Raw genomic sequence first — 72089 nt, 5'->3', positions numbered from 1 at the left:
TTGTGGGTGATCATCTCCCATGTTTTGATGCTTAGTCTCAGACTGTGGTGTTTGGCATAAATCAGTGATTTTTCAGAACATTGGAAGGTGCCCACAATTGGCACTAGTGTACTACTTTTAACTTCAAAACATCTATGAACAGTCCTTTGCTTTTCCACACAAGAGTAAGCTTAAGAAAGCTTTGCTACATCGTGGGTCAGGATGCCTGCAGATATAGACCCTTTCCTCTGCTGCGTTATTGCCAGTTACATTAAATATAGTATGGCAAGAATATATTAATACTGTATTGTAGACAAGATCTGTGTGAGCTTATACAATGGTCCCCATGCAGAAAAAGTTTGAAAAGAAAAGTGGTAAGAAGAAGGAGATGCTTACTATGGAAGTTTAGAAGGAAATCATCCAGAAGGATGAACAAGGTATGTGAGTTGCTGAAATTGCAAGATTTTTATAAGACATCTACAACTGCATGTCATCTGAAGAGGAGAAGGAGAAAAAAACAGAGGAATCTCTCACTTCAAATGAGATTAGGGAGATGTGTAACATGTGGGAAACAGTTTAAAGTTTTGTAGAAAAGCACCACTCAAATAAGGCTGTAGCAGCACAATGAGTCTGTTTAATGATACTGCAATTTCACATTTCTATGAAATCCTCAAAAGGAGGCAAAAGCAAGTGTCGTTACACAGGTTGCTTGTTAAAATTGCGTGAAAAGAAAAAAGATTCCATTGAGCCAATAGACAGCAGTGATTCTGTTAGTGATAATGAAAGTCATCCTACATAATAACCCTCCTCTCTTATCTCACTCACACCAGCCACGAAGGTTTTCAAAGGTAAGTGCAGGCTAATTTATTTTTCTTTCTATTTTATATTTTCTGTATTATTTTGTATTATAATACAGACTTGTAATCATTTTTATATGAATATTTTCAGGTTGTAGAATGAATCATCTGAGTTTCCATTATTTCTTATGGGGAAATTCGCTTTGATATACAAGTGCTTTGGATTACAAACATGTTTCTGGAATGAATTATGCTTGCAAACCAAAATTTTACTGTATTATATTTCTATGTACATGTAAGTTTTTTCCTTTCCTAATTTTTTTACTCCTGACTATGGGCTTTTCTTTCCACTGCCGATTATGGATTCCCTTTATCATTTCTTGTAGGGCTGGTTTAACAGTGATGTACTTCTTTAATTTTTGTTTGTTTGGGAAATTCTTTATTTCTCTTTCTATTCTGATTGATAGACTTGCTATCAATTGTAGTTGTAGTTTTTTTTTTTTTTTTCCTTTCAGCACTTTGAATTTATCATGACACTCTCTCTGGACTGCAATGTTTCTACTGAAAAATCAACTGGTAGTTTTAAGGGGTTTCTTCTCTGTAACTGTTTTCCTTCCTCTTGCTTCTTTTAAAATTTTCTCTTTATCATTAATTATTGCAAACCTAATTGAAATGTAAACATTACTACATACATAATTTTATCATTATATACCATGGTATGACCCTCCCTGGGTTGATTTTTGGGGGACTCTCTGTGCCCCCTGGATCTGGATTTTGGTTTCCTTCTCAGATTAGGGAAGTTTTCAGCTATCACTTATTCAAATATTTTTACTATCTTCCTTTTGCTCTCTTCTTCTATGATCCCCATATTGTGAACGTTATTGTGCTTGATGTTGTCACTGAGTTCCCTTGCTTATGCTCATTTTTATTATTATTTTTCTTTTTTCTGGTCAGCGTGGCTGCTTTCCAAATACTATTTTCCTGCTCACTGTCCTGTTCTTCTGCTTCCTCTAGTTCCCCTTTATTCTCTCTAGTGTCTTTTTTTAAATGTTAATTTATTTATTTTGAGAGAGAGGGAGCAGGGGAGGGCAGAGAGAGAGGGAGAGAGAAAATCCCAAGCAGGCTCTGTGCTGTCAGCTCAGAGCCTACTCTGAGGTTTGATCTCATCAACCATGATATCATGACCTGAGCTGAAATCAAGAGTCAGACACTTAACAGACGGGGCCACCCAGGAACCTCCCCACCCCCCACCCCCCCACACACATGTCTAGTGTCTTTTTAATTTCAGTTATTGTCTTCTTCATCTCTGTTTGGTTCTTTTTTTTAATATTTTCTATCTTTGTTGAAGGTCTCATTGAGATTCTCCACTCTTTTCTCAAGTTTAGTGAGTGTCTCTATGATTATTACTTTGAATTCTTTATCAGGTATATGGCTTATTTCCATTTCATTTAGGTCTTTTGCTGTAATTTTGTCTTACTCGTTTATTTGGAACATATTCTTCTCTCTCTTCATTTTGTTTAACTCTATGTTTGCTTTTATGTTTTAGGAATGCCAATAATGTCTCCTGATCTTGAAAGTAGGGAGTTGCCTTATGAAGAACAATTCCTGTGGTGCCCCATAGTGTGATGTTCCCTGTTCACGTGTGTATTGTGTGCACCCTACCATTGTGGCTGAATCTCATTTGCCTTCAGTCCAGTCAGTCACAATTGCCCACTTTGTCTCTTGTGGGCTGGGTTTGATACCTATGCCATTTAGAAGTCAATTTAAGGTTATTGTGGGCTTGTAGTTTGGCAGCTTCAGCAGTCAGACCAGATTTTGTCCCCCACCTATCTGTTGGCGCTGCAGTGGCTTCACCTGCAGCGTGTTCTCCCTGCCTTTCTCCCTGAGAAGCTTTTCTTGGTGGGTGGGGCCAGCAGTCCAGGCCAGATGCCTGCCCAAGTCTGCAGGGACACTGATCAGCAGAGCACTCTCTGCACAGACAGTTATAAGAGTCAGCTGCTGGGACTGCAAGCATAGTGGTGTATGATTATCTTCCCTTCTCCCCAGGATAGGAATCACTTTGGAGTAGCATTAGTCCCTACCAGGGCCATCTGCAGGATGAAACATGGCAGGAGCTGCTTTGGAGAGGCTCCTGCTGAGTGTGCCCAGTCAGATGGAGCAGATCTGAAGGAGAACATGGGGGCAGGACATGCAGTGTTAGCAAGGTAGATAGAGTGTTTTTCCTGCAGGTGTCCAACAATCTAGGCTAGGGTGGGTGGCGGGAGGGAGAGACGGTGTCTGCCAGCTGTTTTGTTCTTGGGGAAGTCTCCCAAAGATCCTCGCTCTTCCATCACACATTCTGGGATTAGTAAATAAATCTCTTTTACATTTATTTAGCTCAGGCAGTTTTCAAACCGCTGCTTCTATGCTGTATCTCATTGGGATTGTTTGTTATGCTGCCCCTTTAGGGGCAGAGACTGAGTTTCCTATTGTCCCTTGGCTCTCCCAGAGTAGTTCCCATTGATGTTAAAGCAGCTGAGGGCACCTGGGTGGCTCAGTCGGTTGAGTGTCTGACTTCAGCTCAGGTCATGATCTCACGTTTTGTGGGTTTGGGTCCCACATCAAGCTCTGAGCTGACAGCTCAGAGCCTGGAGTCTGCTTCAGATTCTGTGTTTTTTTTTCTCTCTCTGCCCCTCCCCTGCTCGCACTCAGTCTTTCCGTCTCCCAAAAATAAATAAACGTTAAAAAATTAAAAAAATAAATAAAGTATCTGAATTTAAGCCTCACTAGTTTTCAAAGCCAAAAATTATAGGGATTCATCTTCCCAGTGTAGGTCCCCCATGTCTGGGTTGCCTGGTGTGGGCTCTGCTCTTCTCTCTTCTTGATGCTTGTGGTGTTCCTCTCATTTGTCCTTAGTCTCTCCAGGAGTTTGCTTCCTGGCTGTATCTCCACCCTTCCTACCCTTTCTGATATGTCCTTTTCTCTAGTATTAACTGTGGAATGTCCATTTGGCTAGTCTTTGGTTATTTTCATTTTCCAGGTTGGATTCACTGATGTGGCTGTTATCTAGGTATGTCCATGGGATGAGATGAGGTTAGGATCTTTCTTCTCTGCCATCTTCCCAGAAGTCCTCTAATTAATTTTTGTTTATTTTGATATATATTTTTGTACATTTCTTGAGTTGATAATAGCAATCGTTATTTTACCAGAAACATTTATTTCACATTGATATTCAAATTAACTGGCATAAACTATGTGGGCTATTTTCTTTGGTTCTCATCATACCGGCAGGGTGTCTATTTTCTCTCCTTCCCCCCTCCTAAACTTATTAAAGAATAATTGACAAATAAAAATAAATATATTTAAAGTGCACAATGTTATGGTTTGATATACAAATGCATTGTGGAATTATTACCAAGATCAATTAGCACATCCAACACCTTACATATTTAACTCATACTTTTTTTTTATAGTGAGAATGTTTAAGCTTTACTCTCCAAAACTTTGAAATATACAATAGTGTGTCATTAACTATAAAAACTATACTATGCAGGAGCTCCTCAAAAGTTATTCTCTTTATAACTGAAAGTGTGTGCCCTTCTATTCTATTTCTATAAAATTGTGTATGTGTGTATTAAATTCTACATTTGAGTGAGATCATAAAGTAATTGACTTTCTCTGTCTGACTTATTTCACTTAGCATAATGCCCTCCTGGTTCATCCATGTTGCCATAAACAGCAAGATTTCATTTTTTTGTGACTAAATAATATTTCATTCTTTGTGTGTGTGCGTGTATTACATCTTCTTTATCCATTCATCAATCAAAGCATATGTAGGTTATTTCTGTATCTTGGCTATTGCGAATAATGCTGAAATGAACATGAGAATGATAATCACCCTGCATATAAGATTTGAAGTCAGTTATTACTTCAAAGATTTTAATTTTCCAGTACAATCTCTTCTACTAAGCATAGTGTAATAAACTGTCAAAACAAGACTTCTTCTTAATTGGCATGTAAGTGAGTTTGTCATTTGAAGTATATGTTATTTGCAAAAATTTCAAATTTCTCATTTCTGTAAAATGACAAATGTCCTTACCTTAAAACACCTTAATCTGCAAGAAGCAGTTTTTAATCTGACATGCAGAAACTTGGAGGTTAAAGTGGACTTTTCACTGAGCAGGGCATCCCTCATTTGAAAGCACAATGCTTTATGAATTAGATTTGGCTCTTGGAATGCTGTCTCCTGATGAAAGTCAAGGTCACAAAATTACTCTTATTTTGTGTACTGCCTTAAATCTTACTAATTATTTAAAAAAAAGGTTTTAGATGTTCCTGACTCCAGCATGTTTATAATCCAGTCCTTTTAGCAAACAAAATGTGATATTTATGTAAAATGCAGAAGAAAAATGATAGGAGAATACACATCCTTCAAAGAAAAAGATATTAAATCCAAATATTATTATGCAAGCTTGCCAAACAAGATCAAAGTGTAAGAGTCATGGAAGATGGAAAGGGACAATAATTCAAATCTTGAGGAATTGTTAAGCTGTAGAAAAGTTTAGATAGTGGACTAAAGTAGAACATGCATAGAATTCTACCACTTATCAGTAGCCTGACTTTGAGTGAATTATTAATCTTGGTTTTTATATTTATAAAATCGGGATAATAACATCTAGTCTTTAGGGTTATTGAGAGGTTTATTTAAATTATGTGTGTACATCTATATTTTGTTCAATCTAAAGGAAAAAAAAAGGAAACTTATTCAGAGAACTGAGCGTAAGGTAGATAAGACTGATTAAAAGGTGGAAAATTTACCAGAAATAGGAGAGACTTACCTTTACTAACCAGATGGGAACAGGGCCCAATGTTAAATTAACCAAATATCTCAAAGAAAAGTACTGAAACCAGCCTAAAAATCCTTTGACTCCTGGGTAAGAAATCTGATATCCCTTCCAGTTATGTAATGATAATAAAGAATAATGAGCTAAAGGTCTAACTCAGATGAGGTACCTCATGATTGGAAAATAATGGATATTAAGGTAGAGCAGTAAAACATAGGATGGGATATGAAAGCAGGAATGAGGAGACTATCTCTATTCTATGGACAACAAGCCCCCTCAGAGAAATGGAATACTCCCTGCCTGAATCTGGTTGACTGGCTCTTCTGAGAGCAAAGAGTCAATGAAGTTAAACTGAAGGTCGTTGATATCCATAAGTTATTATGTGACTAGAACTCCTTAATACTAATGGTGTACAACCTCTGGAAATATATGCCGGGGCCCTGACTTACTGGAGGATAACCGAGAGGCAATCTTCCTTATTGTCAATCTTGATTTGCTGTTAATGATTTGAGATCTTGAGGTTTCCAGTATTACCTGGCTAGCTATTGATGCTGAGGGTTTGGGTTATTAGTAGGTGCCCAAATGTTTTTTTTCCTTACTCTTTTGCCAATTACAGATGACCTAAAATGTGCAGCTTGACAAATTAATCCAGTAGAAATAACGAAGATAAATTCTAAGAAACATCCCTTAGGTAACTGGCCACAAATATTAAAGAGTAGATTAACTTAAAAAAGGACTAATGATTACCTACAAATTATATGAAAATATTAATATGAGAGTATTCATATATACAAAAATATATGCATATATAGAAGTGCACACACACACACACACACAAACACGTAGCATCCCAATCATTTTTTATTAGCTAAGAATGCAAAAAGGCAAACAACATTGATCAAAGTCATTAAATTGCTCTTCTATAAAAAAAGGAAATGGCTTATTACTATGGAATACCTATAGCAGAAGTTGAGATATATATGAATCATTAAAGAGAGCTTGTTTTCATAAATGGGAATCAAAACTGTGATTAATAGGACTCAACTTACAAAGGAGGTAACATTGTTAAACAGACACATTGAAAAATTTTGCTTAAGTATTGAGTGTGGAATGTGGAGTTTAACAGAAGTAAGTGGTTTCTGCTTTGTCACACTAATTGGTCCAACCTCGGCAGTCCCCAAATTCCAAATTAAGCAAATACTTTCTGCATGTTCATTGTAGCAGTAAATTACGTAATGCAGTATAAATTATAGTTAAAAAGACAGTTTTTCTTTTGAAAGTGTGTTACAAGGCCAGCAAGGTTAAGAGAGGCAATCAGCATCCTACTGTTTCCTCTTTGCAGAAGGGATGTGTTTAGAACAGTTAGCAAACCATAAGTGAGGCAGAGTGGCTGTGCTAATATCAGACCAAACAAATAAATAAATAAAAGAGAGAGAGAGAGAGAGAGACTGTAAAACAAATAAATGTTACTAGAAATAAAAAGGGACATTTAATAATGATAAATAGGCTAATATATTAAGAATATATAATAAATGTAAACATGATTTATAATATTTTCAATTACAAATTGTAAAGTCAGTTATAAATAATAAACAAACGTAAGTAAGCACCCATCAACAGAGACTGAAGATGCATGAAGAAAATATTGACAAAATCTAGGTAAGAAGTATTTAATTTAATAATAACTCAAGGTTTTAATACCCTTGCTTTCAATAGGGGATAGAACAGCTGCTTGGAAAGGAAATAGAATACTAGAACAGCATTATAAACCCACTTGAGCCAAGAGATCTTTATTTAACACTCAACATAGCAACAGCATAATATACTTTTTTCTCAAGTGCACATGGCAAATTTTCCAGGATAAACTGTATGCTAAATTAAAACATAAAATTAAAAAAAAACATAATAATTAAAAGAATTCAAATCATATAAAATATGTTCTCTGATCATCATGGAGTGAAACTGGAGATCAGTAACAGAAAGACCTCAGGGAAATTTGCAAATATGTGGAAAGTAAGCAACATATTCCCAAATAACAAAGGGTGCAAGAAAAAAAATCACAAAACACATTAGAAAATACTTTAATACGAGTGAAAATGAAGGTAAACCTAATAAATGTATTGTATGCAGCTAACACGGTGGGTAGAGGGGGAATTTGTGAGTACAAATGCCCATATTAAAAAGCAGAAAGATTCGAAGTCAGTCATCTAATCTTCCATCTTAATACATTGCAAGAAGAAATAATAGAAAGCGGTAGAAGAGATGGAATAACAAACACTGAAATGGAAATTAATTGCAATGGAAAACAATAAAGAATAATCAATGAGCTCGAAAATTAAATCTTTGATAAGATCAACAAATCAACAAACTTTCGGCTAGACTGACCTTGAGAAAAGAGAAAAGGTTTAACTTACTAACCCTGGAATAAAAAAAAAGGACATCACTCCCAACCTTGCAGAAGAATCACAAAAGAATACTATGAACAACTGTGTGCCAAAACATTAGATGGTGTAGATGAAACAAACTCATTTCTAGAAAGACACAAAGTACCGAAATGGACTCAAAAGAACAGTGAAAATCTGAATGGACCCATAACAAGGAAAGGAATTGAATTAGTAATGATAAAACTTTCTGCAGGAAAAGCTCTGGACCAAATGGCTTCACTGATAAAATCGACAAAATATGTTAAAAGAATTTATAAATTTTTCTTACAAACTTTTCTAGAAAATAAGGCCAATATTATTCTTAGATCATAACCAAATAAATACATCACAAGGAGAAAAAAACAAAACACAACTATGTACCAGTATCTCTTACGAATATAGACATAAACATTCTGAGCAAAATACTGAACCCAGCAACAGATGAACAGAATTATACAGGAGCAATTGGATCTCTCTCAAGTATGCAAGGTTGTTTTAACACATAAAACTAATGAGTGTAATAAACCACATCGATAGATCAGTGTACAAAACCACATGATCACTTCAATGGACACAGAATAGCATTTGAAAAAAAAATCTAACACACTTTTATGACAAAAATATTGAACAAATTAGGAATAGTCAGCGTGTTTATATATGTAATAAAGGACATTGACATGATCAAGGGCATTTATGAAAAGAAGACTGCTAACATTATGCTTAATGGTAAAAGACCAAATGTGTTTTCTGTCTGCAATCGGGAATAAGGCAACAATGCCTGTTTTTACCACCTCTGTTCATCACTTCTATTCATTGTTATACTGGAGGATCTAGCCAGAGCAATTAGGCAAGAAAAACAAGTAAAAGGCATACACAAATAGATAGAAAGACATAAAATAATTTTGAGATATAATAATTAAAAATTGTTTAATTGTTATGGTATCATAATGTCAACAGATAAAACCTTGAAGCATTATACATAACTATAGTTAGCTAGTTAAATGCATATTTCAAATGGTCTATTTTATAACTTTCATTCTTATTTGGAGTACACATTTGAGCTCATCAAGGCTAAAAATATTATGACACTCAGAAACCACATATTCTGCTTATAAACCTTAATCCTTCCATTTCTTTTTTGGGAATCTGCTGTTTGGGGCCAAGCCAGCCTGTGATGTTCTAACGGCCAAAGCCATATTCTGGCACCAATTATCTGGAGAAATGATACATTTTTAATTTAAAGAATGGTTGGTCTTTAAAACTAAACAACATTTTATTTTGCTTCCTGAGCTCAACTCTACCTTTTACTAATTGTGTGTCTTTCCAAACAGTATCCAATATCCTTTTTTTTTTCTTTCTGTAAGCTTCAGTTTCCTTACCTATATAATGGGGGGATAATAAGGTATGCTCTCCTATAAAGAATTAGTTATAACTTTATAAAATAATGCCCCCTAAATGCTTAGCTCAGCCCATAGCACTTATTATGACTCCAGGAGTTGTAGCCATGAATATTTTTGCTAATTATTTCTAGAATAAAAGAGAAAATTAAATTCCATTTTTAAACTCACCTTTTACATCTAATTCACCTCTCTTAAATGTAATTTTTTTCAAAGAGTGCATCGTCCTCACAATACAAATATTTCCTCCATCCTTGCCCCAGTCTTCCAATGAAAGGTCATAATTTCTTTATGTGAAAACCTTCTAATATATTGGAACATTTTACATGTTCTACCTATAATTATTCACATTCATGCCTAATCCCAGCACCATTCTTCTACCAAATTCCCGCCATATTGAAACTTCTTTCCAAGCTGATGCTGTTTTTAGATCTTTCAAGAGTCCTGTAGCACAGCACGACTGCCTTGCCCACAATAGTTTTGCAAAAACACCTTAAGAATCAGCTGAAAAAAAATTCAGTTACAGTTTTTTACACTATGATCTAGAAGCTCATCACTTATACCTGCAACTTCATGTTTTAATTTTAAAAAATGTTGTATTTCTCTATAAACTGTAGCAACATTCAGAGTTTCTGTAAACCCAAAAGTCCTTCAAAGATTTTTAGATAGGAATGTTACTAGAATTATCTTTCTGACATCTTTTGTTAGGTAAAATAAAGTTGGTACAAACTACACAGAGAAATATAAACCCTTCCTTAAGAAGTTACAGTGTATAAAGCTTTCTTGTTCTGGTATATGATTGTTGAGCTTTGCAAAACACACACACCACACTTAGTTCTGTTGAATGAAATCATTAACAGTAATACCTTGAAACTCTTAGTACGTTTTTTTAAAAATACCCACATAACTTTATCATTTATGTTAGATAGCTATGTTATATAGCTACGTTATCAAGATTTCCTGAATGTGTTTAAAACACGGTTGTACCTATCTAGTAAACAAGAGCAAGTTATCCATGATCTAATTGCTGTAGACAGTGAAAACAAATAAATCAGTGTTCCCAAAATAAAAAAAAAAAATAGCAGCAATCACATGGTTGGGACTACATTAAAGGTTTTTATGTTTTTTAAATTGTTCATAGATTTACGTACTATAAAATGATACAATGTTTATTTACCATTTTTATTTTGCAAACATTATAAACTAATATTCTAATCTTCAAACTGCAATACAATGATTGCTAAAGACTAGTAAATAATCCAGACCTTAGAAGATGAATCAGTTTTGGGCTATGTCATAATTATTTTGGCAGGGCCACGGAGCAAGCATGCGTGATGCAAGGGTGGAGATTTGCCTCCATGGAATGTATGATACTGATGCCAAGTAGCTTGGGAAAAAAATGTGAGGGGCAGAAAATAAGACCTAAGGCAAGCTTTAAAATTGTGCTTGAACTAAATATTTCTTCTATCTGGGGCCTGAGATCAATTTATCTAGGTTTCTAAGGTTTGGAGTAGTTTTTCTGGTCTGAGATGCAAGGAGCAACATAGGGAAATAAGACCTTCTAATGTGGTGCAGGCTTATTATGTAGCAGCTTTAGGTTATTCTCTTTGATGTTTGTGTGTGTGTGTGTTGATGTTCCTGTTTATCCTCAAATTCTTGGTAAAGTCTTGCTAATTTTATACCTGAAGTTGTTTTGTGGGAAGTTAGGAGGCATACGAGCAATGGAGAGAGAAGTGTGCCATCTGATCACACACAGTGTCCGCGCCCCCTTCCCTCACCACGGCGCATGTGATAGGTGTAAGGGACACAGCAGTCACTAATGAAGCACAGTTCTGAGCAGCAAAGTGGCAATATCTCAATTCTGTGTTGCATGGTCAATATTGTGATGGTGGGAAGTCAAAGCTCAGAGGTCTTCCTCTGGGTAATTCAGACATAGCTGGAGCACCCATTAATGGGGGCGAAACTCCAGAAGTTTTATTGCTGGAAGATTTTTTTTAAATGAAATTTATTGTCAAATTGGTTTCCATACAACACCCAGTGCTCATCCCAACAGGTGCCCTCCTCAGTGCCCATCACCCACTTTCCCCTCCCTCTCACCACCCATCAACCCTCAGTTTATTCTCAGTTTTTGAGAGTCTCTTATGGTTTGCCTCCTTCCCTCTCTGTAACTTTTTTTCCCTTCCCCTCCCCCATGGAAGATTTTAACATAATGCTTCAGGTTTAAATTTTTTAAAAAAGGAAGAAGCTTTATTTTCAATAAATAGCATGGGATGAACTAGAACTGTGAATTTTGCTAATGAAATAGCTACATGTATTGCCATGAATTTACGTACTATAAGTAGATATTTCTATTCACATTTAGTGAGCCATTTCACAGTTGAAAGACTGTAATATATAAGTTACTTTTATTTACTAGATCCCCTCACATATAGAAGGAAACTGACGCCTAATCTATACATGAGGTTTTTAGCTCTTTCTTAGCTTTGTCAGTTTTATGTAGTTTCTATTTTTACTTATTTACTCTTTGCATGGGGAAACAATTCATGAGAGAGAAGTCAGTCATTTCAAAACATATATATACAAGATTTGAATGAATTTCTTTAATAGAACAAAACTCTAAAAATAGGCATATGAAGCATAGCTTTTAAAAGGAATTCAAATGAACTCGTGTCCTGTAGAAAAACACATTCATCTGCAAAGAGAGAGCAGGTGTTTGGGGAGAGGTTTTATGTTTCAATCACTTGAAATCTAATTAAAGCACTTTCTCTGGTTACACACTGGTTTCCAGCTTCCGCTCTGCAGCTAACTCCATCACATCACGTAAGTGAGATATGAAATGGAAGCAGAGGTTAACTTCCTTTTCCAATGCCAGAGAGACAGGTAGTGGTAGGAAGGCAGGTTCCCAGTATCTCCTGAATCATTTTAATTCCCCATGCTTCCATATGTTTATTAGGTTCAGTAAGATGGTGGAGAAATACTGCAGTTTACAACTTTCTCAACTATACTTTTAACAGGTATGTCAAGTCGGTGTGCAATAAAAGATTATCTCCAAACTGCAATGTTCAAAGAAAGGGTTTTCATTTTCTTTTTCTCTCTAGCCCATCTACAAGCACGAGGTAATATATATGCTGGCCATGACTTATTACGGTTTTAGAGATCACTGATTCTCCATTAAATCATACAAGAAGAATTTTTTCTTCCCCTGAACATTACCTCAGGCAGGAAAAGGCAGGGAAACTTTTATTACTCTGGTTGAGTATACTAGACTTCTGTCCTATATTCGGTGCAGTTGATTAGCATAAACACAGTACTAGAGATTGTCATGGTAGGAACATAGATAAGCACTGTGGAATATGCCAAGATAAATTATTTACACAAAGACTGAGGACCGTCTCATCCTCTGGTGCAAATGCAGATTGGCTTGGTTCTTCCCGCTGATAACTCAAATGTCAATTTCCTTAAGGTCTTCTTTGTGTTATCACATATGCATGAAGAAATAACACTGCATCCAGTACAAAGATAAATGTACCTGTGGTTGACACATCTATGTATAATATTATAGAATTTATATAGTTGTGCTACTTATGTGTCAATATCTATTATTTTAACTTTCCATTGCAGATATCCCAAATTTTTCTTGGGTATATTGACAGGTAAGTAATATAATGGATATTACATTGGACACGCACACTCACACACACACACACACACATACCTTGTGCAAATGACATATACAGCATATTTCTTTGATTAAAAATTAATTTTCATTTGACTTGAAATTATTCAGTATAAATTCAAATATTCATTTAAAACAGATATTTAGGAAAATATTTTATATACAATGTAATATTAGTGGTGCTTTCAAATGAGCTAACATAAGGAATAAAATTTTGATCTCTTAAAATAGCACAATTATTCTTTTTATAGACCTTTTATAGCTCATGCTTACACAAAAATAAAGAAAAAATGAAAGTGGTCAAGGAAGGAGATTTTTTATATTTTTGAAAGGCATACAGCTAACAATGAGTCTGTCTATGTTTGACATATTTGATGGGTTAAAAATTGTGAAGTTTAGATGTGCAAATCAGTGATGAAATAATAACATGGAGAACTCAAAAGTATATTTAAAGATGATCCTCTAGGAACGGTTTACACAAATATGGAAGGAATGTTGGGATATATGTTAGTTAAATACATTATTTTGAAAGGTCAAATAAGTAATGCAGTAATCTCCTTCTTAAAATTGTGATAAAATTCAATTCTCACATCATGTAATAATTAGAGAAAACAGAGGTGAACATTTTAGAGTGCTAAAAGACTTTTACTTGTAGCTACCATTCAATCTTAAAATTAAGATTCCTTCTACATCACCATTTACACTAATATCTTTTTAAATTTATGTATTCAAATTCAAGTTAGTTAATATACCATGTTCTCTGTATTTAAGAGTCTCTGATGGTTTGCCTCTCTGTTTTTATCTTATTTTTCCTTCCCTTCCCCTATCTTCATCAGTTTTGTTTCTTAAATTCCACATATGAATGAAATCATATGATATTTTCTTTCTCTGATTTACTTTCTTAACATAAAACACTCTAGTTCCATCTATATTTTTGCAAATGGCAAGATTTTGTTCTTTTTGACTGTCAAGTAGTATTCCATTTTATAAATACATACCACTTCTTTTTCCATTCATCAGTCAATGGACATATGGACTCTTTCCATAATTTGGCTATCGTTGATAGTGCTGCTATAAACATCGGGGTGCATATGCCCCTTCAAATCAGCATTTTGTATCCTTTGGTTAAATACTTAGTAGTGCAATTGCTGGGTCATAAGTTAATTTCATTTTTAATTTTTTGAGGAAACTCCATGCTGTTTTCCAGAGCAGCTGTACCAGTCTGAATTCCCAACAACAGTGTAAAAAGGGTTCCCCTTTCTCTGCATCCTAACCAACATCTGTTGTTCCTGAATTGTTCATTTTAGCCATTCTGACAGGTGTGAGTTGGAATCTCATTGTGGTTTTGATTTATATTTCTCTGTTGATGAGTGATGTTGAGCATCTTTTCATGTGTCTGTTAGTCTTCTGGCTGCCTTTGAAAAAGTGATTATTCATGTCTTCTGCCCGTTTTTTAACTGGGTTATTTGGTTTTTGGGTGTTGAGTTTGATAAGTTCTTTGTAGATTTTGGATACTAACCCTTTACTGGATATGTCATTTGCAAATATCTTCTCCTACTCTGTCGGTTGCCTTTTAGATTTGTTGATTGTTGCCCACATTGTGCAGATTTTATCTTGACGATGTCCCAATAGTTCATTTTTGTTTTTATTTCCTTGACCTCTGGAGAACTAGCTAGTAAGAAGTTGCTGTGGCCAAATTCAAAGAGGTTGCTGGCCTGTGTTCTTCTCTAGGATTTTGATGGTTTGCTGTCCCACATTTGGGTCTTTCATCCATTTTGGATTTATTTTTGTGAATGGTGTAAGAAAGTGGTAGAGTTTCATTCTTCTGCATGTTTCCGTCCAGTTTTCCCAGCACCATTTGCTGAAGAGAGTGCCTTTTTTCCATTGGATACTCTTCTGTGCTTTGTCAAAGATTAGTTGGCTATACATTTGTGGGTCCATTTCTAAATTCTCTATTCTGTTCTATTGATTTATGTGTCTGTTTTTGTACCATACTGTCTTGATGATTAGAGCTTTGTAATACAGTTTGAAGTCTGGAATTGTGATGCCTCCAGATTTAGTTTTCTTTTTCAACATTACTTTGACTACCTGTGGTCTTTTCCAGTTCCAAAAAAAAAATTAGGATTATTTGTTCTAGTTCTATGAAGAAGGCTGATGGTATTTTGATAGGGATTGCATTGAATGTGTAGATTGCGTTGGATAGTATTGAAATTTTAATGATATTTATTTTTCTAATCCATGAGCATGGAATGTTTTTCTATTTCTTAAAATTTTTTTTTTCAACGTTTATTTATTTTTGGGACAGAGAGAGACAGAGCATGAACGGGGGAGGGGCAGAGAGAGAGGGAGACACAGAATCGGAAACAGGCTCCAGGCTCCGAGCCATCAGCCCAGAGCCCGACGCGGGGCTCGAACTCACGGACCGCGAGATCGTGACCTGGCTGAAGTCGGACGCTTAACCGACTGCGCCACCCAGGCGCCCCTGTTTTTCTATTTCTTTATGTCTTCTTCAATTTGTTTCATAAGATTTCTGTAGTTTTCAGCGTACAGATCTTTTAATCTCTTTGCGTAGGTTTATTTGTAGGTATCTTATAGATGTTGGTGCAACTTGTAAATGGGATTGATTCCTTGATTTCTCTTTCTGATGCTTTATTATTGGTGTTTAGAAATGCAAATGATTTCTTTATATTGATTTTATACCCTGCGGCTTTGCTGAATTCACATATCAGTTCTAGCAGTTTTTTGGTAGAGTCTTTTGGGTTTTCCATACAGAGTATCATGTCATCTGTGAAGAGTGCAAGTCTGAGTTCTTCTTTGCCAGTTTGCCTTTTATTTCTTTGTGTTGTCTGATTGTTGAGGCTAGGACTTCCAGTACTACATTGAACAACAGTGGTGAGAGTGGCCATCCCTGTCAGGTTCCTGACCTTAGGGGGAGAGTTCTAAGTTTTTCCCCACTGAGGATGGTGAAGCAAATGAAAATGAAAATACAACAATTCAAAGAGGAAAGTACATTGCAGTTCAGGATTATCTCAAGAAGCAAGAAAGTTCCCAAATATACAACCTAGCCTTACACCAAAAGGAGGTAGAAAAGGAGAAGCAAATAAGGCCTAAATGCATCAAAAGAAGGGAAATAGTAAACATTAGAGCAGAAACAAACCATATAGAAAAAAAAAAAAAACAGATCGGTGAAACTAAAAGATGTGGTTTTTTTTTGAAAAATAAATAAAACTAATTAAACCCTAGCCAGAATTATCAAAAAGAAAAGATAGAGGGCCCAAATAGATACAATTACAAATGAAAGAGGAGAGATCACAACCAATGCCACAGAAATACAAACAATTATAAGATAATATTGTGAAAATTTTATGCCAACAAACTGGGAAATCTGGAAGAAGTGGGCAAATCCCTACACACTCGCACACTACCAAAAGTTAAATAGAAAGAAATAGAAATTTTGAACTGACCAATAACCAGCAAAGATATTGAATCAGTTATCAAAAATCTCCCAACAGGGGCGCCTGGGTGGCTAAGTTAGTTAAGCATCCGACTTCAGCTCAGGTCATGATCTCACAGTTTATGAGTTAGATCCCCACATAGGGCTGCGTGCTGACAGCTCAGAGCCTGGAGGCTGCTTCGTATTCTGTGTCTCCCTCTTTCTCTGTCCCTTCCTTGCTGTCACTCTGTCTCTCTGTCTCTCAAAAATAAACATTGAAAAAAGTTTTAAATTCTTGCAACAAATAGGAGTCCTGAACCAGATGGCTTCCCAGGGGAATTCTACCAGCCATTTAAAGAAAAGTTAATATCTATTCTCCTCAAACTGTTCCAAAACATAGAAATGGAAGTAAAGCTTCCAAACTCATTCTATGAAGCCACCATTACCTTAATTCAAAACCAAAGACCCCCAACTTACTAAAAGGAGAATTACAGGCCAATATCCCTGATGAATCTGGATGCAAAAATTCTCAACAAGATACTAGCAGGTAAAGTTCAACAGTACATTAAAAGAATTATTCACATGACCAAGTGGGCTTTATTCCTGGGCTGCAGGGTTGGTTCAATATTCACAAGTCAATCAATGTGATACACCACAATAATAAAAGAAAGGATAAGAACCATATGATCCTCTCAACAAATGCAGAAGAAACATTTGACAAAATACAGCATCCTTTCTTAGTAAAAACCCTCAAGAAAGTAGGGATAGAAGGAACATTCCTCAGCATTAGAAAGGTTAATACATTAACATTTATACCTAACATTAGCATAACATTAACGTAAATGTTAATACATTAACATTTTATGCATGTGTTCATTCATCTTTCCTTATTTCATTGATCTACAAATATGCATTGATACACTACTGTGTATTAGAGTCTGTTTTAAGTTCTAAAAGTTCTTCCTGTTGTGTTTTGCATTCTACTGGGGAGAGAAATGTTATAGTAAGTGCTGTGAAGAATATGAAAGCCAGTGAGTGATAGGTTAGAGAGTGAGTGGGAAGATTCATTGGCCAAAGGGGTCTATGATTTCTGTCTCAGAAATTGAAAGTTAAGCAAACACCTGGATAATGACCAAATGTTGAAGAGTGGAGCATCTTATAAGTGAAGATGCTTACAGATGAGATTATGTCAACACCAGTGCAGGTAGCATTTTCTGATAATAAACAAATACAAGGTGAGCAAATGCCCACTGGTAATTTCATATCGGGATAAGATCTCCATCCAATGGAACCCTAAAACAATAAAGTTATCAATATTAGAAACAAACTAAGAAATAAGAAAACGTAGCAGAATTCCAATGCACAACATCAACTACAATTGTAACAAATGGAGGAACGAGCTCATTCTTTTAAAATATCCTCGGCTTTCCTTCTCAGAGGAAGAATGACTAGACACACGGTGGCTGGAGTCAGCTTCTATACTCTCACGAGAGGACACAGACTGTACTGTTCTCCCAGATAATTGGTAAAGTATATAAATTCCCTGTGATAAACAACATAAAACAGACCAAAGATCGTGATTTCAAAATGTTTGATGTTAACTTTTGTTAAAGGTCAGGCTGAAAGAATTGATGTATTTATAAGGAAGGCAGCCTGCAATTTACAATTGAACTACCTCATATCTTCTTATTTTCTCAAATCAAGCCAAAAGACCAGAAGGCTAGGAACTTTGGCCACTTTGTTTTCCTCCCCATACCAAATGGTGACAGTAAACCTATATTATAAGTACTTTAGCACCACCGCATTGACTAATATTGAAGATAACTGTAAAAAGGAAATATAAAAAAAACAACACTACATACAACCTCTTATTCTGTTTAGTGAATGAAAATCACTGCCAGCACTTTTCACATCATCAATTTTCCTCCATTATGAGATGCACATCTGAAATTTCTTCCTTAACAAAAGCCCAGAAAATGACTCTGCGAAATCATTATGTGTGGGTGTGATGGATGAGGTGAATCATAGCTGAAACTTTATCTATTCTATTTAATCCAGATTTGCAGTTCAACTTTAATCCTGTAGAACTTTGACTTAATATGTACAAACCTTATATTGCTACTCACCTTTGACCATGTCTTCTTTTCGTATTTTTTCCTGACTCTGATTTTTATCAAATTGGTTTTTTTCCTGCAAAATTGCTTTATTCCTTTCAAGATCGCTCATGTCTTGAGTGAAGTCAAGTGGACTATAATTGAATAAATAAGATAGAAAACTACTTTTTCTTGCAGAAATAAGAATCTGTGAATAAAACCTCTCGTGGGAAAATGCACATAAATATTATGGACAATATTTCTACTACTAAAGCTACTTTTGAGGAACCTGAATATTGTGTAGAACCCAAGTGTTACTCTGTGGAGAAGGACCTTGGAATATAGCATATTGGTGCAGTCTCCAGTTAGCTCAGAAATCGACATTCTTACCAGTGTTTGTATAGAAAGAGGAGACAATATTTCCTCCCCTTGCAAATATTCAGTGTTCTCCTACTACCGCTTTGCTGGGAAAATATGTAACATTCTTGTAACAGGAGCAGTAAGCATTGGACTGTGACCCTTGCATTTTGCTCATTAATATTTTGCAAGGCTCTCAGTCTGCTTCAACATTCAGTACAACATCTCGGTGCCTACTTGCCCCCCATGCCCAGGGTCCTGACTAGTGAAATCATGAGATGACTCCTAAAATTCCATAATTCCTGCATATTTAACTAACCTCAGACACTGAATGGTAACATTGAATAAATTAGAAATGCTGAATTCTATGCATTAGCAGTGATATTTAAAAATCTTAGAGCACAATGATGAAGAAATATTGACCAAGGTGGTTTTGACTGCTAATCCCTGGAGTTTCAGTGATAGGTCCATATTAGCTTCCTTAATTTGGGTTGAAACCACTCTTAGACAAATTTTACATCCTATCCATTAATGGATTTAATTCTATTAGGAACCCCAATAAAGTTTGTTTTGAATCTCAATCAAATTATTCTAAAGCTTATCAGGAAAAATAAGCAGACAAGACTAGCAAAAAGAATTTTACTCTAGAAGGTCAATGAGAGGGCACTAGCCATCCCAGACCTAATTTAACCGAATAAAAAAATTGACATAAAATTAGAGGAACAGAGCAGTGAAACAGAATTGACAGCTAGGAACTAAGACCAATTACATATCTGCCTATTTTAAGATAAAAGAAAAAGCACAAATCAAGTCAGAAAGGAATTTATATTAAATAGTGTTGAGATAATTGGTTAACTACTTGGAAAAATAATACAAGTAGAGCCCTATCTTACAACACATAGCAAAGTATTATAAATGAATAAAAATGGAATTGCTTTAGGTAGATTAATTTTTATTCAAACAATGGAAAATATTATTAAGCAGAAGGTGGACACATTTTCACTTTATAAAAATTTAAAATTGGCATATCTAAAATAGTAACCAAACTATGTCCATCAAAAATAGGGAATACATTTATTGATATATTTATATTTTATTAAACAAGGGTCACTTACACAGCAATAAGATGCAAACACTGTGACTCTGATTACAAAGTAAAGGCAATGAGCTGGTAATTCCTTAGGTATAGGTGTAACAAGTGGATATAAAAATTAGGAAAAAATTACCTAGGTTGGTAACTGTTCATATGACCTAATTTTGAGGGTGGTACATAGATTTATCGTTTTAAGTGTTATTCATCAAATTTGAAAGAGAGAGCAAGCAGGGGAGAGCAGAGAGAGAGAGAGAGAGAGAGAGAGAGGACTCCAAGCGGACTCCACACTGTCAGCACAGAACCTGATGTGGGGCTTGAACTCACGAAACGGTGAGATCATGACCTGAGCTGAAATCAGGAGTTGGGTGCTTAACCAACTAAGCCACCCAGATGCCCCCACATATTTATCTTTTTATAAAGCAGTTTGTCAACATAAATCCATGTATCAAGGCATTTTAAAATGTTTCTGTGCCTATCCAAGAAATTATACAGCTGTTTACTCTAGAAATTATTAATTGGGAGCATTGATACACACAAAAATCTTAAATGTAGTGTTTTTATAAAGCAGGATTTAGGGATAGCTTACATTTCCAAACATAGGGGGAAAGTATGAATATGGTGATGAATCTACTTAATAAAACTGTATGCAGCCATTGAAAATGCTTATTGTGATTAGGTGACATTATGGAGTGCACCAGGAAAATGCTTATTAGTTGAAGGCATTAGGAATAAAAAGCAGATATAAAATCATATGTAATAGTTCAATTGTTTAACTATCACTATGAAAAAAAAAACTTGACTACATACATCAGGAAGAGTAGACATGACTGAATATTTATATTTCAGATAGAATAGTTTTTAACATATATGTTTGCCTTTTAACGAATATTATAATGAAAAAGTTACTTTAAAAAGAATACATTGTATATAATCTATAGCATTCCTACATTACCTCTGAATATTTCTCTAAAGCAATAATGCATTTTTCAGAATTTCACCTCCATTTTCTGCTACAATGTTTGCTATTCAGTTACAGATATCTGTGGTTTTATTCCATACAAGACATGTTTTTAATGCTTTGAAAAGTACCAAGCTATTCTGCACATACTATTATAAAGATGATATGCCACAGCAATCAGGAGCACCAATTAGCATCAATTATAACCTATCTTACCTGTCACCCTGCATCCTTGTGAAAATAGCTACAGAACTTTGCTTCTTTATATGCCCTGGGATTGAGGGATTTCATTGTTATTTGAGCTTGAACCCAGTCATTCAGTGAACATAAAGGTTAAATGAGGGCTGTGCAAATTAAGACTTTTAACAGATCATGATGTTTTCTAAAATTCCTTTTACCACTAACTTTTCAACTTATGACATTGAAAAATATATATGTGATATTACATTTGTGAGCACCTGTAAAGGTTTAGAAATGTGCCAGCTCTAATGGAAAGTGTAATTTAATGTTTTTTTTTTGACGATGTTCTTTTAAGAGAATTTCTATAAAGTGCATTCTGACTGTATTTATACAGTTTTCTATAATGTATTCTCAATTGAACTGGTGCTGCTTTGGGGAGAAAATGGACAAAGTCACTTTTCAATGCAAAGATACCATCTTTCATAAGATTTTTAGCTTCTTTTTTTTAAAAAGGAAAATGATAGTAGTCATTTACTTTGAATTACGATATGATATCTATCTATTCCTTTGCTTTGCTGAGACATTATTTTTTTAATCTTTTTACTTTTGAAATTGGGGATAAATGAGTGAATACTGTAGGTACAGACACATTCAAAGGAGGAGAAACTAATTTCTTCAGGTCTAAAACAAAAAATAAAGTTAGACATATCAAATAAATCTAATTAAATAGCAATGACACCACCATCTGTGTATCCAGTATTATAGTCTCTCACACTTTGTAAAAACCATTTGCTGTGTGTGTGTGTGTGTGTGTGTGTGTGTGTGACCAAACCTCTTGGACATGATTTCTTTCTATTTCCATCACATTTGGCAATGTCGATATTTCCTATTTTCCAAAACTTCTCTTTCCCCAATTATTGGACAGTATCTTCTATGGATGTTGTTCTGCCTGCCTGACATGCATCATTTGAGATTCAGGGCACTTGGGCTGAAACACAGAGTAAGGCAGGAGTCAGTTTCCTGAAAGCCATAAGCAAATCTGTGAGAATCTAGAAACAACACAGTATGGAGTCAGGCTCACAGAGCTGACAGGTGCCAAAATTACCCAGCTCTTACCTTCCTGTCTCATCTAAGATGTGGAGAAGAGGGTAAAAAGGAGAGAGAGAGAGAGAGAGAGAGAGAGAGAGAGAGAGAAGTACTTGTGAAAGAGGAAAGAAAAGAAAAGTGACTTCTGAAGGTCACAGCCTTTGGAAAGCGGCCTACTAAAAGGCTGAGGTTTAATCATAACACTATAGAACACTTTCTTATACTCTGTGAAGTGCTCAGAGGGAAATTTATAGCTATAAATGCCTACATTAAAAAAGAAGAAAGATGTCAAATCAATAATTTAGCTTTGTACCTCAAATAACTAGAAAAAGAAGAGCAAACTAAACTAAAGCTAGCAGGAGGAAAGATATAATAAAAACTGTAGTGGATATAAATTAAATAGAGAATAAAAAGTGATAGAATCAATGAAATCAACAGATGGTTCTTTGGAAAAAGCAACAAAAATGACAAAATATTTAGGTAGGCTGACTATAAAAAAAGAAAGAAGACAGAAATAACTGAAATCTAAATGAAAGTAGAGCTATGATTAATGATCCCACAAATTGAAAAGAAATATAAGAAAATACCATCAACAATGTATGCTAACAAGTTAGAAAAACTAGATAGAATGGACAAATTTCTAGAGACATACAAATTACTGAAATGAACTCAAGAATTAACAGAAAATCCAACCACTTATGGATTTATTAATAAAAATAAATGACGGATTCATTAATTTAAAAAAACAACAACAAAGAAAAGACCAGGTCAAGGTTACTTCTCTGATTCTTTCTCTTTCTTTCTTTCTTTCTTATTTATTTATTTATTCATTTTGAGAGATAGAGTATAGGATGGGCAGAGAGAGAGAGAGAGAGAGAGAGAGAGAGAAGGAGAGAGAAAGAGAGAATCCCAAGAAGATTCCACACTGTCAGTTTAGAACCTGACACAGGGACACAGGGTCAAACAGTGAGATCATGACCTGAGACAAAGTCAAGAGTTGGATGCTTAACAGTCCCAGACACCTCAACTTCACTGGTGAATTCTACCAGCGATTGAAAACAAAACAAAAGAAAGCATCAACGCTTCTTGAATTCTTGCAAAAATTGAAAATTATTCTATAAGATTAACATCATCCCAAAGTAGACAAAGATACCACAAGAAAAGTAAACAGTAGACCACACATGAAGATAGCTGTGAAAACCCTCACCAAAGTAGTAACTTACTAAATTTATAGAATAATAAAAATACTCACCACGAATAAATGGATTTTTTCATGATTGCAAGAGTGGTTTAACATATGAAAATCAAGATCATATACCACATTGACATAATAAAGGGAAGACTGAAATAATTGTATCAATTGACATGGAAAACACATTTGACAAAATCTGGTATCTGCTCATTATAAAAACAGAGAATAGTAGATATATACAGAAATTTCATGAACATGATAAAGAGTGTTTATAAGTAACCCACAACTGGGGATGTCTGGGTGGCTCAGTCAGTTAAGCATCCGGCTTAGGCTCAGGTCATCCTCTTATGGTTCATGAGTATAAGCCCTGCATCAGGCTCTGTGCTGACAGCTTAGAGCCTGGAGTCTGCTTCAGATTCTGTTTCCCTCTCTCTCTGCCCCTCCCCTGCTCACGCTCTGTATCTCTCTCTCTTAAAAATAAATAAACATTAAAAAAATAAAATAAATAATAATAAATAACCGATACCTAACAAAACACTAAATATTGGAAGACTGAAAGTTTTACCCCTAAGATCAGGAACAAGACAAGCATCCCACTTTAACCACTGTTATTTAAAGTTATACTAGAAATTCAAGAGAAATAAGGCAGGAAAAAGAAATAAACAGCATTCAAATTGGAAAGAAAGAAGTAAAAAAAAAAATCCTATATACAGAAGGATTCAGGAAAGGTACTGAGTACAAGACCAAGATGAAAAATTTAGTTGTATTTCTATACACTCTCGGTGGAAGTAAAAACAATTCCATTTGTAACAGCATCAGACACTATAAAATACTTAGGATACAGTTATCTGTGGAAGTACAAACATAACACACCAAAAACTACAAAATACTATTGAAGGAAATGAAAGTAAATAAATGGAAATAAAGGGGAGTCTGTATTGATAGACTGAAAGACATAATATTTTTTTAATGTTTATTTAAAAATTTTTTCCATGTTTATTTATTTTTGAGAGACATAGATAGACAGAGTATGAGCAGGGAAGGGGCAGAGAGAGAGGGAGACACAGAATCTGAAGCAGGCTCCAGGCTCGGAGCTGCCAGCACAGAGCCCGAACATGGGCCTCGAACCCACAAACTGAGAGATCATGACCTGAGCTAAAGTCAGACACTTTAACAGACTGAGCCACCCACGTGCCCCTATTTATTTATTGTGAGAGAGAGAGCGTGCATGTGCATGCAAGCAGGGGCAGAGCAGAGGACGAGGGGGACAGAGAATCCCAAGTAGGCTCTGTGTCGTAAGCACCGAGTGGTAGGGGAGATGGATCTTACAAACCTGAGCTCAAATCAAGAGTCAGATGCTGACTGACTGAGCCACCCAGGAGCCCCAGTAAACAGAAATAAATAAAAAGGAATCTCTATTAATAAACTAGAAGACGTAATATTGTTAAAATGCCAATACCACTCAAAGCTTTCTATACTTCCAATGAACTTGCCATCAAAATCTCAACAACCTTTTTTTCTTTTTTTCCAGGAATGGAAAAGACTACTCTAAAATCTGTGTAGAATTTTAAGTGTTTCTAACAGCCAAAACAATTTGCAAAATTTCCTATAAAGCTACAATAATCATAGCAGTTTGATGTTTGCATCACCCATATACATCAGTGAAAAAGAACTGAGTGTCTAGAAATAAACTCATACAGTTACAATCAAGTAAATCTGGAAAGGGTGTCAAGACTAGTCAGTGGGGAAAAAATTGTCTTATCAACAAATGGTGCTGAGATAAATGTGCATCCGCCTTCAAGAGAATGGTGCTGGATTCTTCAAACCATGTATAAAAGTTAAAATGGATCAAAGGCTTGAATATAACAGCTATAATAATAAACCACATAGAAGAAAACATCGGGGTAAATATTTGTAACTTTGGATTTGGCAATGATTAATTACACATGACAGCAAAAGCACAAGCAAAAAAAAATAAAAAGAAACATAATAGACTTCATTAAAATAAATATTTTTTGTGCGCTAAAGGACATTACTAACAAAATAAAAAGACAATCCAAAGTGGAAGAATGTATTTGCAAATCACTTATGTGATAAAGAATTAGCATCCAGAATACAAAAAGACTTACTACAATGCAACAACAAAAAGAAAAGCAACCTAATTAAAAAATGGACAAAACACCTGAATAAATATTTCTCCAGAGAAGATTTACAAATTAAAAAGAAGCACATGAAAACATTTTCAATACCATTAGCTATTAAGGAAATACAAATCAAACCACACTGAGATACCAATTCATACCCATTAAGATTTGTTATATCATAAGAAAAATAAAAAAGTGCTGACCAAAATTATGGAAAGATTGAGCCCTTGCATACTACTGATGGGAATGCAAAATGGTATAACCACTTTGGAAAATAGGCAGTTCCTCAAAACTTAAACATAGAATTAGAGCCCCTGGGTGGCTCAGTCGGTTGAGCGTCCGACTTCAGCTCAGGTCATGATCTCACAGCTTGTGAGTTCGAGCCCCACGTCCAGCTCTGTGCTGACAGCTCGGAGCCTAGAGCCTGTTTCGGATTCTATGTCTCCCTCTCCCTCTGCCCCCAACCCACTTGCATTGTCTCTGTCTCTCTCAAAAATAAATAAACATTAAAAAAATAAACACAGAATTACTGGATAGCCATAAATTATAAACAGGTACTCAAACAAAACCTATATACAAGTGTTCATAGCAGCACTATTCCTAATAGTCAAAAGTCGGAAACAACTCAAATATCCATCAATTGATGAAATGATAAATATAATGCACTATTATTTGGCGATACAAATCAAAGAAACGCACGTACATACTACTACATGAATAAAGTTTATAAACATGCTAAGTGAAAGAAGCCAGACACAAAAGTCACACATTACGTGATTTCATTTATATGAAATGTCTGAATAGAATGAGCCATAGAAACAAACAGCAAAGTAGTGGCATCTGGGAGCAAGTAGGAGGGAGGAAGGGAAAGTGGCTACATAATGAATATGAGGCTCCCCTTGAGGTGATGAAACTGTTCTTGAACCTAGTGGGGTCCTTGTCATATGACATTGTGACTAAATATAGCTAATGATAAATGTTCTTTTGTGTATTTTACTAAACACAAAACAGAACAAACCCCAAAGCAAAAGAAACAAAATCAGCCAGTGAGCCAGAAGAATCTGTTTTCAAAGAAGAAATATATATGCAAACATGGAGGACATCTTACAACTTCAAAAACTTACAGGAAGTGATCTAAGCATTTTTATCTACAACTCATTGCTACTAATACCCTTAATGGGCCTACTCATCTTATTAAAATATATTCTAATATTTTAGAAGCTCTAAAAATAAATTTAAATTATATGTTTTCATGTTTGAAGATGTTTTCATCCCTTGTCCCCCTTCTCTCCATTCTTACCTGCTCTTGCATTGCCCTAAAATATATGAGAAACCTGAGTCAGTTAGTGATATCCTAGAAAGTAGTGTTGCTTCGTGTTCTACTAAAGAAGCAACACTTACCAATAGGTTCCTAGCTTTGGGCCCATTATATTTACTGGGCCATTTTAATTAGGATAGTTGCTTTCTCTGGCCATGGAATTTTCCATAACAGAATTTACTTGGATGTCTCCTAGTGTCCTGAACTAGTCAATGCACTGTACGTAAACAAATAGGTAATTTTGCTTCAACCATGTGCTCTTAGTTTTGCTCTAACAGGAGGTTTCCTTCAAATCTATTAAAATGTGTTCATGCTCACCATCTGAAGATAACAATTTTGTTGTCTTCTCATGTCATGAGTCTGTCCTTTATATATACAACAAGGTTCAGGGTTGGATTAGTTGGCAGAGCAATTCTGGGAGGTTTTGAGAATTACAACTATGTCTGAATTATGATCACTCGGGATATAGGTTCACTAACATTTTAGGCAGATCTCAAGCTCTGGACAAAACTTGATGATAGAGAATCAAAAACAGTAAAATCATAGAAGATGATTCCTTAAACTGGATCAAAGTGGTCCATTTCACAATCAAAAAGCTGAGACATCTCAAAAGTACAGTGGAATTTGCACTTCATTTGTGAACGCAAATTTTCAATATTTTTCAAACTGGAATTATTAAAACTTGGTCAAAATCACAGCTGCTTGTTCTGTAAACACACTATGCAGCTCTGCTTCCTCCAATTCTAAATTTTGGGCTGTGTTAAATCCTTTGAGAAAAATGGAGAAAATGCATCTCCTTCAAGCTAGTCTTTATTGCCTTGCCTATGAAATAGCTCCATGAGAGAAAGGCAATTAGCTTGGAAAAAAAAAAAAGACAAGGTTATCATCATGCTTCCTGCAACCTTAGACTTTCCTGGCTTAACTCCACTATCTTTCATTTATTTCAGGTCTTCTTTCTACCTTGAGGTCTATGTGAGGACATTCAAGAAGTCACTTAGAGTATCCAGACTTGAGGCTGATAATATTGCACCAGACATTTTTAAAACCTGGATAAAGTCACAAGAGAACCTGGCTAATTGTCCAAGAGATTGCTAAGGTTTGGCTTCATCACATAAGCTTCTGGTGCCTTGATGGAGATTGTGAAAAACAAATACAATATTAAAAAAATAAGTTATTGGCAGTGGTGGATGATATCTAGAACAGATTTACCTAAGCAGGTTCTGTTGTGCTTCATTCTGAAGACAGTGTTCTTTGGGGAAAATTCCAACACATAAAAATGATATTCTTATTAAAGTCTCCAAGATGTAGTTTTGTTTTCTATACCTCCAGATATTGTTCCGTTATTGTTTTAAGCATCTGAATTTTTTATGAGTATTTACAGTTATTCTAATTTCCCTGTTCTAGAGCTCATATTAATAATATTTGTAGAATATAAAGGAACTTTATATCATCTACAAAGAATCTCAGAAAGCAAAGAATGCTATATTAATATGTTTATATGTTTTTTTCCTTGAGGTAAGTAGTTTTTAAATACCTTCTATATTTTATTGTAGCATAAGCACAAATACATAATTTTGAACTTACTAGTCTGAGGCAATACCTGCCATCACGTAACCTCAGTAAAGACTTAATGTTTGTGCATAAGCATGGGTTTTAAGTGTGCATGTGACACATTGCATTATTGCTCATGTGGTATGTTACTATGTGTGATTGACTAAACCTCTCTACAATCTAAATCTTTATAGGGGGTTATCTCCTGAGAACTCTAGCAGCAGTAAAAGAAAGAAAGAACCTGATTTTAGAGCCATGTAGTTGAGATCAAGTTACATCTTCAGGATGTCATTGTATTTTTATTTATAATGTAGTCAAGGACAGAAGTTGATAACAATTTTCTGCTGCCTTCAAATTAAGATTCTCTCTTTTGAATTGTGGTAACAGAATGTTTCCAGATCTCTGTGTGGCCACTTCGATGGTGTATTCCAGTGGATTCTGAACTCTAGTGTGTGCAGAACCACCGGGAGTCTCACTAAGACAGAGATTGAAGGGCCCACATCTGAAGAGTCTGAGTTGCTAATTCCGAGGTGAAGCCTGAGAACTAACAAGTTCCCAGATGACATTTAATCATTTTATCTATTTGAGATAGTTTCACACAGATCGTGAGATGAGTCTCTCACTTGTGTTCTGCTCCCAGGAAGAACAGCCTTGCACCCGCACTCTCACTGCCTAGTTCTCCTACCTTCCCATGAAATATTCCCTGAGTACCGTCATGTCTTCCTTCTAGGCCCCCAAGACCCTCTCTATTTACTACTCTATGCAGCACTTGCACAGGCTTAAATGAAACCCATATTTAAAAAAATTATTGGGGAACCTGAGTGGCTTAGTTGGTTAAATGTCTGACTTTAGCTCAGCTCATGATCTCATGGTTTTGGGTTTGAGCCCCACGTGGGGCTCTGCACTGACAGCACAGAACCTGCTTGGGATTCTGTCTTTCTCTTTCTCTGTCCCTCCCCCACTTGCTCGTACACGTGCATGCGTGATCTCTTTAAATTTTAAAAAACATTAAACTTTAAAAAATTATTTTTTCCACATACTTTCAATACACCTTTCTCTAGTTACTATCTTTTCTATTTCTTCCCCCTTTTAAAACTCTTACAAACTTTTCAGTTACCTGTTTATTCATCGTCTACACATTTCTCACCTCAACATATTCTCAACATGCCTCTCTGGCTTCATATCTAAAGATTCCTAAGAATAATTTTTAAACAACTTTTACTGCAATTCAGACACCATTTGATTTCTAAAAAATCCTCTTGAGTTTTCTTTTTCTCCATAATCTCATGTTTTCCTCTACTTCTTTGACAACTTCTTTTCCATCCGTTTTGCTTATTCTTCTTTCTTTGCATAATAATCAAGTGCTTGAGGTTCCGAATCCTCGAATTTCAATAAGTTCCTTTTCTCACTCTATATCACCCTTAAACAAATTCATTCACTCCGGTGATTTCCATTTTCAGCTATAGGCGAACAAGTTCGAAGTTTTTAATTCCAGCTTTGATTAATTTTTGAATACCAAACCCACAATTAAACTGCATACTAGGTGCTCTGAACTTAACATACCTGATGCATAATATTCCCCTAAAATGGTTTGTCATTCCAATATTCTCTGTCTCATTGAGGGGTACCATCATTTACCCACTCATTCATTCCAGAAACACCTAAGTTATCCTCAACATCTCCTTTCTTTTCACCCAGCTTCATACAATTAGTCACCGAGCTTTGTCAATTTCACCTCTCCTATCCTCAAATTCTCCATCCACCCCAGTGATCCCAGGCTGACTTCATTCAATGTTTTTCCCACTAAAACCATTGCCTTCTTTAACTTCATCTCCTCATTCTAGAAGGAATCATTATTGAACAATGCAATCTAAACATGCTACATTTTCCCTACTTAAACATGTTTGTCCCTTTACATTGTTCTTAGGACAAAGCCCAGACTTTATGGCATGACTCACAAGACATTTTTTACCTGTTATTTTAGACCTGATATTTTACCACACTTGTTTACAATTTAAACATATTGATTACCTTTAAAAATCTAATGATCTTTAAATAATAACTTTAATAAATATTGAATGTACTCTAAATATCATGCCATGCCATATACGACTTGGAAAACATTTCTAATTAGCAAAATTTGAACAATAGAAATATAATTGTAAAAGAGCTTAAAAAAGTGGAATATTAATTTGGTGCCACAAAAGCAGTGTTATATTTTTTAAAAGGAATATGTATAATTACACACTTTCACACACACATATGTGACTTTAGAGAATGACTGATTTGATACTACATGTATATTAAATTGTCTGCAGTTGAACATTGTGATTCTATTAGCTGTCGATTCCACAGAAATAGTCAAATTTGTTTTACAGTGATGAATAACCATAGTTATTCTTTGAAAGAGTTGCATATCTTTAGAATTTTTTCCGATGGCTATTTCTGAATCTCTCTATTCAACCCAACCAGTAATAAATTGACATTTTTACTAATGAAGTGATAGTTTGGTACATTTGACACACCTTGTTCATAGATGAAGCATTCATATTTCTCCCTTATCAAATAAGAATCTTTTTTTTTAAGTTTATATACTTCTATTGATAGGGGGAAGGAGAGGAAGAGAGAGAGGGAGAAAGCGAATCCCAAGCAGGCTCTGCACTGTCAATGCAGAGCCTGACGTGGGGCACAAACTCACGAACCATGAGATCATGACCTGAACAGAGATCACAAGTTGGATGCTCAACTGACTGAGCCACCAGGAGTCCACCCAATAATAATCTTTAAGTTAAATTTATTTAAATCCAACAATATTTTATATTTCATGCATGAGCCTTTCAGAGGTCCTCATATAAGATGGAATGGTAATGACAGCCATGCTTCTATGAATGTTCTGGCTCAAGAAAAGAAATGTCTTTAGGAAACCTATCATCAAAGATTCAAGACCATCAAAGTTAGGATTTACCAAGTCATGCTCTTACTTTTACTATGCTGTCTTATGTATGCTTTTGGTCTCATGCAAGTAAAAAAAAATACTGTCCATAAACAGTATAATTTCTGTATCTTGCCTGTTCAAAAATAAAAGAAGTCAACTATATATTCAATTCTTTTTTATATTTTTTGCTTCAGGCTTTGTAAAGATGTTGCTCATTGACATAACATTATCTTAACCCTCACCATTTTTTATTTTAAAATTACCTCATGTATGACATGAGTCTGACATATACATTGTAAACCAACAGTGAATCTGACAATATTAGTACTGGAGAATACATGTTTAAATACTTGAGTTTATAATTTATGATAAAGATAAGCTTCCAAATTTAAACATCACCTGCATATGATTTATTAGCTTTAGTTTAAGTGTAACAAAGAGAACAGCAATAGAAAAAGCCATAACTAGTCACTAGTAATAATTAAGCAATAGTTACTTTTCATCTGTAAAGTATATTACTATAGACTATTACTCTCAATGAACATGAAATGACTTTGAGTGATCAAAGTCTGGGCATACTAAATAATAGTCACATTTTGTTATGTATTATTTCACAAAGGAAAGTGTGCAAATACGGAGAGGTTAGCAAAAAAGGAGAAATATGAATTTCTACAACACTTGATTTCATAATTGTTGGGAAATAATTCTGTGGGGGAGAAATCACCCTCAAAGTTACATTCTCAATATTTACTTACAGACAAAAGGAAGATGAGACAGCCACAAAACAATATTAATGTGATCTGAGACAGTCTCCTTTGAGATTTCCATTGTTCATACAATTTTGCCTATGGCAATGACACAATTTATTTGATATACAGCATTAATATGCATGAATAAATAGACTTGATATGAGTATCAGAATAAGCAAGGCTACTGTGATAACATCCAAATATAATCCTTAGGCAAACATAAGATATTGTAAAGCAATCCATTGAAAAGTAGTTTCATTAAGAACTAGCATCAGATTTATGTAATTGTTTTCCTTAAATCTACAAGGAAGTTCAACTTTTGTTCAAAGATAAAAAAAAAATTCTGACAAAATCTAAGCTTTGGAAGTCAAAGTATGCTTCTTTTGGATAAAATCCTATTTCAGAATTTGAACTAACAACATACTTTTTTACTTTATCTGGTTCTACTTAACTGTCAATTATTAATTAGGAATTATCTTGGCTCCCACCAATTATCTTTGAATGACATTAATTATTTCTCAGGTTTCAACAGATTTTTGCCACTCTATATCTGATGAATTAGCACAATACATATTAATTTTTAAAATAGCATATGATTATTTTCTACTGCTTTCCCTTCACAATGTAAATGTAAATCTTACTAACTTTTCTCAATTATCAACACAGAAAGCCAATTAAAGTAACAGTAAATGAGAGAGGAAAATAACAAACAAAAAAGAAGTAAGAAACAAAAAAAATAAATAGAAGAAAAGAAATTTTCATTGTGTGTTAATGCATATTGAAGCTGACCTAAATCTTGTAAGAATAAAAATAGTGCAATGCATTACCTAATGAAGACTGTTATTTATTTGTTTTGGTCATATATACCACTTTATTAATTATGCAATTGAGTTCTGTGCATAAAGCTAGCGTCAGTGTTCCTGTAATTTTCAGGGAAGGAAAACTGACAAATTGTGCGGCAAAGTAACAAGGGAGATGGACGGATTACTACAGAAACAAAATTACTTTAGACCCAGGGTTTTGATCCTTGGGTTTGCCATTCCAGAAAATGGATTTGATATCTCTGGAGCAAGCTTATACCAGCCCCAAATCATGAGATTCACAAGAGACTGACATATAAAGTACAAGTTCCATTTGTTGGTTACAAGGAGAAAAGTAATTCTGACAAACAGGTTGGGATCCTCATGACGGCAGGACTGATGCCTCCCCATAGTCACATCTACCTAGGAAGAAAAGAGATAAGGTTGCTTCCAGAACATGAAATCAGAGAGGGAAGATGAGTAGGTTATAATTCATAGAATCATTGATCCGTAATAGTCAATTCAGTCATTTTTTGCCCAAGAGTACCCCTGCTTATGAACTAAATTATGATTTTTTTTGCATTTAGATAAAAAGCATATCTCAAAAAAGTTCCAAAGTAATATCATGCAGAACATGTTAGAATAGATTTAAAAATTGTACAATATCCATCCAATGAAATATTTATGGCATTGAGAACGATCGAGTAGATATGTGTAAAATAACAGATAAATGTCAAAAAAAAATCCAATGTTGGGCTGCTGGGTGGCTCAGTCAGTTACACAGCCGACTCTTGATTTTGGCTCAGGTCATAATCTTGTGGTTCATGAGATTGAGCCCTGCCCTGTGAGCATGGAGCCTGCTTGGAATCTCTCTCTCCTTCTCTCTCTGCCCCTCCCCTCTCACATGCTCGCTTTCTCTAAAAATAAATTAAAAAATAAAACTTGAAAATAATTTTCAGTGTTGAGTGAAAAAAGCAAAAGGTAATAATCCATTTAGTATAATATTAGTGATACAAAATTCAACACATACAAAATGTAACAGTATTATATTTAAAAACACTCATTTATAGTAATACTATTTTTAATACTTTTATCATTTATATTCATTTATTTTTTGAGAGATACAGAGACAGCATGAGCAAGGGAGGGGCAGAGAGAGCGAGACAGAGGGAGAGTGAACCCCAAGCAGGTCGATGTGGGGCTGAACTCACAAAACCATGAGATCATGACCTGAGCTGAAACCAAAAGTTGACACTTGAACTGACTGAGCCACCCAGGTGCCCCAGTAATACTATTTTTAAAAGCAGAAGAGTCATAAGCACAAAATTCAGAAATGCACTTGATATTAGAGGAAAGACAGTAGGATTCAAAGGGCACTTGAGTATTGAGAGCTACTTTTTCAGCTCATTTGATTTTCAGATCCGTTAGTTTTGTATGTAGATATTTGTTGGTTATTAATATATCCACATATGAAACCATATATTATATCGTATATCCAAGATGATTCTTGGTTGAGATTACATAGGTAGATAAATTCAAAAGGTGGCAAGTACAACTACAGTTCAGTTGACATTCTGGCCACTTGTATTACAATCAGGCTAGTTTTATTCAATGCCATAAACCACAAATTGGAAAAACAATAGCTTTCATCTTTGATTTTATTTTCTTCAGTAGTTTCATTTCAAACGGAGACTGATGAATTTCCTTTTCGTTCTCAATAATTTTTCTTGCCTTTTACTTGTTTCCCATCTCCCAAAATGGAACCCTACTTTGTAAAAATTCAGAAACAAAATTTATCAAGCATTAGCTTTTTTTTTTTTTTAACATTGGGATGAACATTTTAATCTGACAGTAGCACATAATACCATACAGGCAGTACTTCTAGCTCCAAGAGTCCCCTTCCAGTTTATAAGGAAGTTATCAAAAATAACCAGATTTGCTAGACCCTGGTCCCCTGCCCCTGGAAGGGACAGGGAACGGAATGGGCAAAGCACTGAGGTCTGCTTTCTTGTCACTCATAGATCCAGTTCTGAGCTCAGCTTTTGTAATCTACCAGCTCCTCAGGCTGAAACCGCAAGCCAATCTCCTTCTCTGTAATCTCCATGGAATTGCTGCATGGATAAGCTTCTCCTGCCAGCTTGGATGCACAAGTTTCAACAGATGATGCTAGGCATGGAGCCCACAGGATTGGTCTCCCTGAGCATCACTCAGCCTGTCTCTGCCACATCCAGCCCCTCTAAGATCATGGCAACCACAGGTCCTGATTGCATGGACTTCACCAGGCCAGCAAAGAATGGTCAGTTCTTTAGGTCAATGCAGTGTTCCTTAAAAAGCCTGAATTAATCTCATAGCAATGAAATGGAATCCTTTTTGCTGAAAACGCTTGATCTCCCCAACAAAGCTGTGCTGGACCCCATTGGGCTTGATGGCAATGAAGGTGTGTTCGCTGTTGGCCGTGACCCCTCTAGCTGCTCTGGCTGCAACCAATGGCAACACTTAATGTTAGCTTTTGATGTCACATATCATCTTCATGTCCTCTACTGGACCATCAAAATAACTGAAAAATTGCAGGCTCTAAAGTGGCCACGTAATTAAGACCAAATAATCACGGCTTTGATCTGCCTGGCCTCATGAATTCAGAACCGATGTGGACTTGGATGCCTAGCCCATATCCACATGGATAATGATGATAAAATGCCCTTTTTGTAATCTACTCCTACCATGAAGTACATATGAGCCCTGAGGAAAGGAGATATTGTGAGAGTGGATCCTTGGATACACACAAAAAATACCTCAACTAACTTAGATTAAATTACTTTCTTCTGGTGGAATAACAGCCTGAATTACAAATGAATTTTAGTTAATCAAAATGAAAAAAAAAAAAGAGAGAATGTCTCTTAAAAGCTGAGGTTTTGCTGGGTTCCTGGGTGGCTCAGTCGATTAAATGTCGGACTTCGGCACAGGTCATGATCTCACAGACACTGAGCTCCAGCCCTGCTTCGGGCTCTGTGCTGACAGCTCAGGGCCTGGAGCCTGCTTTGGATTGTCTCCCGCTGTCTCTGCCATTCCCCTGCTCATGCTTGCTCACCCTCTCTCAAAAATAAACTTTAAACAACTTTTTTTTTTTTAAAGAACTGAAGTTTTGCTTAGGAAAATTTATGCCCAATAAAGATACTTGAGGCATAGAAAATTTGTTTGTTACGCTTTTCATCCATAAACAAAGCCTGATAATAATTTCCTTTTCCATTTGTTTTGAAGATTAATAAGAAAAACCAAATTCTAACTGTTTGGGCTAGCTAGTGACTTCTGCTTAATCCACACAAAGCCATTCACAGATAGAATATGACTATTGGATGTGTTTGCATTATAGGTTTTGCCATAACAAAATTGAGGGTGAGACCTGTGTGATATAGCTAATATCTCCAAAGTTCTTGGGCTAAGGCATATTTCTGAGCTTCTCCTGTCCCTGATTATCAACTGGGCATATAGTCACTCCCAAATTCCATAGCATTTTTGTGATCAGTTTTTGACCCAGGGACTTCAGTTATTATCTGTTTACAAATTTGTTTCACATTTAGTTCATGGAATACTGGAAAACAACAGTAGTATTATTTTAAATTAATGCCAACATCAGTTTAAGATCTATAAATTTTGTGAAGTATTTTCTGATTAAAATGTACTGAAAGAGCTAGCTGGTTTATTCTCCTCCAAATTACTCTTGCCATAAGCACAGACACACTGAAAACCATGAAATTTCAACTGTATTTTGTAGGGAAAGACATATACTTAGTTTGTCACTAGAATACAAAGAAGGCCAGAGTGACTATAGCAAAATGAGAGAAAGGAGAATTAGGTCCAAAAATGGGGCCAAAGTGGAGTGGTCATATCCCATGAAGATGTGTAACCTACGCATAGTTTAAATTGTAAAATGAGGTAAAACATGCTAGAATATTTACACTGAGAAATGTGATCAACTTATTCAAGGATCACCCTGGCTGCTAGGTGAAGAATTGAAAATGGAGTGCAGTGCAAATTGATGATGCTACTAAATTTATAATGCTGAATATTCTAGAAATATAGAATCTTCTACCAAAAGAATTATGATTTGGTCTACCAATATGTTAAAAAACAATATAGTATTGATACAAAAATTGATAGATGAGTTGATGATTTAAAGGTCCTTGGGGCAAAAGTTGACAGAGAAAACAGTGGAAAAGAATGACAGCTCAGAAATTGACCAATGTGTACATTTTATATGTATATATATATATATATATATATATATATGCATAAGTTTTAAAATACCCAAATTAATTAAATTCAGTAATAGTCAAACATTGCTGAAAATTTGGGCCACCTGCATGGCTCAGTCTGTTGACCATCCGGATCTTAATTTTGGCTCAGGTCATGATCCCACGGCCATGGGATTAAACCCAAGTCAGGCTCCATGCTGAGCGGGGAGCCTTCTTAAGATTCTCTTCCTCTCCCTCTCTCTCTCTCCCTCTGTACTTCTCTGTGGCTCATACTTTCTCTCTCTCTAAAATAAAATTAAAAAAAAAAAGCACAAAACATTGTCAAAAAATTAAGAAATAATATAAAAAATGTCATTCACATCTTATATCTGAACTTATAGTTTAAAAAATATAAAGAAAAAGATGTGTCTATATATGGAATTTTGTGAAGGAAAGTATTTCCTAAACATACTAAAATTCTTTTAAAGCGACATAGATTTTCAAAGATTATAAAAACACAAAGTCAAAAGTAAAATTAAATGATATATGTACAATAGCAAAACAGTTAGACAACCATGAAAAAGAATTAGTATCTTTTTTAAGGAAAATTGTCTTATCAAACACAAATGCAAATGGTAATACATCTACAGAAAAGAAGTCCAAGATCATCAAAAGAAAGGAAGATCAGTAAGAATATAAAAATTCCAAATCGTTGTTTATTAAATGTATGCAGATGAAATGAAAACAAATACTATGTGATCATGAGGTGTCAAATTTTCTCTTTTCTAAATATTTTTAAGACAGAGAGAAAGTCCGCATGTGTGTACACACGCGCGCACGCACGGGGAGGGCTGGGTGGAGGGGACAGAGGATCTGAAGCAGGCTCTGTGCTGACAGCAGAGAGCCAGACACAAGGCTGAACTCAGAAACAGTGACATCATGACCTGAGCCTAAGTTGGGCACTCAACCAACTGAGCCACCCAGAGGCTCCTCAAATTTTCAAAATGCTTGTTCTCTCATAAACTGCTAGTGAGAATACTGACTGATAAAAGATTCTTTAAAGAACAATTAGAATTTTAAAATTATGTATTTTTTACTGTAATTACATTTCTACAAATTACGCTGTAAAAATAGAGGATATGTTTAAGGATGTCCCCCAAACAATATTATATTGAGGCATTGGAAATAAACAAGTTATTTAAATAAAGTATGGCAGGACAGGATTAAATAATGTGTAACCAATATTATGGATATTTTCAAAAGCTATTCATGATGCACACTACTTTCTTGAATGCAATGTTACCTAAAATTCGGGATGTAAAATGATTGCAACCACATTAAAATCACGCATGTGCTTAGATGTGGCAATGAGGGCAGAATGTCTATAATCATGGCATTAAAGGCATTTGCTCTGCCCTCAAATTAGGAAGGTCTGGATCAGGGTTCTGAAACCTGCCAGCTGTGTTACCTTAAGTAATTCACTCTCTGTGACCTTGGCAATATTAATATGTGCCTAAGCTTGGCTTTACAGAAAATGGAATAATAGTAATATATGGCACTTTGTGAAAATTTATTTCATGATATCATGAAAAGAGAGGAAAAGAGAGCCAATAGCAGTGTTTTACATTTTATATATGATTTCCATTTTGTACGTAAGAAACATTTCTGTTTCCACCAAAAAAATTTACAAAATTTGAATATTTACTATATTTTGGAAGCCTTTTTCTACCCCTTTCATCATATCCCTTACAGTTGCTCCCTACAAGCAGCTGTTCTCCTTAAATTCATGTCGAGCATTCTTTTGAGCTGTATTAACTGCTTTTGAACTTTATGCATTTGTGAAAATACCATAAAGTTTCAAACATAATTCGCTTCCTTTTCTTAATATCACATTTTCAGGATTCATCATGGTTGACACGCGTGGCTTGTTGATTTATTTTCACTGTACATACTATTCATTGAATGAATGTATGATTATTCATATAATCATTCTGTTATTGATGACATTAGGCTGTTTCCACTTTTTTTAGATATTACAACAAACATTCTTATATATGTCTTCTATGCACCCATGCCAGATTATCTATAGATGTCTATAGAATTGAAATTGTTGGGTTGTACACACACACACACACACACACACACCTTAAAGGAGAGGTGTACAAAACAATATGAGGCTCCTTACACTATTCAAAACAGAGATAGTTTTGTAGAGAGGGAGCTTTGTCTGTAATGCCGAGAACTTAAAATTAACACATCCCCACTAGAAAATGGTATGTTCTAACAATGCTTTTGTAGAACCCAAATGTTCTATCTGGCTGACACATTTCGCATTTGAGGTTACTGATGTGATAGTATCTCCTCTCGTGGGTACTATTTTCCCCGCCCATATCCATGCTTTAGGCATGAAGTGAAAGAAACAGTGATTTCTCAAATAGCAAATGTTTCAGGCAAGCCATTTTCTTTGTTTAAGCGTAACATCATCAATTCATTATCAGCATTATTGTTGACGATATATACTCTATTAGTTTATAAAACCTAACCAGGTATCAATAGCTCAACCACCATCAGCATTTCCTTGACTGCTTTATGGTATGGATTGAGTGGGCTGTGTATTAATTCCAGTTTTGTTTTAATGATACAGAGAGACGTGCTCAGGCTTTTAAATTACTGCAGCAATGCAGCTGGAAAAATTAAAGCAATTTCACCTCGAACCGAGGTAAACAAATCATTTTCACCCCCTCTTTTCAGCTTTCATTCCTTCAAAAAGGTATAGGACAGCAGCCTTTCTTTACAGCATATTACAACATTAATTATTCTCTGGATAAAAATAAGGAATAAAGAATACAGTGGGTGAGGTATTTTTAACTGGATTTGAACATGGATAATTAACAGGCAAGAAACGATGTTTCTGCTCGTAACTAATTTTTTATTATAATTTCTTTTGTTGGAAAATGTGCAAAACTTTGGTTTCTCTCAATCTCTGAATGGCTCCCATCTATTCTAAAGCTGAGAGAAAAATCTGTGAAATGTTTAGAAAAACTTCCTAAATATTAGTGTCTTTGGACACTAATGTGTTCATTGTGAAAAGAAGGGGGGGAATCACATAAAAGCGATTCCAACTAAAAATAGCTATGCTATGTTGGTTTAGCTGAATTATAGCCAGGAGAAAATTTTAACAGGAGAAGGGATGAGAACAATAGTCATCATTCCAGACTCTAAAAAAAGGACAGAGTAGTATCCTGGTATAAGCTGTAAAAATTTGTATGATTTTTACAAATCTTTTTTTTTTTTTTCAAATGGATACTGCTGAAATAAGTCTAGGTTTGCCTTGAACATGCAGGGGCACACACTCTGAAGTCTTTCCCTTATTTACCAGGGTGACCATGAGTCACCATGACTTGGACTGTCTGAGACCGTCCTAAGGGACAACCTTGGTGAGGATGGAGAAGGGATAGTTGAGGACAATTGACCTAACTAAATAAGGTAACTAAAACAAGGCAATGCACTTTTCTATATTAGACATCAACCTGTCTGAATGTATGAGAAGATCTAAGTAATGATCGTATCTAAATTGATTTTAATTTTTCTCATGTAACAAGAACTGAAAAGTATTTCATCTGGGGCCAATATGGTGGTTTGAGAATGTGGTCAGTGGCACAGTACTGTCAAAACTTCCACTCAGTCATCTTGGGATGGTGGTTTATATCCTCCATCTTGTCACCTCATGGTTACATAACAGCTGCTTTACCACCACCATCTTCATTTTAGGAAAAAGTGAAAGGGCATGCCAGTGAGAGGCCCTTCTCTAACAAAGGACTTTCCTAGAAGGCTCTTCCAATGACTTCTACTCTCATCTTATTTTTCACAAGATTATATTAGAGCAGACGTCTTTGTGCCCACCTTTTGAAAGAACTATTACAATTGTGAAATAAGATGTACTGAATCATGTTGGTAAACAGATCTTTTTTCATGAATTAAAAAAAAAAATTATAACCAAACTCCTACATGCAGAGGGCACAATATAGTTGCCAAGCTGGGGGTGGAGGAAAAGGGGAAATGCTGGTCAAAGGGTAAAACATTTAGTTATAAGGTGAATAACTTTCAGGGATCTAATATAAAGTCAGATGACTATACTTAACCATACTGTATCATACACTCGCAAGTTGCTACGAGAGTAAATCTTAAATATCTCATCATTAGAAAAAAAGGTTATTGTGTGAGTTGATGCAATTACAACTGTTGTAATCATTTCACAACATTTAAGTGCATCAATTCAGCACATTTTGTACACTTTAAATTTATGCAATATTATATATCTCATAAACACTGAAAAAAAGGAAACTACTCAAAAACTGAGAGGGGCACGTGGGTGGCTCAGTCAGTTAAGCATCTGACACTTGATTTCCACTAAGGTCATGAAAGATCTCATGGTCCTGAGATTGAGGCTGGCATTGGGCTCTGTGTTGGGTGTGGAGCCTGCTTGAGATTCTCTCTCTTCTTCTTCTGCCCCTCCCCTCTCTCAAGAGAGGGAGAGAGAGAGAGAGAGAGAGAGAGCAAAGTTATGATTAATTTTATTTGTCCACCTAGTAGGTGTTTTTTGGATGACATTAATGTTTAATTTGGTGAACTCTGAGTATAGCAGATTGTTCTCCATAGTGTGGATGGGCCTCATCCAATCAGTTGAAGTCTTGCATGTAACAAAACGGCCAGCCTCCCAATTCTCCAGAAAACAGCTGGTTGACTTCATCAGTTCTCCTAGATCTCCGGTCTGCTCACTCACACTGTGTATTTTGTACTCATTAACCTGTGTAATCATATGATCCAATTACTTACAATAAATCTCCTATTTAGGCATGTATTGTATTGTTTCTGTTTCTCTGGAGAACTGGAATAATATGAGAGTCATATGAATGGAGTCAATGAATGGGGCTCCACATGCATGGAGCTTTATGTCTTCTCCAAGCTCTTCCATTCCTATGATGATATTTTTTCTTGCCCTTGATCGGTATTTTACATTCTTCTTCATACAGATTTTCTGCTTTTCTTCTTAAATTTATTCTTAAATACTTGAAACTGTCTTGTTTTCCATCCATCGTAACTCCTGATTATTATTTACAATCATGCAGGCTCTTTTTTTTTGCATATTAATTTCATACCTAGCTACTTCACAAAATTATCTCACTTTTTGTACTAATTTTACATATAATTATTTTTAGAATTTCAAGCGTACAAAAATATTGAAAACTAATGATAATTTTATGCCAACTTTTTAAAATGTTTACCCATTATGTTGTCTCTTTCTTAATTGCTTGACTAGTACCTGCGGTATAATAGTATCCTTGTCCTTGACATTAAAAGAAATATTTCTCAAATGTGATATAATATTTTAAAATAACAAGTAAAATAGTAAGCTTTTGCAGGTTGAAGCCACCTTTTGTCTTCATATTTCTAGCCTACCAAAATCACCACTATGACTACAAATATAATGGTATACAATAAGTATAAAAATATAACTTTTAGTGAAATAAATGACAAAAACCATGAGGTCCATTTAGCAACCCCTTTCTACCATCACACTTTATAATCGCATCAATATCCTCAAGACATCTGACTGCCAGTTACCTTGTTTCAAAGTGGGCAGAATTTCCTCTCTTGCTCATTTAGTGTTACAGTTTTGCAGAGGAGATCTCAAAGATCACATCTTGTGCTCTCAAGGTCAGAGAGTATTTCTGTTAAATAGTTCTTTCTGTGATCATGTTATTACTTACACATGTGCCAGGTGAATGGTGGAGGTTTAGACCTCTCAATATACTGCCACTATTCCCTGCATCACAAATTCCATCCTCTTCAACAACCAGCCACCCGAAGTGGCCTTATTGGCGTATCTACTTCTTTCTCCCCAAAGAACATGTTCTTTTAGCAGCGGCTCCAAACCCTCCATTGCAAGGAAATTGGATGTACTACTCTTCTATTTTTCATAGTTTTATGCACAATTATTGTGTCCCTCTGAAATTCATATGTTGAAGCACTAATCTCCAAAGTGGTGATATAGGATGTGGAGCCTTTGGGAAGTAATTAAGTTTTTATGCCATCACTAGGGTGGAGCCTTTAGAAAAAGAGAAGAAAATACCGGGATTTCCTTTCTCCAGCACGTGAGGCTATAGAAGAAGGTGACCATCAGCATCCGCAATATGGAAAGAGGGCCTTCACCTTGAATCAAATCAACTGGCACCTGGATGTCAAACTTCCTAGCCTCTGGAAGTGTGAGAAAAAATTGTGTATTGTTGAAGCCAGCCAGTCTATGGTATTTTGGTAACAGCAACCCAAACTGACAGACGCATATGTTCTCAGATTTTTCTGAAACCAGAGGTGAAGTTAAGCTAGGAAATCTTGCCAAAATACATACAGCATTCCATTTATTATATTTTTGTTACACAGATGGCACACAGAGGCTCAGGGATTAAGTAAACTCTGAAAAATCAATCACATAGCTGGTAAGTGTTAGAGCCGTGATTCATACCCAGAACTGTCTGAAGCCAAAGCACTTGTTCTTTCTAGTATACTACATTCTTTGTAAAAACTGGAATATAGCTGGGGCACCAGGGTGGCCTAGTTGGTTAAGCGATTGACTCTTGATTTTGGTTCAGGTCACGAACGCATGGTTTCATGGGTTCGAGCCCTGCCATTGGGCTCTGAACGCTGACCACGCACAGAACCTGTTTGGGATTTTCTCTCTCCCTCTCTCTCTCTCTCTCTGCCTCTCCCCCACTTGCGCTTTTTCTCTCAAAAAATAACAAACTGAAATAGAGCCAAAAATATAAATAATGTTGCCATTAAATTGTATAAAATCAATAACAATGAATCAAATTACATGTCATCATAGAAAACTAGCACATTGGAGCTACACACTTATCTATGGAGTTTGGCACTAGGGTGGACAGACTATCTTATCTTAAAGAAGAGAGAATACTGTAAGAAATATTTTGAGAGATTTCAAATACATAAAAATAGAGAAAGAATGCAATAGAGCCTTTCTCCTCCGTGGACACATCATCCAGTTTCAACAACTACTATCCCATGGCCATCCCATACCATCTTCTCCCTGGCAAGGTATTATGTTTCAGTAGATCCTAGGCTTCCATTCCATTTCACCTGAGAATAGTTCAGTAGTATCAATAAAAGATTAGACTTTAACAACAACATAAAAATGATACCATAACCATATCCTTAAAAACACACTAAACAATTATCACTAATAGTCAGTGAAGATTCAAGTTTCCCCGGAAATCTCAAAAATGGATTCTTTGAATCAGGATCTAATTAAGATTTTCTCACTTTAAATATTTTTTAATCTCATTTTTACTCCCTACCTTTTTGTTTTCCCTGTACTTTTTTGTTGTTGTCATTAAGAAACCATGTTGTCATTACATTATTTTGTTGGGGTTTACAAAATTGTGACATATTAATTCAACTATTTTTCTTAATTTATTATATGAATATTTTTTGTAAAAAAAAAATCTCCCTTAACTATTTGAACACCCTGAGGTCAGAGGTCATACAACACAGATAGGGTAAAAATTCGACTTTTCCTCCCATAAGTACTATTTTTTAGGAAAGTAGCCAACGAGGTGTTTTTTTTGTTTGTTTGTTTTTGTTTTTTGTTTTTTGTCTTGATCTGCAAACTATTACAAATACTTAGATTTAAATGTAATTGATACAATTCACTCTAAGACTATTACTTTCACTGCTTCCTAAGTAGTCCTATTTTTGGCCAATAGTAGTCTCTTTACCTTTGTTCCTGGACCCTCAGTCGATTTTCATAACTACTTTGCATTCTGATCCACCATGTTATGGGAATCAGGCTTATCCTGCGTGCTTCCCCCATTCTTGGAATCAGCCATTTTTTTCATACATCTTTGTAATTTTTATTGGGAAGTAGTTTTTCAGATACCGTAGTCTGGTTTATGGGCGTTCTTTGCTACTATTTGTGTTTGTTTTGGAGAAAATTTACCCTAAATTCATACTTATATCTCAAGATTAAATTTGGGAGAATAGGGTTTTGTATTTGATATGTTTAATTTAGTTTGCAACTATTTTCTCTAATGATGATAATATTGCATCGAATTATGAAATTTATGATAATTAGTGAAACAATATATGACATAATAACTGAAACATTTAAAATTTAATTATGTAAAGAGACGTTAATAAAGTGAAAGATAAAGATAATATGAAATGTCATAAAAATCCCAACAGCAGTGTGTATTCCTGTGTGTGTGTCTGCATGCGTGTGCATGTGAAATAATTAAAACATTTGTTTGGAAGTACAAAGGATTTTAAATAGCTAAGCAAATGTTTAAGAAAGAAAAAAAAAACTTTTTTCCAGTTATTTGTTCTTAAAATAGTGCATAATAGGAGGAGTACAAATTACTATTTTGTAAAATCATTTGAAATATTCTTTTCTGGGATTTTTTGCCATCTTCATACACAGGATATTTATTTCATTTTCGCTTTAATTTTAAAATTCAATTAATTTTTTGAAATATATATTAATTTTTATATCTGTATTTGACTTTGAGGTCATAAATGTTCCACATAATTTTATCTATCCATACATATATGTATTTACAAGTTATAAAGTCAACTTCACAAATTAAGGTATAGTTAGAGAAATATAGGCTCTCTTTGGCTTCTACTGTTTTTCCTATTTTTTTCCTTTCTCTTTTTTTTAATAACCATGGGCACAATATTTCTTTTAATTTTTTTTTAATGTTTTTTTTTTTGAGAGAGAGAGAGAGAGAGACAGAGCGTCAGCGGGGGAGAAGCAGAGAGGAAGACACAGAATCTGAAGCAGACTCCAGGCTCTGAGCTGTCAGCTCAAACCCATGGGGCTCAAACCCATGAACCATGAGATCATGATCTGAGCCAAAGTTGGACATCTAACCGACTGAGCCACCCAGGCACACCTCTTTGGTTTTCTTACAATATATTTTGGAGATTACTCCATAGAATTTGGATAGCACTATGTTTACACTGTTTCTTACTGGCAAACATTTATGCTACTTGTGGTCTTTTTGGTAGCACAGAAAAACTACAATGGAGAGCTTTCTGGAAAAGTCTTTCCAACTTTTTCTGGGTATATCTACAGGAGAGATTTCTTATATGTGGGATCACTGTATCAAAGCTTGAATGTATAGGTAATTTTCTTAGGTACTGTGTGATTCACTTTCATGGGTGCTGTGTGATTTTGCATTCCTCACAGCAATCTGTAGAGTGTCTATTCTCCATAGGAACATAAATATGTTTTCAAGTTTTGTGATTTCTGCCAATGTGATACATACATATCTCTTCATAGTTTATTTTGAAATTCTTTTCAAGTACAGTTGAGCATCTTTTATGTGATCAGGAGTCACTTCACTTATATTTATTTGTGACCACTCTGATTACATGTATGTAACATTTATAACTATATTGGGTAGATGATAGAAAGTGATGAATGGATAAGTGGATACATAGACAAAAAGTTATTAACTATTACAAATTTAATTATTTTTCTTTAGTTATTATTTTATTTGCTTATGATGCTCCTGTCTGCAATGCTTTTTTTCAGCATCACTAAGCCCAAATTATCACTTCTTTCTTTTTGATATCTAAATTTTAACTCATAATTATAAAACTTTCTTTATATAAAAGTAATACAGCATTCAATTTATATTTTCTCTAGCATTTGTATGGATATAATTTATACCTATAAAATTGCACGCTAAGTGAAATAAGCCATACAGAGAAAGACAGATACCATATGGTTTCACTCTTATGTGGATCCTGAGAAACTTAACAGGAACCAATGGGGGAGGGGAAGGAAAAAAAAAAAAAGAGGTTAGAATGGGAGAGAGCCAAAGCATAAGAGACTGTTAAAAACTGAGAACAAACTGAGGGTTGATGGGGGGTGGGAGGGAGGAGAGGGTGGGTGATGGGTATTGAGGAGGGCACCTTTTGGGATGAGCACTGGGTGTTGTATGGAAACCAATTTGTCAATAAATTTCATAAAAAAATAAAAAAAAATTGCACACTATTTTAAATGTATAATCTGATGAGTTTTGACAAATGAAACGCTTAACCACTATTCCACTTGACATTATAACCATTCCATCATTCCAGAAAGCTCCACTGCAGCATTTTACAATCTCTCAACCATTTTATACTATAGGCAACCACCTAACCACATTTTATCTAGACTGATGTCTTTGGTATTCATCAGTGATGAGAGTATCTGACATTCTTTTAAAATATTGTTGACAATAAACATTTCTATTCCCAACTAATGGTTATTGTAAATAAAGATTTATTGAAATTCACATGAAATACTTGTATGAAAAATACTTTCTTTCTCTTGGGAAAACACCTAGGCGTGGAATTGGTAGCTCCCATGATAAGTGCTTTAGCTATGCACAACTTTCCAAACTTCATTTCCAAAGTGTTTGTACCATTTTATAGTTTGAGCAGCAATGCAAGAGAATCTTAAATGTTTCACATCCTCACCAATACCTGATATTGTCAATCTTCCTAAATGTAGCCCATGCAGTGAGTTTTTAGTGATATATCAAAGTGTTTAAAATCTCCACTTCTCTGATTACAAATTATGTTAAGCTTACTTCAAAGAGCTTATTGGATATTCATAAATCTTCAATGAAATGTCTTCTCAAGTCTTTTTCACTCGTCTGAAAGCTTGTTGATTTTACTATTGAGTTATTGGAGTTATTTATATATTATGTTTAAAATTCTATTGTTTGGTATATGAACTATGAATGTATTTTCCTAGTCTGTGACTTGCTCTTTTTCTTTTTTATAGTATTTTTTGAGGAGTAGATTTAAATTTCAATGTAATTTACTTTTCTTTTAGGTCTACAATATATTCCAAGTGTTTGTTGCTGTTGCTGTTGTTTTTGAGCATGGTGTTAGGCAGGGGTCAAGCTTAGTGTCTTTCCATAGATATATATCCAGTTGTTCAGCGTCATGTATTGAAAATACTAAACATTAAATATTTAATGACATTGTGCCAATCTTCTTTGTTGAAGATTAAATGACTACATATGTGTGGGTCTATTTCTTTATGTTCTGTTCTTTTGATCACATGTTTTTAATTACTCTATGTCTTGAAGTAAAGTAGTTTAAGTTCTCCATCTTTACTCTTCCCTATTTTATATCCTTTGCATTTCCAAGTGCGTTTTTTAATTACCGCCCAAATTTTTAGATGTGTGCAAGTGCACGCACACCAACACACACGTGTACCTTTACACAACCACTGGGATTTTGATGGCACTTTCTTTGTATCCTTACTGAGGAGAATGCATCTCTCAAATCCTTGAGTCTTCTAATCACTGAACATATTATGTGTGTATATTTTATTTGGATCTTCTTCAAATTCTTTTAGTAATATTTTGTTTTTCTTAGTGTAGGAATACTGAATATTCTTTATTAAATTTGTTCCTGAGTATCTTATGTTAAACATTTTTTAAATTATTTTCCAATAATGGTATATCATCTCAATTTTTGCTGCTGACCCACAGAAATATCATTGAATTTTGTAAATTACCTTATATCCTGAGGTTTTCTTTAATTTAGTTATTGTCCCATCAACTAAGTCAGTGAATTTCATCCCTGAGGAAATCTTCTCCTACATAGTTATATCCATATATCTCAAGTGCAGAAAAGATCCAGAGAGGAATATTTGGTTGGAAAGAAAATAATATTTAAGGAATTTTATTTATTTATTTTTCTTATCTGAGTATCATTGAAACACAATGTTACGTTAGTTTCAGGTGTGCGATATAGTGATTCAACTTCTCTATACATTAAGCTATGGTCATCACAAGTGCAGCTACCATCTGTCACCATACAATGCTATGATATTATCACTGCCCATATTCCTTGTGCTGTGCCTTTTATTCTTGTGTTGTGTTCATTTTGTAACTGGAAATCTTAGAAAAGAATACAGGCAGTAATTTCCCTGACATTGGCTATAGCAACGTTTTTCTGGATATGTCTCCTGAGGCAAGAGAAACAAAAACAAAAATAAACTCTTGGGACTATGTCAAAGTTAAAAGCTTTTGCATAACAAAGGAAACTATCAGCAAAACATAAAGGCAACCTGCTGAATGGGAGAAGATATTTGCAAATGATGTATCTGGTGAGGCGTTAATATCCAAAATACATAAAGAACTTATACAACTCAACACACACACACACACACACACACACACACACACACAAATATGATTAAAAAATGAGCAGAGGACCTGATGGACATTTTTCCAGAGAAGATATGCAGATGGCCAAACAGACACATGAAAAGATGCTCAACATTATTAATCATCATAGAAATGCAAATCAAAACCACAATGAAATATCACTTTATATCTGTAAGCATGACTAAAACCAGAATGAAAAGAAATAATAAGTGTCGGTGAGGATTTGGAAAAAAGGAACCCTCATGCGCTGTTGATAGGAATGTAAGTTGTTATAGCCACTTTGGAAAACAGTAAAGAATTTTTTTTAAGTTTATTTATTTTGAAAGAGAAAGAGAGATGGGGGAGGGGCAGAGAGAGATTGAGAGGGAGAATCTTAGGCAGGATTCATGCCCACTGCAGAGCCCGACTCAGAGCTGAATGTGGGGCTCAATCTCACCACCATGAGAGCATGACCCGAGCTGAAATCAAGAGTCAGACACACACTGATTGAGTCACCCAGGCACCTCAAAACTGTATGGAATTTTAAATAGGTTATTGTTTCAATATAAAATTGAGGTTAGTAATAAAATGTCTATATATTTCCAAGGACATGAATTGAAAAAAATTTGATAAACATGAAGCTAGAAGAAATATTTGACATTGTATAACAGATAACATATTTTACTTATCATTGCTGGTATTACACTGAAAATTTTGGATCTACTCTTACGCATCATTTTATTTTTTAAGTACATTTAAATAGCTCCAAATTTTAGCCATTTTAAGAGAGTGAACGTTCTACATAGTATTCATTGCAAAATGGAGATATTTATTTGGTAACTCCTTTTTAATTTTTTTAATTTCATTTTGGTAAGAACATTTAACATGAGATCTGCCCTTTTAGCACATTTTATAAATCTTTTCTTTTTAATGTTTATTTATTCAGAGAGAGAGCAAGAGTGGGGGAGGGGCAGAGAAAGAGGGGGACAGGATTCCAGGTGGACCCTATGCTGACAGCAGAGAGCAGGATGCCATTCTCAAACCCACAAACCATGATATTATAACCTGAGCCAAAGTCAGATGTTTAACTGACTGAGCCACCCAGGTGCCCCTGCCCTTTACCACATTTTTAAGTATACAATAAGTGTTATTGACTGTAGGTACAATGTTGTACAGAAGATCTTTAGAGTTGATTTATCTTGTTATAACTGAAACTGTATACCTGTCATTAGCAACTTCCCACATCCCCCTCCCCCCACCTCTGGTAACTAACATCACACTATTTGAGTCTATGCATTTGCCTATGGTAGATACCTCTTACAAGGGGAATCCACATTATTTTTCTTTCTAAGACTGGCTGATTTCACCTAGCATAATGTTTTCTTTTTTTTTTCTTTCAATGTTTATTTTTGAGAAACAGAGACAGAGCATGAGTCAGGGAGGGGCAGAGAGAGGGGGAGACACAGAATCTGAAGCAGCCTCCAGGCTCTGAGTTGTCAGCACAGAGCTCTATGTAGGACTCAAACCCACAAACCGCAAGATCATGACCTGAGCCACCCAGGTGCCCCTAACATAATGTTTTCAAGATGGCTCCATACTGTCACAATGGTAGGATTTCCTTTTTATTTTTTTAGGTTGAATAATGTTCTATTATATGTATATGCTGCATTTTCTTTCTCCTTTCATCCATCGATGGATATTTAGGTTGTTTCCACATCTTGGCCATTGTGAATAGTACTACAGTGAACATGGAAGTGCTAATATCCCTTTAAATTGTTTGGATAAATGCCCAGAAGTAGGATTATTGAATCATATGGTAGCTTTATTTTTTATTTTTTTGAGGAAGCTCCATATTGTTTTCCTTAGTGACTATACCATTTTGGATTCCTACCAATAAGGTGTAGAGGATTCCAATTTCCTTACATTCTAGTGCACACTTGTCTTTCATGTTTTTTTGTTTGATAGTAGCCCTCCTAACAGGGTGAGGTGATATCTCATTGTGGTTTTGATATCCATTTCCTTGATGATTATGTTGAGCAGATTTTCTTATACCTGTTTGTTTTCTATGGAGAAATACCTATTCAAATTCCTTGCCCATTTTAAAATCGGGTTAGCAGGGTTTTTTGTTGTTGTTGTTTGTTTTGTGCGTGTATGTGTGAGCATGTTGTTTTTTTTTTTTTGTGGGGTTTTTTTTTGCCATGGAGTTTATTTGATAACTCAGATTTTTTTTTCTTTTTTTTTCATTTTTGCATATATATTTTGCATACAGTAATCATATACACTGTTGTTTTTATCATTAAGATTCTTCCCAATTTTCTTTCTTGGATTTTTACTCTCTAAAGAGAGACTGATGCTTTTTTTTTTTTTTGAGAGACTGACACATTCATAACTTCAGTCTTTTAGTAAGTGCATAAACTTCATAAACCCTGGGTATAGCATTGAAAACCTGCCTAAGGGATCACTGGGGAGGTAGGAAGGATTTCTGAATTCTCTAATGCTAACAGATTTTACGCACTTTATCACCATATACTGTGATGTTTTCTACAAGAAAATGAAATAGTTTTAAATCATGTTTTGAAAAGATTACCAACTCACATTTTGGAGAGCATGCTCTGATTCCTTCAGTAAGTCATCTGGGCATCTGTGAAATAAAGAATTTGAACTGAATGATTGAGAATTCATCTGTACAGTTTTGTGATTGCTTAACTTCTTTCAGAGATAGAAATTTAAAAGCTGCTGTTATCTTATTGTAATTAACAAAACAGAATACGGTGGAGTCAGCCATTCCACACAGTGGATTACCATCACACATCACTTGGGTCAACTAACCAAGGCTTTATTTTGCTTTTTAAATGCTATCTCATTGGGTAAATAAACTTGAAATTACAAAATGTGTTTATAATTAAAGGATCTTAGCCAATTCAAAGATAAGCAAGTCCCAATATATGCCTTTACACAATTTCTATGTGTTTTTAAATTATTTGGTTTCATACATATATTTATGCTATTCTATATTAATCTTTATTTTTCCAGTTCTGGACTAAAATCTGCACCTCTTACTGTTCTCCCTTTTCTGTTATTACTATCACATATATCCCAGGCAACACTGAAGAAAACTTTACTCCAATTTTACCTTCTTTTAAAAAAAAATTAATGCTTTTTAGTATTTATTTTTGAGAGAGAGAGAGAGAGACAGAGAGAGAGAGAGAGAGCATGAGCAGGGGAGGGGTAGAGAGAGAGAGGGAGACACAGAATCTGAAGCAGGGTCAGGATGTGAGCTGTCAGCACAGAGTCCGACGTGGGGCTTGAACCCGCAAACCATAGGATCATGACCTGAGCCAAAGTCAGATGCTCAACCGACTGAGCCATTCAGGTGCCCCAATTTTACCTTCTTTTAATGCACATCCAGTTAATCATGATATCCTAGAGCTTCTGCTACTAGAAGCTGATACCATCCAGTTTTTATCTTTATTAAATGAAATTTAAAATAATTATGATAGCATGATCAGCTCAGATCTATGTAAATTTACCTTTACAACTTTCTTCAAAACACTCTCCTGATTTGCCACACATACCTAATTTCTCTTCCTTAATGTGTCTTTCTCTCTACCCATCACATGCCCACCTGCATTTATTCAGATATTTTCTTTTATACTTGATATATATTCCATTGTTTTCTATTTAAAACAGTCAGTAAGGGATACCCACTTCTTACACCACCTCCTTCTTTATTGACATCCATTAGTTAAAGATAATCTTCTCTCTTCTAAGGTCTTTGACACTTTGTTTGCTATTTATTCACTAGTTAATTTTTTCATGTATTTATTTGTTGACTTGTGCTTGTTTTGTCCATCTGGGACATAGAAACATGCCACATTTTTCCTCTACCTGTGTAATTTCATTATCTCACTTAAGTTTCTCAGTGATATTGAAAAATTGGTCCTATTATTATCATTTAGAAGATTAGCTAAATGAGGCTTGGGAAAGTTAACTAAATTGTGAATGGTGATATCACTAGTATAACCACAATGGCGAGAACTTAAAGTCAAGTCCTTATGCATTCTGCATATTGTTTCTGTTGCTGTAATTTCCAACAAGGCTTCATTATAAAGAAGCCTTTTCATTGAGATTGTTTTTTCTAAATGAAATTCCTCAAGAATTGTGATCCCCAGGAAAGCCTCATGAGCTGCGCCTTGAGGAGGATTCATCTCATCAGTCTACCAAATACCCAGCATAATACTATGTCTTTGGGAAGATGTAAGAGCCGCATTTTAGACTTTTCAATTTAACTAGGAATATTTGACAAACACTGATAAAAATGAAACATATCACATCTATCCCTCAGTCCAACGATTCTGATATTTTCTTCTGCCAATGGATAAAGGCCATTAATAGAAATATATTGAATAAAAATCATTAATAGAAATATACTTTTATTAATTTTATGGAAAAATAGAATACATCTCATCCTAAACAAAAAATAAGTCAAACAATTATTACAAATAAAAAATATCAGCAGAACTAAAAAAAGTAAGTATGTATAAGTAAAGAGCCATTTGAACATGAACATATAGTTTGTGCATAATATGGAATATGATAGCATTATGCTATAATCACCAGCAAGGAAGAAAGAAGCTGACAGTGTGTGATGGGTGGTGGACAAGAGATATGAAAGAATCATTTGTAAGAAAGTGCAATCATATTTTTTCTCAAGTTCATTAATTTTTTCAATTTTTTAGGACCTTTGGTTATACTTAATATGTACTTAATATGCCCCTTTGAAACAGCACACCTGTATCCCTTGGATAAATACCTAGTAGTGCATGCTAGGAATTTACCCAAGGGATACAGGAGTTCTGATGCACAAGGGCACTTGTACCTCAATGTTTATAGCAGCACTCTCAACAATAGCCAAATGATGGAAAGAGCCTAAATGTCCATCAACTGATGAATGGATAAAGAAATTGTGGTTTATATACACAATGGAGTACTACGTGGCAATGAGAAAGAATGAAATATGGCCCTTTGTAGCAACGTGGATGGAACTGGAGAGTGTGATGCTAAGTGAATTAAGCCATACAGAGAAAGACAGACACCATATGTTTTCACTCTTATGTGGATCCTGAGAAACTTAACAGAAGTCCATGGGGAAGGGGAAGGAAAAAAAAGAGGTTAGAGTGGGAGAGAACCAAAGCATAAGAGACTCTTAAAAACTGAGAATAAACTGAGGGCTGATGGGGGGTGGGAGGGAGGGGAAGGTGGGTGATGGGTATTGAGGCACCTGTTGGGATGAGCACTGGGTGTTGTATGGAAACCAATTAGACAATAAATTTCATATATTTAAAAAAAAATACCTAGTAGTGCAATTACTGGGTCACCAGGTAGTTCTACTTTTAACTTTTTGAGAAACCTCCATACTGTTTTCCAGAGCGGCTGCACCAGTTTGCTTTCCCATCAACAGTGTAAGAGGGTTCCCCTTTCTTCACATACTTGTCAACATCTATTTTTTACTGTGTTGTTAATAAAAATGACATTTTTAAAAAATTAAAAGTTTAGAGATTGAGTTAACAAAAGAAAAATTTACTTAAATATTTCTGGGTGTACTTTCATTAAATCACATTATTTTTAATATTATTAAAATTGTTTTCACTAACAGGCTGCAATGAAAAAGGTATAAAGAGATTCCATTACCTAAATGTCCCCAAACATTATAACATGGAAGTGTAATTGTGAGGGGTCCTTTGAACCAGTAGGGTGCTTTTACTTGTGAAGTTATCATTAGTATGAAGACAACAATGTCAATTTTCCTTTCGATTCTTTTATTTTCTCTTATTTCCAAACCTTCTTTAAAGGCAAAGATTTATATGACAGATATCGTGAGTTACCTCACAATTTTCTTATGAACTAACATGGATAATTGCCAATTCTATAAAGAAACATCAACCAAAAAATCTTAAGGTAACATTTTAAATAATTAAATTACTACCTACTCCCTCACAAATTAAACTGAAGTTAATTTTCTTGAAAACTGTGTCCCACTGATGATTCAGTGAAAAATGTTTTGTTAAAAACAAAAAAAGAAAAAAGCTCACACACCAGATAAGTTTTAAAAAAATTTTCCTTTCTCCTTTTGCTCTATGGTCCATTTCGTTATATTAAAAGTTCCTGCACATTCTCCTCCAGAGAAACCTGTTATGCTTTTTTAATTCGATATTTCCCAAATTCACCATGAAAGTATCACAAACTTACCATAAAACTACTTAACGATATTTCACAGAAATACTATGCTCTTCAGAAAAAGCTTTGGTAAAGAGGAACGAGGGACTGTCTTTCCTTAAAAAAAAAAAAAAAGCCCTAAGAATAATTTTGTTCATGGTAGATTATTTGGAAATTTGCACATTAAGATTTCAGAATAACTTTTATGTATCAAAACTGTAGAACTCTGATAGTCCATCAGGAGTCAAAACACAGATCATGCAGCCACCATTGGTTTTGCAAATAAAGTTCTCCTGGAACACAGACACACATTTGTTTGTGTATTTCACAGTACCACTCTAGAGATGAATTACACAAACGTACAAAATGTACTAACTAGTGCTTTACAGGAAAAGTTTGCCCACCATCGATCCTAAATTTTTAACAATCGACTGGAAGACGAGTTTGTGATGATACTTTAAAAGTTAAGACACACACTTAAAGCACGGGCCATGCAAGTTCTGCAGAGGTGGACCCAAAGAGATTTTTATGTAGACCCAAGATACGACCCAGAAGAAAAGTTCTGAGACCTAACATCTTCACCACTCTCGATCACAGATAATTACACACAGCCGTGATAATTTTCAAATGGGGAAATTTCAGATGCAAGTATCATCAATTGTCCCCAGCAGCCATTAAAAATTTCCAGTAATGCAATTGTAAAATATCTAATTTAAATTGTAGTGGGTGTTACTCTTACTGAGCAATAACATCATCCATCCTGACCTTTTCAAATATAAATGTCATTTGTGTGGCTGTAAATCATGACAAATGAGATGTAACATTAGCTATATCGCTTAGGCATCTTGGTAGGAGATTGTTAGCCTTGTTTCAAAAGGTCATCTTGTATTTTTTTCTAAAAATATGACATTTGTTTGGTCTTTATGATGTAAGTCTAAATAAATGTTTATTAAGTCTATCTATCAAGAAGCTTATCATGAAATAGCTTCTTAGCTCATCCAATCAGATTATATTTTTCCTGGAAAGGAAACTGCACAGATTTCTAAGGGAAATGAGACAATGGATAAAAATATAAAGATAAGCTCTTCTAATATAACAGTGGCCCCCAAATGAGCTATTAGATGTCTAATAGGAGGCCTTTGCCACATACAAACCATGCCATATACAACAGGGACAAAGTTATATATGCCACATTTTAAAAAAAATAAATATTCCTGAAAGCCTTTTCTACTTTTCCACAACACAATAGCTTGACAAATTATATACAAAAGTCTTTTTGTTTCTTATCGTGCACCTAAGTTTTCACCACTATATTTAAATCCTCTCAAATTATCATAACATTCCTTTTAAGAACAATATGAATAATACAACATTTCTTGTGACTCAAATGGAATTCGTAAACATGTTAAGTTCTTTTTCTGAGATGGGATATTATTTGCAGAGCCTGGAGGACTCTCAGAGAGAAAGTAAACCCGGGTTTTTGTCCAGACTCTATGTAGTTCTAGATCACACACAACTTCCATTCAGTCTCAGTTTGTTTACCTGAAAAATAGATATAATATTAATCTTATGTGCAACAACTTTAATGTAAAGATTGAATGATATCTTTCAGGTAAATATTACTCTCTGAAAAAAATTTAAAAGATCAAGATGGAATAGTGAGCCTATACACTCTGTTTTCGAACAGATGATTGGCAGGCCTGTTGCCCTGTTTTACTGAGGTATAATTGATGAATAAATTTGTGCGCATTTAAGGTGCACACATGATGTTTCGATATAATGTTTGACATACATATATAATGTGAACTGATCACCACAATCAAATTAAATATCCACCATTTCATATACTTTTTACAAAGTTAGCTTTGTTTCCTTTGGTGAGAAGAATTAAGATTTATTCTCTTATTCTGCAAATTTCAGGTGTACAGTTCAATATCATTAACTATAGTCACTACACTGTGCGTTCGATCTCCAGAACTTATTCACCTTGCGTATCTGAACTTGTAATCTTTGACCAATATTTCACTATTTTCCCCACCCCAAACCCTTGGCAGTGCCTATTCTACTCTCTGCTTCTATGAGTGGGAAAAAGACCTGAATAAACATTTTTCCAAAGAAGACATAAAGATGGCCAGCAGGTCTGTGAAAAGGTACCCAGTATCGCCAATCATGAGGGAAATGCAAAACTGACACCAAAATGTGATATCACCTCACATCTGTTAGAATGGCTACTATCAAAAAGACAAAAAAAAAAAAATGGCAGGTGTTGGTGAGGAGGTAGAGGAAAGGGAATCCTTACACACTGTCGGGGGGAATGAAAGTGGCACAGCCATGATGGAAAACAGTACGGGGGTTTCTCAAAAAATGAAAATAGAGCTATCATATGACACATCAATCCCACTTCTGTGTATGTCTCCGTCTGTTTGGGCTGCTATAACAAAATGTCACCAACTGGATGATTTACAAACAGCGTTTATTTCTTACAATCCCAGAAGCCGGAAGTCTGAGATCAGGATGGATGCCATTATGGAGTGACTTCTTCCAGGTAGCACTCCTCTCGATTTATCCTCACATAAAATGAAGGAGCTAAGGGTCTCTTTTATAAAGCCACTAATCCCATTCACGAGTGCCCCATGCTCATGACCTTATTACCCCCAGTGATCCCACCTCCAAATATCATCACGCTAATGGCTAGGATCTCAACATGTGTATTTGGGGGAGGAAACAAACATTCAGCCCACAGTGAAGTATATATCCAAGTAAAATGAAATCACTATCTCAGGGAGACATCTTGCACACTCATACGGATTATAGCATTAGGAGCCTGTGGTAACATGGATGAACTTGGAGAGCAATAGAAGTGAAATAAGCCAGTCACAGACCAACAAATACTGTATGATCTCATTTACATGTGATTGGCTTTTCATGAGGGCAAAATGTAATATTTAGGCATTTCCTGGCAAAAAGACAATGCACAAAATGTAAAAAGCAAAACCCTTGTTCATCATGTTAATAATTTGTTAAACAGCTCTGGAGGCAGACACAGTTCAGGGGCTATGATTAGACAGCCTAAGTGGGCTTAGTCAGCTGCTTCTTAGGGAAGCAGCCAGTCGACAGGGAGCACGAGGAGACACCAGTATATGTGACACATTGAAAAGTAAGGTCTTAACGCTGAGATTTATATCTGGGGTACTCAGGCAGGGAAAAATTCCAGCAGGTAAGACTCGATAACCGATAATACAGAGTAAGTCTAATCTAACAAAGAGGGGGGAAATAGTAGCTGTCCTCTCACTCTGCATTTATTTCCATGTAAATCAGGAAAACCCAAGTTACCAAGTGACTGTGTGAGGAAACTGCATCCCGGGAAAGATCAGAAGTCAACAGGGGTTCCACTAGCAAGGAGAATTATATTCACATGTGTTCTCTCCTATTTTTCTGATTCAGTCAAAATACATTTACTTTACACTTATGCTGAGCCAGATACCGATAAAGTCCTGGGGATATACGTTTATACAAATAGGATTACTATTCTCCAAGACTTTTCAGTTAAAAGAAGACACGAGCCAGCATACAAAAATTCAAAATAATGTGATAAATAGTATTATTTATAGGGTTCTTTAAGCAGGTGGAAAATGGGTACCCAATGCAGCCTTGGGAGTTAGGTCAGAGAACACACTGGAAGTCTCACTACCTCTAACAGGGCCCACTGATTCAATGCAAGGAATATAGAGCACATTTTTTGGAGGATATTATGCACATATTCATTCAGCCTAAACAGTTGAAATATTTTTGAGTGAATATGTTAATTACAGTGTGGTGTTTGCAACCCAGCTGCCTGTACATACTGAAATGATAGTGTAGGATTTGGGTTCCTCTGTTTGGCGTATTACCTATGTATTGAATTACCTTATCCTATGGTGCCAAAGCGAATTTGTAGGGTATTAGTCAGGTCTATAAAAAATAACATTCCAATTAACTTTCTCAGAAGACCATCAACTAAAACTCAGACTTACAAAGGAAGAGTGTTGGAAATGCCCGTGTGATATGTTTGAAGGGACTGAGGAAGAGCACAGTTCTCACTTCCCAGTAGTGCTCCACACCTACTTACTTAATAGGTGAAATCAGCGCATTAAGCTTTGACCCTTTATTTTTTTTTTTATTTTTGAAAGAGAGAGAGAGAGAGAGAGAGAGAGAGAGAGAGAGAAAGCTCATGAGAGCACTGGAAACAGGAGAGGGGCAGGAGGAGAGGAAGAGAGAGAATGTTAAGCAGGCTGCATGCCCAGTGCAGAAGAGCCTGATGCAGGGCTTGGTCTCATGACCATGAGATCATGAACCTGAGCTGAAATCAAGAGTCAGATGCTTAATCAACTGAGCCACCCAGGTATCCCAAGCTTTGATCTTTTAGAGTTATCTCTAGATCTTTTAGAGTTATCTCTAAATCTATTTATTTCAAAGGCATTCATGGAGCACAGTACCAATTTTTTCAGTGTCCTTGCAAGCCCCATTCAAAATATCATCTGTGTGCTTAGACTCAATTGACTGAGACCATCCAGGATGATGTTTAAGATTTTGGCAGACCAAAATCTCAACCTTGGAGAACTCAGTGCACAGCAGAATATTAAGCTTTCCTCAGTAACTAGTGTAGCTTTTGAGCAGTAATGATTTTTGTTGCAAGTGGAATTTTAGAACACATCATATTACAGCATCTGCTTGTGCCCATGTTATGTGTGTTCCTGCCCCGTTCAGGTTCAGTGTGCCAATTTTACTCCCCTGTCAAACTGGGACTGTTTTATCCCTGATGGTGCGGCTGCCTTATTAAAATGTTTCTGTGGTTGGCCAGGCTCAGTTGCCAAGGTAACCATCCTGTTGTGTGTTGCCTTTAGGAGTTTATCATTAGATACATGAAAACCTTGACTGCATGTAAATGATAAAAGCTATCAAGGTAATGTGCCTTTGTGTTTCACGTGGTATTTTCCAGAGACTCACAAAAATATGTGATAATGCTGAACTTCTATTTATACGTTTAGTCAGTGATTATCAAAGGTCTTGATAGGACTATATTAATCTTTCCTTACATTTTTAAAAGTTTTAGTTTATAAATAGGGAGCCCAATTTAAAATATTTTATTTATATTATTTTATGTCAAACTTCACGCAAAAGTAATTTGATGGAGTTTTGACATTGGTTGCGGCAACTTCGAAGGAAAACAGTTGTGAAATTCTTTTAGGCCTCTGAACTTCATTTCTCCTTCTTTCTAGCCTACCTCTGCTCTCAGCCACTGGGTAAACTAGTAATTGTATCAGCATTATTTCCTCTTCTCAAATTTTATCCTATTCCCCCACCCCTTGCCCAAAAGCCAGAATCATAGGCTTTGGAATTCAGATATATATTTTGGCTTATGTCTTTCCTTTGCTATACTCTTCATTCATTCATTTTCTTTTGAGCCTCAGTTTCCTTATCTATATAAAGTTACAGATTGATCCATGAATGGATTAGTGATAATGAATATACATAAGTTAATAAAGTATCTGACACATTGTTGGTTTTAAAATAATTATATATATTATCAAAAATGAACCATTTGTCTTTTCATAGGGATTTATTTGATGTTTTCTTTCTGTTTGTATTGATAAAATGGTTGATAAAGAATGAACAGTGGGGTACCTGGGTAGCTCAGTCAGTTAAGGATTGGACTCTTGACTTGTGCTCAGCTCATGATCTTGTGGTTTGAGCCCCACATTGGGTTCTGTGCTAACAGCACAGAGCCTGATTGATATTCTTCCTCTCTCTCTCTCTCTCTCTCTCTCTGCTCCACCCAGCTTGCTCTGTATCTCAAAATAAGTAAAAATAAACTTAAAAAAAATAGAATGAGTGGCCTCATAAGGGGGTGTTAAAATGATTCTAGGGAAACTTTCCTGCCCTCCAAACATTTGCTAAGATTTCTAGCCTACCAAGCTATGAGGATCTTTGCATTTTAGAATGCTTGTTTTGGGTAAGTCTTTGTGTTTTCAGGAGTGTCGACTGAAAGAAAGTCAATGGCAAAGTAGGTGAGTAAATGCTTTATTCCTTGTCTTACTGAGGACTACAGCCTGGGAGACAGTCTTTCAGCTTGCTTTGAAGAACTGCTCTGAAGTTTGTTACGTACAGGGAATTCTATACGAAAAATGAGAAAACAGTATACGTACTTGTGAGCAGTTCTCCAAATACTTGTGGGTCACAAGGTCAAAATTAAGGTTTCTATTTGTTTGTTTGTTTTGTTTTGTTTTTCACATAGACTTGAGAAAGACTCTTAAGTCATCTTAATACATTATATTTCTATTGCCTCTGATTATTCAAAAATATTGTCTCTGTGCCTCTGCTTACCTGGTTTTCTGGTTCCTCCTGTTTTTGATATATCCTTGAGGTCACTAGGGACAGGTTGCTGTCCTTTCTGCAGGAGATCTGGGTGGCTCACACCCCTGTCCATCACACTTAGATTAACCAGCTGTATTTGAAAAGAAGTGAATTGGGCTTAGGTTCTATGAGATAATGATAACACACACTGCTGGGGGACTTGATGCAGATTCTGTTTCTGGTGAGTTACATCACATGTTTGTGCTACTTCCCCACCAGCAAAACCTAAACCATGAATTCATCGACAGTGAGGACAATTAGAGAAAAGAGAAAACCCCAAAACAAAAAGATGAATGAAGCTTGTGACAGATCAGCATACCCATTGATTTACGTAGAAAGCATCAACCAAGTTTTTAATTATTTTATCTTCCCCTGTGTAAGTTGCATCTTGTCTCACCAGACTTCCCCTTATATTTATATTTGTATTTTTTGTATTTATATTTATTTATATTTATATTTATTATTTACATTTACATTTATATTGCTTACTTATATTCATATTCATTCCTTCATTTTTTTAACCTCATCATTTTCACTCTTACAAGGAAAGAAACATCTTTCTGTTGCTTGCTCTGTTTAGTTTTCTAGAATTAAGGAAATCACCATTCAAGTACATTGAGCACAACCAAATGAGTCATCACTGTACAGCTTTATGGCGGATAGGAAGGTGTTGGTTACATTTCCCATTCTTTCCCCATAGATTCCCCAGTGCTTTGTGGGTGCTTATATGACCCCACACAGAGCAACTTCTTTTAGTCTCTTCCTCCTTGAAAAAAGAGAAAGAAGGAAAGAGAAGAGAAGAGAAGGGAAGAGAAGAGAAGAGAAGAGAAGAGAAGGAGAGAAGAGAAAATGATGCACTATTATTCTCCACCCCAAATCTCTTCTTCTAAGAACTTTAAGCTTATGCAATGGTGATGCAGAATGACTTACAATGGAGCATTAGGTACCAATAAACTCAAGGGAATGAAAAGCACACTACTATGAGTTATAGTGCCCTGATGGGCCATTATATAGGCATCAGCAAGCTTTAAAAAATCACTGTGGTTAGACAAAATAATTTGCATTGCCCAATATCTTGTAAAAACAGCTGAATGTTTTATTTCACAAATTTCTTTCTCTGGTTATGCCTCAATGATTTTCACTTACTAAGTAGCATCACTGAGCCATGAAAATATTCTCCCCAGGCACACACAGCTCACCAGAATTTTTGTTCAAAAAATATTGATTTCATGATTAAACTTTCCGTTGGATAAAAACTCAAGGTCTGAGCTTTGGACTTTTCATACTGGGTTGCATTTATGATTTGAAAATCCTTGAAAATTATCTATTTCCATTAATAAAATATAGAGATAATGTTCTACATGGAGAAGATTAGATTTATTCCCAAATCCCTATTGCTCACAAGAGGCTACTATTCTGTCAATTTTATGATGATATTTAAATACTTAAACTTTATTATGTGGGCCACATGCCATTATTTTTACACCTGTAAAGTAAGACTGGAAGTTATCAGGAAACAAAATTGATGCATGGCTACTTAGAAGAATGCACACTGATATCTCTTGAACTACTTTTGATTATTGCCTTTTCTTCCACTAACAAAGCTGCTTACAAAAGAATGAATTTTCTAAATTCCATTTATAATAGCCACAGGATTTAAGTGGCAATGTGAGTTACTTAAACAAACTATGATAGGTTCTACATATAGTCCCTCTACTAATCAGATACTTTGAAATACTTGATTTCCTTTCTAACTTCCTCCATTATTTGGTTGGCAAACACTTAGGTGATCCTTAAAATTGCAATACATTAGGTCTTTAATGGAGTGATTCAAAGTTACCTTAAACACTCCAACATTGATTTTAAATTTAGCAAGACTTTAACTTGAAATCTAAGCTCCCGCTTCTACATTTGAAATTGGAGTTACATATCGAAAACATTTTTCTAAAGATCACATTGTCCTAAACAGTCAAAATATCAATATAAATGTACAAGCTTAGATTTTCTAATCTGATATAATAATATAGAGTGAATTACATTTTGTGTGATTCTAAACTTTCATAAAATTTTAAATGCTTACCACTGACACCGCAATTATACCAACCTACACAACTTGGAGGGCTGCTTTCCTAAAGCAATATTTTTGGAACTGCCCTTTTGATTTCCTGAGTATTTAAGAACTAGAACTATTTGTTAGGATGAAGCTGAACCCTTGACTGCAATACTAAGGATACATATGAACGCTATTTAAAATTGTTGGTGACTCCATCACAAAAAGATGGAAGCGGTGAAGTTAAACATGCCCCTTAGATTTGGGACCCGTGTTTAGTGCCTGATGGCTCTGGCTCTTTGTTAGGATATTGTTTCTGTTGCTCTTATGTAATTGACTCTCTTCTGCAACTCTAAAGATATTGGACCTTGATGAAATCCTGCATCCTTGTAAGACACATCTTCTTTTAGAACAAAGTAGTACTTTCAAGTATGAAAATGATGTCCAGTTGAAATTTTCATGTCTCTCAGGGCTTCTGCTTATTTGGTGTTATCAAAATGTGTTATTTTTAGCAATGAATTGCTTCATCCTCTAAAGAGATTGGATTATTCTAGGTTATTTCTAATATGTATAATATGAGAGAATCTCCAAGTTTGAAACGTTTTAAAGTACATCTAGCCCACTTATTCATCAGACAGAAAAGAATTGCTTTTTTAAAAGAAATCACATTTTAATTTTTTTTAAGTGTATTTTGAGAGAGAGAGAGAGAGAGAGAGAGAGATCACGTGGAAGTGGTGGGAGGCAGAGAGAAAGGGACAGGGAGAATCCCAAGCAGGCTCCAACCTTCCAGTGTGGAGCCCAACATGGACTCCATTTCACCAGGGGCTCAATCAGACCGTGAGCTAAAATCAAGAGTCGGATGCTTATCTGACCAATCCACCCAGGGGCCACAAAAATCACTTTTTAAAAATAAATCTGTAGTATATTGTAAACTTGTATGTTAATGTTAACTATTTGTTGTCCTCCTCCTCATCTACTCATATCATTATACTCAACTTTTTTATTAGGGTGGCCATATAATTTTATCATCCAAACCGGGCAACCTTTGAAATTAAATTAGGGAGTGATTACTAATGAAGTAATCAGGCCTGTTCTGGGAAAACTAGGACATCTGGCCACTCTAGCTATGCTCAACTACAGTCACCTGAAATGCCTAGAACATTTCCATTCACAAGGAATTCTCTAGAGTAGCAGTGTTTACATTCTATGCTCCCTTAGGGATTTTTTAGTCAGCTAAATTTAAATACCACTATGGTATGTAAAAATATTCAAGTAGGGTCACACTGATTAAATAGGTGACAGAAGACCCGAAACTCTGTACCTTTAGCATCCCCTCAGAGCTATGATCCCTCAGGCACTACTTTGGAAATATGGAACTCCATAGGATTATTTGGAAACTATTGTATTAATGGAGAGAAAATAACATTTATCAAATATCCATGAGATGCCCGACCATATACATGTAATTCGCTGGGAACAAAAGAGCTGAGATTTAAATCCACATCTAATTGATTGCCCAGCCTTATTCTCATTCCTCTGAAGAAAGTGCATTGCATTTTTGTATAATTCTTGTTTTAGAAAGTTCCTCATTGTATCAGTCAGGTCATCCTAACTTACACTATACCAATTGCAAATACTGTCCAAATTTCAGAGGCTTAAAAATAGGGGAGGAAAGTAGGCCTTTAAAATGAAAACATTTCTTGTTCACCCTATGTACCCATTGCAGGATGACAAGACACTGCTTATGACATTCCCTGAGGTACATAGGTTGTGAGAAGTTCTATCTTGGCATATGCTAACCATGCTCCCAGAAGCAAGGAAGGAAAAAAATGGTGAAATATTCACTACTTCTTAAAGTTTAGAAATAACAAATGTCTTTTTCCTCCACATCTCGTTAGCCAGAACAAGTTATATGGCCATAAGTTAAACAGAATGAGGGTGTATAATTTTTCCATAGACAGGGTCACCAAATAATACAGTCAGTTAACCATGATCTTACCTTAACAAAATTTATGTTTTTGAACTGATCATTAATATCCCTTCTTTACTAAGGGATCCTTCATATCATGAGAGCCCTTATATATTTAAATTTTTAAAGTGGTTTGACTCACTCTTCAGTATCCAACTCAAACTTGTTCTTTTCCAAGTTAAATACTTCCAGTGTGTCAACTGTTCCTGAAAAGGCATGGTATACAGCAATGTTTCTAAAACTTGAATGTGCATTGGCATCTTCTGGAGATATCAAAATGCAGATTGTGATTCAGTAGGACTGGATGAGGCCTGTAATATAATTTTTTGTTTGTTTGTTTGTTTTAAATATGTTTTGACCTAGTTCTGAGGTCCTAGCTAGAAGCCAGCCAGTTTCTCTAGTTAAGTCCACACTCCAACCACCTGCATTCATAGGCTTTCACACTCTGGGTCATTATGTACCTGAGCTCATTGACCTAGGGCCAGGTGTCAGATGACTAGGGACAGCCTTGACACCCAGAAACTGAAAATTTATTCAAAAAAACCAATTCAGAAGAGGCAGAGAAACCTAGCCACCCCACCCCACTTACCGTACATAAGCTGCCGCTTACAGCTCCACCTTTCTCTTACCCCACCCCCAGGCACACCCTCTGTATGACCCTGACTGACACCATTTTCTCATTTGGACATGTCTATAATAGAGTCCTGCCTGTCATTTATCTTGGTGTCAGTGTCGTGTCCTGCCATCAAAAACTTAATCTGTGTCTATTGGTGGTTTCCACGTCTCTCTTTACCCAAATGTCCTTGGTGATGGAATATTCAAAATACTGACTAAACTCAGGGGACTGGTTGCATACCGGCCAAAGTGAGGTCCTCCCTTAGGGCAGTAGGAATGATGGATCACTTGAGCTGCACTTCTGGGGGCAGTTTTCCAGTATCTTTCTGGTCATTTCCTACATTTAGCAGAGGCTTATTTCAGGGTCTTGTCACTTTTTCAACACCAGTGCTGTTTTGTTTTTGTTTTATTTTATTGTTATTTGAGGCAGATTTCTGGTTTATCCATGCACTGGTGACTCCTGTGGAAGAAGATATCGACCAGACTTCCTCAGAGTAGGAGGAATGACACTCTGTTTTTGTTGATGTTGCTTAGATGGCCCATCTTCTGTGCTGCTACACACCTTGCTGTTGCCAACTAACTTCATGTTGCCCAGATCCTGAGGGGTATTGTGGGTTGCATCTATGTCAGTGGCCCAATGTTTAGACCAGAGTTGAATATCTTACCTCTGTCCTCCCACAGCTGCCAAAGTTACCCAATTGCATAAATAATGAAAAAAAAAAGCATGGTCCAGTGTACTTGTGCTTTACGAAGTGCCACACCATGTCAACATGTGGATTGACTGACACTTTGGATAAGGGGCTGTGTTGTCCCAAGGAGAGCCAGCTACACCTCTCTAAGTATAGACCCCAGTCCCTGGGAGGTGGACTGGGAAGGGTGAGAACAAAAGATGGCTGCTTATGAGGTAGGCTACCGTTCTCCTTCCCCTTTCTTGTAATCACACAGAAAGTCCTCACTATGACTTAGCAGACAGACACAGAAACTGAACACTGTGGCTTTAGGCTGCTAGAAGTTCAAAACAGGAAAAAAAAATAGGGGAGAGGGATTAAATAGAACCAAAACCCAAGATACTTGTGGGGGAACTAACAACAGAATACACATGCACAAAATTCATTAAAATAAAAATCCATAATGTGAGCCAATTAAAAATCCAAAATTTATTTTAAAAATGTATATAGCAATAATATATAAGAATAGGAAGTGGTTTTTGTGTTTCTACTACATAGATTCTAGATTAACTGCATTTGCTAAAATGCACCAATGACAAGGATTCATGGACTTAATCAATACTGGGCCTTAAATTATAATTATACCTGGAATCCCACTAAATTTAAACATGGTATCCCAAATAATCTTGGGAAAATAACTAAATATAAATTAGACAAAAAAATAGCCATGGCTCATTTTAATTACGACCTTGGCTAAATTTCCCATAGTCATAGTACCCTTTGCCCTGAAATAGCTCATCTTAGACATAAACACTCTGACATATTGAGTAATAAATTTAAATTAAATTAAGTCTTTGACACTTACAAATTGGCTTGATAAAATGGGACCCCATGAGCCCCTAGTTAGAATGGTTAATACATCCCCAAATAAATCAAAACGGGGTCTTCAAGGATCAGAATTTATTATATAAGACCTAATTAATGAATGGGTGATTATCTCCATTGCTTCTTTATTTGACAGCCTTGTTTTGCCTGTTCTTAAACAAGGAAAGATTAAATGGCTTGTCATGGTAAACTACCACAACCTTAAGGCTGTGGTCATATCCATTAAGTCCCCAACACCCAATAGTATTGAAATTACTAACTCTATTCATCAGTAGCCAGTAAATATTTTGCTATTACATACTGGGCTAATATGTTTTATGTTCTACTACATCCTTACTTAATAACCTCTCAGCAGCAGTTAACCTTCACCTCCAGAGGACACACACACCTTTACTAGCCTCCCTATAATGTATGTGCACACCATCTTTGCAGACAAGATCTTAACTGCATCCACTTTTCTTCAGGAGCACAGGTATGACGTCACATTGATGATATCCTCCACTGAGGAAATGCATTTGGCACATTCTTAAAAACTCTTTGAGTACTGAAAGCACTATACTCCTCATTTACAGATGTTACTTAATTTCACTAATGGTGCTACTTACAAATCAACCTACCTTGAAAAATAGGCTCTAGAGTCCATCCAAATCAAAATCAACAGGCACTCCCATTAGTGCTCTCAGAGACTCTTCGCTATAAAGACGTTAGCAACCTCCTTGTCTGCTTCCTAGAGTCTCTGGACCACCTATGATGGCCATAAATTGCATATGGGGTTCTGAGGCAAAAAAACAAAAACAAGAAAAAAACAAAAGAAAAAACAAACAAAAATCAACTGCCCTTGTTGGCACCATTAGAGTGCAGATTGCTGGCAACAGTCTGGGCTCTCCTGAAAAGAGAGGCTGCCACACACTCTGAGACTGTAACCCTCCTTACCTAGTTTTCCATCATTATTCCTTGGGTCATTAAAACTGCACCTTACAAGCTTGGCAAGGTTAACAAAGCCTTCTTAAATAGGACAGAGCCAAATCTGAAGCTACTGGTATATTCCACCTGTAGGATGGAGTGGCTTTCCCTGTCCTCAGTCCCTTGCCAAATATCATGGTGCTGGAGATCACTTTTCCCCACACCCCTTAGCTACTTGGGAAGCCTTAGAACAAACTGAGTGAACAGCAATCAGTCGATATACTGTACCAATGATATTTCTGCCATCATAATTTATATAGTTCAGTAGAATATTGCAGCTTACCATCCCTTAACTGGGATGCCCCTGATAGAGGATGGGACCCTAGATCAGCACATCTGGTGAAAATCTGGGAATTCTTCTTAAGACTGAAGGCTTTTGTGAGCAAATGGTGCAATCTGCACATTTGTACAAACTCTTGACTATAGTTTAAGAGAAGAGGTGTCCCCTTCAGGTTAAGGAATTCTGGGAATCTCTTGTCTCACAATGCCCAAAATAGAAATCAAAGTCACAAATGTCTCCACATATGGTCAGATGACAAAACAAGGACTCACTAGGACTCTACCTATCTCCTTCAGCATTTCAGACATCAATGAACTTTAGTGCCCATGCACACATTTCACTTCTCAAAATACACAATGCTGCGCTCTTGGAAAAGGCATTCAATAGAACTTTTATTTCTCCAGTAGGTCCCATGCATCCAGTTTGATTGAGATGCCTACTTGACTTCCCAACAACTTAGAAAAAAGACAAAAAAACAAAAAGACAAAGAAACAAACAAAATAACCTACCAACTGGGTCTTAATCTCTCTTAATCCAAAACTGCTTCTTCTAAGACACTGACAAATTTGGACACAAGACATTTACTGCATTTACTGCTTCTCTTCTTTCGATATCAGGGATTCTGTTTCTTGAGCTCATTGTTTGCTTAGCCCATGAACCTTGCACTCTTCCAGAACATATACCCCTACACTCTGCCCCATGCCTAAGAGAAGAATCTTACACAGGTTGCCACTACCTGAGCCATTCTAAAATTAAGTGGAATTAAGCCATTCTAAAATTAAGTGGAAATTATTGCTTTCCTGAGGCAACAATCTCTTCATATAGGCATATCTCTCAGCCTCTTGAGGAGAGGACCTCCCATTGCTTTGTGCCATCTTCTACTCCCCTCCTGCTTGCTATCAAGAGGTTCTGCCTATTTCCTACATGTGCCCCTTACTCTTGGTTATGAATACAACTAGCTTTTACATATACTTTACTGAACTTTTAGTTCATGCCTTCTAAAAATGAAGCTGCAAGACCTCCAACCTCGATCTAAGGAATATACCAATATGTTATTATCATAAATGCGTAACTCCTACTTTAAACACATTACAACTCCATCAAGATACTGTTTGAGACCATCAAAATTTAAATCTGGTATTTATTTATTTTTGGCTAGTGTTGTATAAATGTTTCCATGGCAATGGGTTGGCCTACAAAGACTCTTTATACTTCTACATGTTGTGTTCTTCCTTTTTACTTTCAAAATAAGATGTTCTCCATGGTGTTTAAGGCAACTTCTACCTTATTCTCTAAAAGTCTCCTGTCTTATTTTGGCCACTCAAATATCCCAAATATTCAAGCTAAAATTCGATTTCAAGACATCAAGGATTCAACGGCAGTGTAACTTGGTTTGTTTTGTTTTTAATACTGGCTTGACTCCGTGTTGAGCCACTGGCTAGAGGCAGATGTTTTCCCCGTCTTGGGTAGCTAGTTTGGTCCATATTCCAAGCATTTCCATTAATGAACTCTCACATTCTGGGCCATTGTGCCTTAACCACCTTGGGACCACATTTCAGACAACTATGGCTAGCCTGAATGCTCTGGAGCTTGTGAATATTATTCAAATAAGCCAATCCACTGGGAACCCAGCTAGCTTTACCCTACTGGGTCTACATAAACTGCCCCTGACTTATCGATTTTCCAAGCCTCGGGCAATTTTTTTGTTTGTTTCTCTTCCTAATTGGAAACATAAAGGAAAGAGAATTAATCTAAGAAACGTAATTCAACCTAGTCTAGTGAATATATGACAAAGTCACTGCAGTACACCCATTATCAAATTTGTACTCATACATTTATGTTTAGAATATGTTTTATTTCCAAAGAAAGACAACAAAGTCATGCTTACATCTAACATGATTCAATTACCATGTGGAAATGATAACAACTCCCTGAGAAATGTATACAAAGTCCTTGTTTTGTGGATGGGTGATGTTAATTCATTCTTTTAGTTGATTCACATTTCCTTTTTGATATTGTAACATAAATACTGATATATAAACAAATGCCATTTAAAAAATTCAATGTTAGGTAGGAGGACAATGGGAGAGAAGAAAAAAATATTTGGTTAATAAATATACAAACATACTTAAATCAGAACTACTATAGTCCACCTTTCTGTAACTCATGACATGGTCATAGGTGGTATTTATAACTGGTATTTATAACTACTTTCTTCTACTCATTGCATATCTTCTTTGGCATGATAGAATAAAAGAAAGGTAGAGAAATACATTTCTGTGTTTGCAATTTTTTTCTTGTGTATTCATATAGAAGTTATGAAGGATCATGTACAGTGTTTTCTGCATCACACTGCCATTTCCAGGGTACAACAGAGAGAAACAGATGTTCCAAAACAATTTCATCTACAATATAACAGGGATTATATCTTCTAATAGTTGGCATGACCATCTCCTCCGTGCATCTAATAATATACAATAATCTTATTGTACTTGACCAATCTCCAGAATTCTGTTACGACATCTCCTGGGATAAGGGGAGTGAACAATAAGATAGGAATTTGAGTTAGGTAGGTAATTTGTTTATTTTTTATTATTGTTT

At 35.5% G+C, this 72089-nt stretch overlaps 1 pseudogene; it reads right to left on the bottom strand.

Moving 5' to 3' along the window:
- Positions 1–34995: 34995 nt before the first annotated feature.
- On the bottom strand, positions 34996–67278 carry LOC125147585 (nucleoside diphosphate kinase A-like; annotated as a pseudogene).
- Positions 67279–72089: the final 4811 nt, after the last annotated feature.

Source organism: Prionailurus viverrinus, chromosome D2 (assembly GCF_022837055.1).
Source record: "Prionailurus viverrinus isolate Anna chromosome D2, UM_Priviv_1.0, whole genome shotgun sequence".
In the NCBI taxonomy this organism is placed as follows: domain Eukaryota; kingdom Metazoa; phylum Chordata; class Mammalia; order Carnivora; family Felidae; genus Prionailurus; species Prionailurus viverrinus.
This window is presented reverse-complemented; position numbering and strand designations above follow the sequence as displayed.